Source organism: Lutra lutra, chromosome 1, assembly GCF_902655055.1.
Source record: "Lutra lutra chromosome 1, mLutLut1.2, whole genome shotgun sequence".
Classification (NCBI taxonomy): Eukaryota; Metazoa; Chordata; class Mammalia; order Carnivora; family Mustelidae; genus Lutra; species Lutra lutra.
This window is the reverse complement of record NC_062278.1, coordinates 103,398,386-103,470,474: the sequence shown is the minus strand read 5'-3', so window position 1 is coordinate 103,470,474 and position 72,089 is coordinate 103,398,386. Positions and strand designations below refer to the sequence as shown.

Genomic DNA, 72,089 nt, shown 5'->3' with positions numbered 1-72,089 from the left:
TTGGCCCCACATGCACCTGGCTTTAAGAGTACTTTCTCACAGGGTTCGGGCCGCCACCACTTGGAACCTTAAGCCAGGCACAGGTGGTTCTCCTGAAGGCCTGTGCAGCTGGAAGGGAGTTCAGCAGGGGTTTCTGGCTTATTCTCACAAGACTTCTGCCCAAACTGACATCAAATTGGGCAGAAAGCTCATGAGAATTGGCCAGCATTATGTGGCCATTTAGGCGACACTCATGCCCACTATTTAGAGTACTTTCTCGCTAGGTGAGTATGGCAGTCATCTGGGAACTCGGGCTGGGGACAGATGGCTCCCTTGAGGACCCCAGCTGTGGGGAACTTTCTGGGTACAGAATTGAGGGAGAGGCTCTGGCTGTGCACCAGGCTCCGTGTTGGTGACCTGGTGGGGCGGCAAAGGTTGGGGTGGCCTCGGATGGCATGCACCTTTTCCCTGCCCTGGGCGTTTTGTGCAGCTCTAAATGGCATGGTGTCCTCCTTGGTGGTAGGTGGAGCCCTAGGGTGTGACTCCGGGGTCCCCAATCTGGAGGGCTTGGGGGCCAGGCCTCTTGGGACGCAAGCCTGGAAATGCAACCCAGTGTTCGTGATAGGGCCTTGGGGCATGGCAGGCCCGATCTGCTGGCATTGAGGCAGGATCCCAGGGGTCTGAGTTGAGGACAGGGGTCATGCTGTGCCTCTGGCCGCAGTTTGGTGGCCGGGGGAGCTAAAGAAATGGTGGGTGGCCTCAGGGAGGCATGCAGGTTTCTCCCAGACGGAAGGTTCTGCATAGCTCCAAATGGGATAGTTTCCATCTGGGTGGCAGGCAGACTCCTGGGCTGTGGCTCTGGGTCCTCATTCTGGAGGCCTTGGGTGATAGGCCCCTGGGGACGGAAGCCTGAAAACCCAAGTTTGGGTTTGGGTTAGGGCCCAGGGCATGGCAGACCCGATCTGCTGGCGCTGAGACTGGCACCCCAGGGGGCTGATTAGAGGGGGGAGGTTTGGTCACATGTGGGCCTGGCTTTTAGAATGCTATCTCGCAGGGTTTGGGCTGCCACCACTCGGGACCTCAGGCCATGGCCCGGGGGCTCCTGTGAGGGCCCACTCAGCTGGAAGAGAGTTCACTGGGGGTTTCCGGCCAATTCTCACGAGCTTCCTGCCCAAATTCACTTTGATTTGGGCAGAAAGCTCATAAGAATTGGCCGGTGTTGTGCGGCCATTTGGGCCACACTCGTACCTGCTATTTAGAGTGCTTTCTCAGAAGGTGCTTGTGGCGGCCATCTGGGATCTCAGGCTGGAGACATGTGGCTCCTGTGAGGGCCCCAGCTGAGGGGAGCTTTCCCAGGGGCAGTGTTGAGGGACTCAGGCTGAGTGCCCAGCTCCGTGTCGGTGGCCTGGTGTGGTGGCGAACATGGGTGGGGGGGCTTGGGATGGTACGCGGATTTCTCTTGCCCTGAGTGTTTTGCGCAGCTCCCAAGGGTATGGTTTCTTCCCGGGTGGCAGACAGAGTCCTAGGGCATGGCTCCTGGGTCCCCAATCTGGAGGACTTGGGGGCCAGGCCTCTTGGGATGCAAGCCTGGAAATGCAACCCATGTTCATAATAGGGCCTTGGGGCATGGCAGGCCTGATCTGCCAGTGCTGAGGCAGGATCCCCGGGGGTCTGAATTGAGGACAGAGGTCATATGGTGCATCAACAGCCTCTGGGTTGGTGAACAGGGGGTGCCGCCGTATTTGGGGGGTTGCCTCAGGGAGGCATGCTGGTTTCTCCCGGACTGAGGGTTCTGCATAGCTCCGAATGGCACAGTTTCCATCTGGGTGGCAGGCGGACTCCTGGGCTGTGGCTCCGGGGTCCCCAATCTGGAGGGCTTGGGGGACAGGCCCCTGGGGACAGAATCCTGTAAACCCAAGCTAGGGTTCAGGTTAGGGCCCAGAGGCATTGAAGGCCCAATCTGCCAGCCTTGAGACCTGCACTCCTGGAGGCTGATTAGAGGGAGGGTTTGGCCATGCATGCGCCTGACTTTTAGAGCTCTTACTCACAGGTTTTGGGCCTCGACCATTCTGACTCGGGCCAGGCCCAGTCGGCTCCCCCGAAGGCCTGCTCAGCCAAAGGGAGTTCTCCGGGGGTTTCCGGCCAATTCTCACAAACTTTCTTCCCAAATCAACATTGATTTGGGCAGAAAGGTCCTGAGAATTGGCCGGCGCTGTGTGGTGATCCCGGCAACACTCATGGCTGCTATTTAGAGCACTTTCTCACTAGGTGCGTGTGGCGGCCATCCAGGCACTTGGGCCGGGGACACTTGGCTCCAGTGAGGTCTTCAGCTGAGGGGAGCTTTCCAGGGGCAGAGTTGGAGGAGGGCTGAGGCGGAGTGTCAGGCTCCTTGTCGTTGGCCTAGTGGGGCAGCGAATGCGGGGATGGCCTTATGGGTACATGCAGGTTTCTCCCACTCTGAGGGTTTTGTGCAGCTCCAAAAGGCATGGTTTTCTCCTGGGTGGAAGGTGGAGTCCTAGGGTGTGGCTTCGGGGTCCCCAGTCTGGAGGGCTTGGAGGCCAGGCTTCTTGGGATGTAATCCTGGAAACGCAACCCAGTGTTCGTGTTAGGGTTTTGGAGCATGACAGGCTCAATTGCCGGCGCTAAGGTGGGATTCCTGAGGGTCTGAGTTGAGGACAGTGGTCCCGCAGTGTGTCCAGCTCTGGGGTTGTGGCGAGGGGTGGCCGCCGAATTTGGGGGTGGCCTCAGGGAGGCATGCAGTTTTCTCCTGGACTGAGGCTTCTGTGTAGCTCCAAATGGCACAGTTTCCTTCTGGGTGGCAGGCAGACTCCTGGAGTGTGGCTCCGGTGTCCCCAATCTGGAGGGCTTGGGGGAACAGGCCCCTGGGGATGGAAGCCTGAAAACCCAACCTAGGATTTGGGTTAGGGCCTAAGGTCACGGTTTCCTCCTGGATGGCAGGCTATGTCATGGGCTGTGATTCAGGGGTCCCTCATCTGGAGGCTTGGGGGGCCAGGTCTCTGGGACTGGAAGTCTGAAAACCCAACGAAGAATAGGGTTAGGGCCTCGGGGCTTGGCAGGGCCTATGTGGCAGCACATAAGTGGCTTCCCCTCGGGGCTGAGCGTAGAACGAGTGCCAGGCAGCACTTCACCCTTTGGGTTTGTGGCCATGGTGTCTGCTGAATGTGGTTTGGATCTCAAGGATATGCAGGTTTCTCCCTGTCTGAGGGGTCAGCTCAGCTCTAAATGGAACAGGTTCCATCTCGGTGGTAGGCTGACTCTTGGCGTGTGGCTCCGGGTTCCCCAACCTGGAGGGCTTGAGGAATAGGCCCCAGGGACTGAAGCCTGTAAACCCAACCTAGGTTTATGGTTAGGGCCTAGGGGTTTGACAGGACCAACCTACGAGCGTTGAGGCAGGCAGCTGAGGGGTCGAGTACAGGGAGTGGTTTGCCGCCTGTGCACCTGGATTTTAGAGCACTTTTTTGCAGGGTTCAGGCTGTGACCACACGCCACCATGGGCCAGGCCAAGGTGGCTGCCCTGATGGCCTGTGCCGCCGGAAGCGAGTTCTCCTGGAGTTTCTGGCCAATTCTCATGAGATTTCTGCCTAAATCGGTATTGATTTTGGCAGAAAGCTCATGAGAATGGGCCGGTATTGTGAGGTGCATGCAGGATTCTCCCGCTCTGAGGGTTTTGTCCAGCTCCAAATGGCACTATTTCCTCCTGGGTGGCAGTCAGAGTCCTGGGATGTGGCTCATGGGTCTCTCATCTGGAGAGTTTGGGGAATAGGTCTCTGGGGACAGAAGCCTGAAATCCCTACCTAGGGATTAGTGTTAGGGCCTAGGGGCATGGCAGGCCCCATTTGCTGGCCCTAAGGTGGGATCCTTGGGAGACTGAGTTGAAGACAACAGTCAGGCGGTGCGTCAGGATCCGGGTTGGTGGCCAGAGGGGCCGCCGAAGTTGCCGTTGGCCTCAGGGAGGCATGCAGCTTTCTCTTCGTCTGAGGTTTCAGCCCAGCTCCAAATGGCATGGTTTCCATCTGGGTGACCTGCGGACTCTTGGGGTGTGGCTCCAGGCTCACCAACCTGGAGGGCTTGGGCAATAATCTCCTGGGGACAGAAGCTTGAACACTCAACCTAGGATTATGGTTAGGGCCTATGGGAATGGCAGTTCTGATTTGCCAGCGCTGAGGCGGGCAGGCGAGGGGGCTGAGTAGAGGGAGGTTTTGGCCACTTGTGTGCCTTGCTTTTAGAATGCTTTCCTGCAGGGTTCAGGCTGCGAATACTCGTGACCATGGCCCAAGCCCAGCCGGCTCCCCTGAATTCTTGCACTGCTGGAAGCCAGTTCGCCTAGGGTTTCCAGCCAAGTCTCAGGATATCGATTTGGGCAGAAAACTTGTGAGAATTTCCCAGTGTTGTGTGGCAATTTGTGTCGTGCCGCCCCCCCCCCCCCTTTAGAGTGCTTTCTTGCAACCCATCCAGGAACATGGGACAGGCCCATGCGGCTTCACTGAGGGCCCCCACCGAGGGGAGCTTTCCTGAAGGCAGTGTTGAGCGAGGGGGTGAGGCTGAGTGTCAGGCTCTGTGTTTGTGAACCTGTGTGGCGCTGAAGGTGGGGTGGCTTCAGGAGGGCATGCAGGTTTCTCCCACTCTGAGGGTTTTGCGCAGCTCCAAAGGGCACAGTTTCCTCCTGGATCGCAGGCGGAGTTCTGGAGTGTGGCTCAGGAGACCCTCATCTGGAGGGCTTGAGGGCCAGGTCTCTGGGGACAGAAGCCTGAATATCCAACCTAGTTTTAGGGTTAGGGCCTAGGGGCTTGGCAGGCCTGATGTGCCAGCGCTGAGCCGGGATTGCCAGTGGACTGAGTTGAGGATAGGCATCAGGTGGTGCATCAGGTTGTGGGTTTGTGGTCATTGGGCTGCTGAAGGTGGGGTTGGGCTCAGGGAGGCATGCAGGTTTCTCCTGGCCTGTGCAGCCCAGCTCCAAACGGCACAGTTTCCATATGGGTGGCAGGTGGACTCTTGGAGTGTGGGGATGGAAGCCTCCAAAACCGAATCTAGGATTAGGGTTAGGGCCAGGGCTTATGGGAATGGCAGTTCTGATCTGCCAGCGCTAAGGCACGCAGCCCAGGGGGCAGAGTAGAGGGAGGTATTGGCCGCGCATTCTGCTGACTTTCAGGTTGCTTTCTCACAGGGTTCGTGTCACGACCACTTGCGACCATGAGCCAGGCCTGGGTTGGTTCTCTGAAGGCCCACACTGCCAGAAGCCAGTTTACCTGGGGTTTCTGGCCAATTCTCATGACCTGTCTGCCCAAATCGATATTGACTTTGGCAGAAAGCTCATGAAATTGGCCGGCATTGTGTGGTGATTCGGACTGCACTTGCATCCGTTCTCTAGAGTGCTTTCTAACTAGGTTCCTGTTGCGACCATCCTGGAACGTGGGCAGGGACCACCCAGCTCTGATCAGGGCCCCTGTTGAGGGGAGCTTTCCAGAGCAGAGTTGAGGGAGGGGGTCAGGCTGAGTGTCAGTCTCTGTGTTTGTGGTCCAGAGGGGCGCCAAAGGTGGGGGTGGCCTGAGGGGGCATGCAGGCATGTCCTGCTCTGAACATTTTGCTCAGCTCCAAAGGTCATGGTTTCCTCCTGGGTGGCAGGCAGAGTCCTGCAGTGTAGCTCAGTGGTCCCTCATCTGGAGGGCTTGGGGGCCAGATCTCTGAGGACTGAAACCTGAAAACCCAACGTAGGGTTAGGGTTAGGGTCTAGGGGCATGGCAGGCCGGATCTGCCAGCACTGAGGCAGGACCCCCAAGGGGCTGAGAGGAGGACAGTGTTCGGGTGGCCCTGAAGGCCCTGTGAAGGTGAGGGGGCCTTGGGAAGGCATGCAGTTTTCTATTGGTCTGAGGGTTGAGTCCAGTTCCAAATGGCACAGTTTCCATCTGGGTGGTAGGCTGACTCTTGCAGTGTGGCTCCAGGGTCCCCAATCTGGAGGGCTGTGGGAATAGGCCCCTGGGGACGAAAGCCTAAAAACCTAACCTGGGTTACAGTTAGGGCCTAGAGGCATGGCAGAACCGATCTGCCAGTGCTGAGACATGCAACCCAGGGGACTCAGTAGCGGGAGGGTTGGCTACATGTGCACCTGGCTTTTAGAGCACTATCTTGCAAGGTTTGGGCCACAACCATTTGCGATCATTGGCAGGGCCCAGGCGGCTCCCCTGATGGCCCGCATCACTGTTAGCAATTTCACTTTCACCGTTAGTGATTTCAATAGATAGTGTTATAATTTTTGCTTCAACCTTCAAACATAATTTAGAAAATGGAAGAGCAGAAGGAGTCTATCATATTTACCTATATTTTTGGTTATTGTGCTTTTTCTTTTCTTCCGATGTTCCAACATTCTAATTTTTATCTTTTCCTTTTTGTTTCAAGAACTTCCTTTGGCTGTTCATTTAAGGTAGGTTTGCTGGTGACACATTCTCTTAGTTTTCTTTCACCTGGGAATGACCTGATTTTCTTTTCCTTCCTACAGGTAATCTTTGCTGGCTGTAAGATTTGGGGTTGAGAGTTCTTTCTTTCAGCATTTGCAAAGTGTTATGTAATTTCCTCTGGTCTCTAAGGTTTCTGGTGAAAAATACACTGTCATTCAAAGTGTTCGCTCCTATATATAACAAGCATTTTTTCTCTTACTGCTTTCAAAAGTTTTTTCTTTTTTATTTATTTATTTATTTTTTTAGAACTTTGACATGATGTGTCTTGGTGTGGATTTCTTTGGGTTTTCCTCTTTAGGATTTTAATGTTTCTTGACTCAGTAGGTTTGTCTTTTGCCAAATTTGGGAAGTTTTCAGCCGTTTCCACCTTAAGTCCTTTTGCAGCCCATCTTTCTCCTCTTTTTACAATTCTGATGATATAAATATTTCAGTTCTTTTTATAGACCCACATGTCCCCGAGGCTATGTTCATTTCTTAAAAAAGTATTTAATTTTGGTTGTTCAGATTTGATAATTTCTATTGCTATTTTTTCTATTTCACAGATTCTTTCCTCTGTCACTTTCGTTCTCCAGGGCAGTGGTGAAGATCCTATTTCATCTGTAGGACTCCTCTGACACCACACCAGTGGGGAGGTAGGGAAAGTCCAGTCTCCCATAGCATCTCTCCTGAAACTGCAGGAGGGGAGGCTCATTACTGGCTGAGGAGATGAAATTCAAGGTTCTTATTTGACCTTCTTGGATACAACTTTGGCAGGGGTATTGGTGGTCTGGTGAGGGTGGAAGCCAGGGCTTCCTACTCAGCCTTTGTTGACATAAGTAGGGTGGGGACCACCTTGTTTTTCTGTAGTTTTGGATGGAGTAGAGCAATGATGGTCTAAATGTTTTCTATCTTGCTTGGTTCCCCCTTTCCTAGTCTTTTGGAAGACATCAGGCTTAAAAAAAAACAAAACTGCATTTGTTGGTGTTTACTCGGCACCTGGTTTGTTAGCTGCAAGACTGAGATAAACAGAAAATACTGAGAACTCATGACAATATTATTCCTTGGGTCTTGGGATCCCTAGCCATTCTGCTTTCTTTTCTCCACCTTTCTGATTATTCTTATGGTTGTTTTGCATAAAACGTCCAGAGCTTTTAGTTATACTGAGCATACACCTACTCCATCTTCAAAGAAGGAGAAGTTCAGAGCTTTGTAAATATATCTCCACACAAAAAAAGTGAGATATGAACTATAGCTTCTATTTCTACTTAACATTTTATTATAGAGATTCTCTTTGATCTATAATGCCTGAAAAATGCCACTTTTAATTGTTGTATAACATTGGTTTGATGGGTCTCAAATTATTAAACTAATCTCTTATTTTTAAAAATATGTAGGCTATTTTCAATTTTTTATTCATTTAGGTAACACTAAGTAAACATTTTTTTCATAATAAGTGCCTGATTTTCTAACTATATTCTTAGTATATATTTCTGGAAGGTGAGTTGCTAGAAGAGAGAGTATGAAACATTAAAAGGTCCTCGATACACATTTGTTTCCAGATCAGTTGTACTGATTTGACTTCTATGAGCAATATTCCCTTAAGAGAGAATGCCTGACTTACTATACTCTGAAATTAAATACTATCAGTTAAAAACTTTGCTGATTTAAAGGGGGAAAAAAGGATGATTTTAAATAGGATTTCTTTGATTAATAGTGAGGTTGAACATCACTACAATGCTAATTCAATAACTTTACCCAAAACGTGGGCGTATAATACATCACTGTATTTAGGAAATTTAAAGCTTGATAAATTATCATGATACAATCTTATGGTATCATAATATATCATGATAATATATCATGATGTAATATTACACAAATCTATTTATATGATAAAATTACATAAAACCACACACACACACACACACACACACACACACACATACAAATGAGTACATATAAAACCAGTGAAATAATACACTTGTTGTGATGAGTATGGCATAATGTATGGAAGTGTTGAATCACTATATTGTATACCTGAAACTTATATTACATGTATGTTAACTAATTGGAATTTGAATAAAAACTTGAAAAAAAAAACCAGGTTTGTTTGTTTGTTCATTTATTTTTTAACATGAAAAAATGTTCATCATCACTAGCCATTAGGGAGATTCAAATTAAAACCACATTGAGATATCACCTTACACCAGTTAGAATGGCCAAAATTAGCAAGACAGGAAACAACATGTGTTGGAGGGATGTGGAGGAAGGGGAACCCTCTTACACTCTTGGTGGGAATGCAAGTTGGTACAGCCTCTTTGGAGAACAGTGTGGAGATTCCTCAAGAAATTAAAAATAGAACTTCCCTATGACCCTGGAATTGCACTACTGGGTATTTACCCCAAAGATACAGATGTAGTGAAAAGGAGGGCCATCTGTACCCCAATGTTTATAGCAGCAATGGCCATGGTTGCCAAACTGTGGAAAGAACCAAGATGCCCTTCAATGGACGAATGGATAAGGAAGATGTGGTCCATATACACTATGGAGTATTATGCCTCCATCAGAAGGGATGAATACCCAACTTTTGTAGCAACATGGATGGGACTGGAAGAGATTATGCTGAGTGAAATAAGTCAAGCAGAGAGAGTCAATTATCAAATGGTTTCACTTATTTGTGGAGCATAACAAATAGCATGGAGGACATGGGGAGTTAGGAGAAGGGATTTGGGGGAAATTGGAAGGAGAGGTGAACAACGAGAGACCATGGACTCTGAAAAACAATCTGAAGTGATTGAAGAGGTGGGGGGGTGGGAGGTTGGGGGATCCAGGTGGTGGGTATTAGAGAGGGCACGGATTGCATGGAGCACTGGGTGTGGTACAAAAACAATGAATACTGTTATGCTGAAAATAAATAAAAAATGATTAAAATAAAAAAAAAGATTTTATTTAATTTTTGATAGAGAGAACATGGGAGAGGGGCAAGGCAGATGGAGAGGGAAAAGCAGCCTCCCCACTACTCAGGAAGTCAAACTTGGGGTTTGATCCCAAGACCTCAGGATCATGAGCTGAAGACAGATGCTTAACTGACTGAGCCACTCAGCTCCCCCCTCTCCAAAATTCAGGCATTTTTAAAATGAAAGAAAAAACCCAGGTGAAATCTGAGTTAGATCTGTGGCTTGTACCAATGTTAATTTCTTAATTTTGCTATTATACTATAGTTGTATAAATTGTAATCATTGGAGGAAACTGTTTGATGGATACATGGGACCTCTCTGAACTATTTTATGAATGTTGATAATTGGTATCTTCTGTCTTATTTCTATAAACATTATTCTTTTAGAGTTTCTAAACAAGACTTGCTCTTGAACTCGTTTCTTCCAAAGTTTGTCTGCTTAGATCAGAGATCAACACACCTGAATCTGATATGGACACTTGTCCTTGCTCATGGGGAGGCCTCACTCCTGTTGGGCATAAACAGACAGTGCTTCCTACCTTGTTCCTAACTCACACTTGAACTTGGAGTTTCTACTATCCAGTTCACTATTCTGCTGGGCAGGACACTCTATCTCTTGCCATTTGACCTTAGCCAAAAATAGTCTGTTCTGTCCTTTATTTTTCCCAGAAGAAGATCTTGTAATTTTCAATAGAACTTGTGACATTGGAGGATTATGAATCATATTGGTCTCTGGTCAAGAGTAAGAACAGGCATATAAAATGTTTAGCTTTTAAAATAGTAAATAGCTTTCTAATACTATAGTAATAGTAAAGAAAAATTTCTAGAAGAAAGAGATTAGTGTGTAAGAATATTCCTAGGCTGTCAGGATTTTTCCCGTCTGGCAGGACCAGAGTTAGGACTTGAAATCTTGCTTTTGAATTATGTCTGCTCTCATCATAATATACATCTAAATGCAACTTTCATCATTCTGATTTGGGTCATACATAAAGCATACTCAGTTAACTATCAAAGCTAATGTGCCTTGCGTTATCTTCTCAAAGGACAGAATTGACAAAATATTTTATCCCAAAGAGGTGAGGCTTAGGAAATAGACATGTGTGTTGAGATCAGAGAAGGTAATGGACTCATTGGACCCTGACTTAGTAGGAGGGAGTTTGAAGTACCATGTCCAGTTTGTGGTATCTTTCTTTAATGTGACAAGGATATACTAGTGCACTGTCTCAAGTGTAGTCTTAGGCTACCTGCATCAGGAAGGGAAATCTACACATTCTGGGTGAGGGCCTATCCCCGATGTCCCAACTGTATCAGAATGTGGCAAGAGACTGGGACACTGGTAGTCCTCATCTTTAGTAAGCATTTCAGGTATTCTTAAGCACACTGGAATTCGGTGTCAAAACATAGCCTCTAGGGTTTTTGAGAGATCTAGAAACCATGCCATCTGAGTTTTAAAGGGGACTGTAATTGGTTTGGAGAAAAGCAGGCTTATAGAGGGACTGATAACTATCTTTATTTTTAGTTTTCAAGACCTGTCATGGACACTTATTCTCATTATTGCTGAAGTTATAGGTTCAGTAGATGTGAGTTATATGGTGGCAGATTTCAGCCCAATGTAAAAAGAAAAATAATTAAATTAGCATTTAAAAATGCAAGGCTTCCTTGTTAGTAATCTTCTGGACACTGGAAATTTTCAGTCAAAGGGTATGGAACCATGTTAAGTAGAATCAGTATCTACATCTCTAAAACATTTTCTAAGAATCTGTGATCCCATGTCACTTAGTTGGTTCTTTTGCCTTCAGGATATAGGTCCCCCAAATCTACAGAACTTACATCATCCCTTGTTAAACCTTGGAAAACCAGTGTGTTAACTACTTTCTGCTTTGAGGTACTTTTTATTTATTTATTTTTAAAATAAACATATAATGTATTATTAACCCCAGGGGTATAGGTCTGTGAATCGCCAGGTTTACACACTTCACAGCACTCACCATAGCACATACCCTCCCCAATGTCCATAACCCCATCACCCTCTCCCTACACCCCTCCCCCCAGTCACCCTCTGTTTGTTTTGTGACAATAAGAGTCTCTTATGGTTTGTCTTCCTCCCGATCCCATCTTGTTTCATTTATTCTTTTCCTGTCCCCCAAACCCCCCACATTGCATCTCCACTTCCTCATATCAGGGAGATCATATGATAGTTGTCTTTCTCCGACTGACTTATTTCACTAAGCGTAATACCCTCTAGTTCCATCCATGTTGTCGTAAATGGCAAGATTTCATTTCTTTTGATGGCTGCATAGTATTCCATTGTATATATACACCACCTCTTCTTTATCCATTCATCTGTTGATGGACATCTAGGTTCTTTCCATAGTTTGGCTATTGAGGACATTGCTGCTATAAACATTCGGGAGCACATGCCCCTTCAGATCACTACGTTTGTATCCTTAGGGTAAATACCCAGTAGTGCAATTGCTGGGTCGTAAGGTAGCTCTAGTTTCAACTTTTTGAGGAACCTCCATGCTGTTTTCCAGAGTGGTTGCACCAGCTTGCATTCCCACCAACAGTGTAGGAGGGGTCCCCTTTCTCCGCATCCTTGCCAGCAACTGTCATTTCTTGACTTGTTGATTTTAGCTATTCTGACTGGTGTGAGGTGGTATCTCAGTGTGGTTTTGATTTGTATTTCCCTGATGCTGAGTGCTGTGGAGCACTTTTTCATGTGTCTGGTGTAAAGAAATGGTCCAGTTTCATTTTTCTGCATGTGGCTGTCCAATTTTCCCAGCACCATTTGTTGAAGAGGCTGTCTTTTTTCCATTGGACATTCCTTCCTGCTTTGTCAAAGATTAGTTGACCATAGAGTTGAGGGTCTATTTCTGGGTTCTCTATTCTGTTCCACTGATCTATGTGTCTGTTTTTGTGCCAGTACCATACTGTCTTGATGAGTATAGCTTTGTAATAGAGCTTGAATTCTGGAATTGTGATGCCACCAACTTTGGCTTTCTTTTTCAATATTACTCTGACCATTTGAGGTCTTTTCTGGTTCCATATAAATTTTAGGATTATTTGTTCCATTTCTTTGAAAAAACTGTATGGGATTTTGATAGGGATTGCATTAAATGTGTAGATTACTTTAGGTAGCATAGACATTTTCACAATATTTGTTCTTCCAATCCATGAGCATGGAACATTTTTCTATTTCTTTGTGTCTTCCTCAATTTCTTTCATGAGTACTTTATAGTTTTCTGAGTACAGATTCTTTGCCTCTTTGGTTACATTTATTCCTAGGTATCTTATGGTTTTGGGTGCAATTGTAAATGGGATTGACTCCTTAATTTCTCTTTCTTCTGTCTTGTTGGTGTAAAGAAATGCAACTGATTTTGTGCATTGACTTTATATCCTGACACTTTACTGAATTCCTGTATAAGTTCCAGCAGATTTGAAGTGGAGTCTTTTGGGTTTTCCACATATAGTATCATATCATCTGCAAAGAGTGATAGTTCGACTTCTTCTTTGCCGATTTGGATGCCTTTAATTTCTTTTTGTTATCTGATTACTGAGGCTAGGACTTCTAGTACTATGTTGAATAGCAGTGGTGATAACGGACATCCCTGCCATGTTCCTGACCTTAGTGAAAAAGCTCTCAGTTTTTCCTCTATTGAGAATGGTATTTGCGGTGGGTGTTTCATAGATGGCTTTGATAATATTGAGGTATGTGCCCTCTATCCCTACACTTGGAAGACTTTTGATCAGGAAGGGATGCTGTACTTTGTCAAATGCTTTTTCTAGCGTCTATTGAGAGTATCATATAGTTCTTGTTCTTTCTTTTATTAATGTATTGTATCACATTGATTGACTTGTGGATGTTGAACCAAGCTTACAGCCCTGGAATAAATCCCACTTGGTCATGGTGAATAATCCTTTTAATGTACTATTGGATCCTATTGGCTAGTATTTTGGTGAGAATTTTTGCATCTGTATTCATCAAGGATATTGGTCTGTAGTTCTCTTTTTTGATGGGATCCTTGTCTGGTTTTGGGATCAAGGTGATGCTGGCCTCATAAAATAAGTTTGGAGGTTTTCCTTCCATTTCCATTTTTTGGAACAATTTCAGGGAATAGGAATTAATTCTTCTTTAAATGTTTGGTAGAATTCCCCCGGGAAGCCATCTGGCCCTGGACTTTTGTTTGTTTGGAGATTTTTGATGACAGTTTCAATCTCCTTACTGGTTATGGGTCTGTTCAGGCTTTCTATTTCTTCTTGGTTCAGTTGTGGTAGTTTATATGTCTCTAGGAATGCATCTATATCTTCCAGATTGTCAAATTTGCTGGCGTAGAGTTGCTCATAATATGTTCTTACAATTGTTTGTATTTCTTTGGTGTTGGTTGTGATCTCTCCTCTTTCACTCATGATTTTATTTATTTGGGTCCTTTCTCTTTTCTGTTTGATAAGTCTGGCCAGGGGTTTATCGATCTTATTAATTCTTTCAAAGAACCAGCTCCTAGTTTCATTGATTTGTTCTATTATTTTTTGGTTTCTTTTCATTGATTTCTGCTCTGATCTTTATGATTTCTCTTCTCCTGCTGGGTTTAGGCTTTCTTTGTTGTTCTTTCTCCAGCTCCTTTAGATGTAGGGTTAGGCTGTGTATTTAAGACCTTTCTTGTTTCTTGAGAAAGGCTTGTATCACTATATATTTTCCTCTCAGGACTGCCTTTGCTGTGTCCCACAGATTTTTGAACCATTGTGTTTTCATTATCATTTGTTTCCATGATTTTTTTCAATTCTCCTTTATTTCCTGGTTGACCCATTCATTCTTTAGAAGGATGCTATTTAGTTTCCATGTATTTGGGTTCTTGCCAAATTTCCTCTTGTGATTGAGTTCTAGCTTCAGAGCATTGTGGTCTGAAAATATGCAGGGAATGCTCCCAATCTTTTGGTACCAGTTGAGACCTGATTTATGACCTAGGATGTGATCTATTCTGGAGAGTGTTCCATGTGCACTAGAGAAGAATGTGTATTCTGTTCATTTCAGTGAGGGGATTGTTAAAGTCCTCTACTATTATTGTATTGTTGTCGATGTATTTTTTTGATTTTGTTATTAATTGGTTTCTATAGTTGGCTGCTCCCATGTTAGGGACATAGATATTTAAAATTTTTAGGTCTTCTTGTTGGACAGACCCTTTGAGTATGATATAGTGTCCTTCCTGATCTCTTATTATAATCTTTCGCTTAAAATCTAATTTATGTAATATAAGGATTACCACCCCAGCTCTCTTTTGATGTCCATTAGCATGGTACATTGTTTTCCACCCCCTCATTTTAAATCTGGAGGTGTCTTTGGGTCTAAAATGCATTTCTTATAGATAGCATATTGATAGTTTTTTTTTTTTTCCCATTCTGATACTCTGTATCTTTTGATTGTGGCATTTAGCCCATTTACATTCAGGGTAACTATTGAGAGATAGGAAGTTAGTGTCATTGTATTGCCTGTAAGGTGACTGGTACTGTATATTGTCTCTATTCCTTTCTGATCTACTACTTTTAGGGTGTCTCTTTGCTTAGAGGACCCCTTTCAATATTTCCTGTAGAGCTGGTTTGGTGTTTACAAATTCTTTTAGTTTTTGTTTATTCTGGAAGCATTTTATCTGTCCTTCTATTTTCAATAATAGCCTAGCTGGATATAGTATTCTTGGCTGCATGTTTTTTCATTTAGTGCTCTGAATATATCATGCCAATTCTTTCTGGCCTGCCAGGTCTCTGTGGATAAGTCTGCTACCAGTCTAATATTTTTACCATTGTATGTTACAGACTTCTGGTCCTGGGCTGCTTTCAGGATTTTCTCTTTGTCGCTAAGACTTGTAAATTTTACCATTTGATGATGGGCTGTGGACTTATTCTTATTGATTTTGAGGGGGATTCTCTGCACCTCCTGGATTTTGATGCTTGTTTCCTTTGCCATATTAGGGAAATTCTCTACAATAATTCTCCCCAATATACATTCTGCTCCCCTCTCTCTTTCTTCTTCTTCTGGAATCCCAATTATTCTAATGTTGTTTTGTCTTATGGCATCACTTATCTCTCGAATTCTCCCCTCATGGTCCAGTAGTTGTTTGTCTCTCTTTTGCTCAGCTTCTTTATTTTCTGTCATTAGGTCTTCTATATCACTAATTCTCTGTTCTCTCTCATTTATCCTAGCAGTAAGAGCCTCCATTTTTTTTAAAAAAAAATTTTTATTTCTTTTCAGTGCAACAGTATTCATTGTTTTTGCACCACACCCAGTGCTCCATGCAATCCATGCCCTCTCTATATCCACCACCTGGTTTCCTCAACCTCCCACCCCCCCACCCCTTCAAAACCCTCAGATTGTTTTTCAGAGTCCATAGTCTCTCATGGTTCACCTCCCCTTCCCATTTCCCTCAACTCCCTTCTCCTCTCCATCTCTCCTTGTCCTCCATGCTATTTGTTATGCTCCACAAATAAGTGAAACCTTATGATAATTGACTCTCTCTGCTTGACTTATTTCACTCAGCATAATCTCTTCCAGTCCTGTCCATGTTGCTACAAAAGTTGGGTATTCATCCCTTCTGATGGAGGCATAATACTCCATTTGTTTATGGACCACATCTTCCTTATCCATTCGTCCGTTGAAGGGCATCTTGGTTCTTTCCACAGTTTGGCAACTGTAGCCATTGTTGCTATAAACATTGAGGTACAGATGGCCCTTCTTTTCACTACATCTGTATCTTTGGGGTAAATACCCAGTAGTGCAATTGCAGGGTCATAGGGAAGAAGAGCCTCCATTTTTGATTGCACCTCATTAATAGCTTTTTTGATTTCAACTTGGTTAGATTTTAGTTCTCTTATTTCTTCAGACAGGGTTTCTCTAATATCTTCTATGCCTTTTTCGAGCCTGGCTAGCTCGAAAATGTTTCATCATTCTGAACTCTAGATCTGACTTATTACCAATGTCCATATTGATTAGGTCCCTAGCCTTCAGTACTGCCTCTTGTTCTTTTTTTTGTGGTGAGGTTTTTCGCCTGTCATTTTGTCCAGAAAAGATTATATGAAGGAGTGAATAAAATACTAAAAGGGTGGCAAAGACCCCAGCAAAACGTGCTTTAACCAAATCAGAACAGACCCCAAACCATGGGGGGGAAAAAGAGGGGAAAAAGAAATTCAGAAAAAACAATTAAAAAAAGAAAACAAATAAGGAAAAAATATAAAAAAGAAAAAAATTATATATTAGATTAGTGACTAGAACAGGGTCACCCACTTAATTTTGGGGGTATTTTGTTCTCTTAGAAGAAACTACTTCCCAAAACTTTAAAGAATGAAAAACATATATAAGGGTAAACCTAATGAAGGGATGGAATATGACTATAAAGATGAAAAATTTTTTTTAATTTCTAAAAAAGGAGATGATAAGATAATTGGTTGGGAGAATAAAGAAAAAGAAAGTGGCGAGAATTTGCTCAGCCTGGAGACTAGAACAAAGCCCTGTGCTAAATTTAGGGTGTATTTTGCTCTATTAGGAGAAATTGTACCCCAAATTTTTTAGAAGAAAAAAACCCTATGTATATACAAAAAATAAATTGAATACAATGAAGGATAAAATATAGAAGGTTCACAAAAGATTTTTTTTTAATGAAAGTTGTTGTTAAGATAAACTAGTTAAAAAAAGTTAAAAAAGAAAAGGGTATAAGTTAAAAAAATTCAGCAGAAGAAAAAAATAAAATTAAAAAAATTAACTTTGCAATACTAAAGAATCATTGGGGAGAAAGCCATGAATTCCATGCTTTGCTTTCTCCTCCTCTGGAATTCCACTGTTCTCCTTGGTAAATGAACTTGGTCTTGGCTGGATTTCTTGTTGATCTTCTGGGGGAGGGGCCTGTTGTAGTGATTCTCAAGTGTCTTTGCCCGAGGTGGAATTGCACCACCCTTACCAGGGGCCAGGCTAAGTAATCTGTTCCGGTTTCTTTTGGGAGCTTTTGTTCTCTGAACACTTTCTGTAGAGGTCCAGAGGATGGGAATGAAAATGGTGGCCTCCTGATCTCTGGCCTGGAGGTGCTGGGAGCTCGGGCTCCACTCCTCAGAGCACCCTTGGAGAAAAGCGCTCAATCACTCCCATCTCCCTGGCCTCTGGCCGTACTCTGAGCTCACCCAGCCTGTGACCAAGGTCTCTGTCTCTGGCACACAGCCCCGCCTGGAGTCTCTGAACCCCACAGATCCTTGAGCTCTTCCAGGGGAGTCTCCCCGGGTCTTGTGGGGGTCCCCACTCACAGAGCAGTGGCCTGTGCCACGGATCATGGTTCAAGGTAACCCGAGTTGAGAGCTCACTCCTCAGCTCCGTCTCTGTAGCCAGCTTCCCTGCTCTAATACCTGTGAGCTCAGCAACACTCAGATAACCCCAATCCTTCTGTGACCCTGCGGGACCTGAGGCCACGCTGTCCCCATGTGGGCTTCACCCTGGTTAGCTCCAGGCTAACTCTGGAGCAATGACCATCAGTGGAGCAGACTTTTAAAAGTCCTGATTTTGTGCTCCGTTGCACTGCTGCTTGCCGGGAGCTGGCCCCTCCCCCCTCAGTCTATCTTCCTGTCACTTTGGATTCACTTCTCTGCCGGTCCTACCTTTCAGAAAGCGGTCGATTTTCTGTTTCTAGAATTGCTGCTCTTCTTCTCTTCAATCTCCTGTTGGGTTTGTAGGTGTTTGGAATGGTTTGATAAGGTATCTAGCTGATCTCCTGCTACCTGATGTCATCTCAGCCTGCTACTTCTCGGCCATCTTGACTCCTCCCCCTTGAGGTACTTTTTTTAGATGAGACTTATCCCTCTTGATATGTTGTGCCTCTTTCTAGACCCCATAGGTACATCTAAAGAAAAGTTTCTAGGCCCCACAGTGGTATTGATGGCTTCCATTATCTTTCTGCTTCTAAAATGGCCGCACTGCTTGGTAGGAAAGTGTCACTGACAATGAATCCTCATGTTTCTTATCCATTTTGTAATTATAACTCCTTTCACTCCTCTACTTTACTTCTTAAAAAAATTTCTGGAGTTATTTCTGTCTACTCTTTCACTTTTCTGAGATGATTTTGTATTTGTTGCTTTGAGTAAGTGTCTGAATTCAGGGCCCTGGGATTACTTTTGGATCCTGAGTGGCACTGTGAATTTAGGGAATCTCTTATCCATTCCATCTATGTCTGTGAAGCTTACTGTCTGCAAGTTCAGGGTTAGAACAGTGTGTATGCTCTCATACACTCAGTATGTGTGTGTGTGTGTGTGTGTGTGTGTACTGACTGACAACAATTGGCCCCATGATCCTCATCTTGCTAGGTGTCCTAGAAGATGGGGAGAAGGGTATGATGATAGAGGGATGTTATACTTTCCACGCTAATATTATTACTATTTATCAAAGGGCCAATTATAGGAGAAGGCAGAGTCTATAAATCTGCCCCCAACTTAACATGCCAATTGCAAGTAGTGGGTCCCCAGGTAACCCACACCTTGATATGACTTGATTACAAATCAGGGGTTCCCATGATACTCTCCCCAGGTTTAGTAATTTGTTATAAGGGCTCACAGGACTCAGGAAAACACTTTACTTACTATTACCAGTTTATTATAAAGGATATTATAAAAGTTACAAATGTATAGCTTAATGAAGAGGTACATAAGGTGAGATCCAGAAAAGTCCTGAGTGCAGGAGCTTCTATCCCAACAGAGTTTGGGGTGTGCTACTTTCCTGACACATGAATACATTTACCAACCTGGAAGGTCTTGGAATCTTACTATCCAGGTTTTTTATGAAGGTTTCATTATGTAGGCACAAATGATTAAATCATTGGCCATTGACGATTAACTGCATTTCCAGCCCTTCTCCCCTCCTTAAAGATCAGGAATGTGGCTGAAAATTCCAACCTTCTAATCACATGTTTGGTTCCTCTGGCAACTGTCATCCAAAGCTACCCAGCAGTCAGCACTTTAGCACAAACTCAGGTAGGGTTGGAAGGGGCTTATTTTGAATAACAAGACACTTCTTTCACTGCTATCACTCAGTAAATTACTAAGGTTTTTGGAGTTCTGTGTGAGAAACTGGGCATGAAAATAAAATATAAATTTGTTGTTACATTACAGTTACATATATTCTTGTGTTGTTTAAATTTTCGCTTTCTTAAAAATAGGTAACTAATCACAATGACTTCACCTTAGGAGAAGGTGATTAACCAGTGAGATTAAACTTATTTGAAGTTCTTGGAGAAGATTGCTTTGGAAGAGAAAGCCTTAGAGTTAATTATCCTTATGAGTTAATTAACTCATAATAGCCTTATGAGTTAATTAACACTTAAAGTGTTAATTATCCTTTTTGTAATGGTTACTTTTTTCTAAATAATTATAAACAAACTCTGAGATTTTCATCCTCTTTGAAAAAAATTAAATATCATGTCCATGTCTTCTGTATAGAGCTGCCAATTCTGGAGTTCTTGTTGAAGCTGGGGGCCACTCACTGTAAGTCCCCTGGTCTTTACCTCTAACGTTATAGAGCCCTTCACATTCCAGCAAGCCTGTGCACAGACATTGTATCCCTGGGCCCTGTGGCAACCCTAGTGAAGAAGGCTGAGGCTCAGATGGCTGGGGCTTTGAGGTTTGCCGCCATGTGATTCTGCTGTTCAGTGAGCTGAACACCCTGGTCCAGACTTACTTTGTGCTTTTGCATCCTTCTTCCTCCACACCTGCCTGTAGAGGGGACAGTGTGTGCCGCACATCATTGCCTTCCTCACTCCCAACTCTTTCTTCCGATCAATGGTAGATGAGTCTATGCCACAGAGAGGTCCTCTCAACTCAAGAACAGCATCCTAAGAATCTGTGTAATTATTTTCAAAAGGGCCTCAATGATGAGTTTTGAGTCTTCTTTCTTCTCCCTATGCCCTGTTCTCTATTTCCTGGGGGGTGAAGAATGAAGAGGGTGAAAATGAAAAATGATAAAAATCTCATTGATTTGTTCATTTTCCAATTGTATTCAGAGAGTGTCAGGCATATGGTAGATGGTCAATACAGAGGTGATGAATAAATGAATGCACAACAACACTTGACATCCATACTGGAAGGCAGTATGTGCAAATGCAGTGATGTGAGCTCTGAACCCATATTAATTGGGTCTGAATCTCAGAGATTCCATGTAGTAGCTGGGAGACCTTGGGCAAGTGACTTAATCTCTCTGCCTAAGTTATCTGTAACCTAGGGATAAAACTATCTTTATAAAGTTGTGAGGATTAAATGAGTTAATAAATAATAAGTGCAAAGAATAGTAGTAAAGTGCATTCCATATGTATCTCATTTTATCCTAAGAGCCACCTGATGATCTAACCGAAACAGGTAATTCTGACTCTTACAGTGGAGGGATCTCAAGTTCTCGGGACTGGTAAGTAGTAGAGAGGTGTCTGAAATTCAGCTGTGATCCCAAAGTTTAATCTTCTAGATCAGAGTTGTTTGTTCAGAAGTTTTGAAGATGATGAAAAGACAAAAAAAAAAAAAAGGCAATTAGTTTTGACCTCAGTCAAGTGTACAGGTCTTACATGAGGACAAAATCCCTTTCTGTAGTCCAATGAGATGAAAAGAGGTTGCATGGAGGGGAGCCTGGGTGGCTCAGTCCGGTAAGCTTTGACCCTTGCTTTTGGCTCAGGTCATGATTTCAGGGTTGTGCGATTGAGCCCCAACACTGGGCTTCACACTCAGTGCAGAGTCTGCTTGGGATTCTCTCTCTCTCCCTCTCCCTTTCCCTTGCCCATCTCTAAAATAATTACATCTTTAAAAAAAAAGGAGGTTGTATGAAGTAGTAAAGATGAGAACTGGTAGTCTGCAGAAATAATGAACCCTTATCAAAACACCTCAGTGACTCCAGGGAACAGGCAAAGAAGTGGTTTAGAATGACTGAGGAAAAGAATCAATCAATCCAATTTAACACTAAATAATACCTTCTTTATTCGTTTGTGTTAGCATTGAGCTTTTGCTGAAAAATCGCTTTGCTCTAAAATGGCCTAATTTTTCCTTTTAATTTGCATTTCCTTCCTGCCCAGATGCAACTGGCAGCAGCCCAGTGGCAGTTCCATTAAAACAAGTGAGCTCCAGCACCTCGATTTAGATCTCAGAACTGTCCTTTTATATTTGTTTCTTTGCACAATTTGTCAAACTTTGCAAGCTGCACATCCAAATCCTGCCAACAAAGAACAGGAAGTCTGGGCCATTCTTCTGGGTTGACTGTTATTTTATTGGTTTTTCAGCAACTGGAATCAAGCTCTGGTGAAAGTATTAACATATTAGCAGTTTGGAATTGTGCTCCAGGTTTCTGGGCAATGAATATTAAAAAACAAACAAACAAAAAAACCCCAACAACCAAAACCCCCCCCTGAGCAACAAGGAGACTTGGGCACATTATTTATACATTTGGTGAGCTCATTCACTTGCCCAGGGAAATTAGGTGCATAACCACCCACTCAAGGTTAATTTTATTTTCTTCTCAGGTAGGAACAGGGTGTGCTATTACACAGAGAGAGGAACGAGTACTTTTTATTTGGCAAAGAGGAACTTCTGCTGCATAAGGAGATATTCTGGTCACTGGAGGTCAATAACAGTGCTTTAAGATTTTAAAAACTTGCTGTGTTCACAGTTTAATATGAAATCCTCCAAATTGCTGGGATTAAAAAAACCCTTGCATTGAGTGTTTAGAAACAGAAGAGGGCATCTCATCATGCTTTATTTCAGGGGTGTGTGAGTGTGTGTGTGTGTTAGCAATGAAAAGGAAGCTGGTCTTTGAATGAAAATGAACAGCGTTTCCTTTTCAGAATGAATGAATGAAAATATTCTGTTAATGTTTTCAAAAGCTTAATTATGACTAAAATGCTGGATTTGCCTTGTAGTTTCAAGAGATCTGAATTTTAGCTGGAGACTAGTTGTATTAAGCTTTAGTATATCATAAAGTGGCTGTCAAATACAATGCCTTTAGATTTTAAGTAAAATACTACGTGGATACCCTTCTCCCCCACTGGCTAGGAAGCTCCCATTAGGTAATCCAACTCCCCACTACTTCCTGTTTTCCAATTCCAGTTTTTCTCAAAATTTAATCTAAGGATTTGTTAATCTTCTAAAATTGTATGCAAAAAGTGTGTTTGTGTATTTTTCTAGAGGAGGTTTGTAGTTGTAAACATACCATCTTCCTTCTTTCTCAGGTTAACCCCCTAGAAATTTCTATGTTTGATTGTACCTTATACTAATTGGTTCTTTACTGTATATACTGCATATATTTAAAGGTTCAGTTTGGGATATGCTGGAAGAAGCCTGTTTTAACAAATAACACTGAACTGAAAAATCTCAGGATTTGCCTAATAATTGTAAACAACCATTGCGGAAATATAGCAACAAGTCTTTTGAAAGTCTTTGGTATTCTCAGTATTAAGTTCTTGTCAGAGCCTAAAGAAAATTTCTTAATCTAATCTAGTCATCTCACTTACTGGTTCAAGAATGGAGCAGTATTCTTTGCAGGGTTACACAAGCAGGATGTCAGCATTCAGGATTAGATTCTAGTTAATCTTTGACTTTTTGCTCTCCCCTTTATTTCCCTCAGTCTTGCTTGGTCCAAAGCTTGCATTGGTCCAAAAATACATGGGACCCTTATACTGCTCTGCTTACATATGTGTTTCGTTCTGTGTGTGCGTTTATAGTTTTGTGGATATATTTTATTTTCAAAGTAAATACTTTAAAAGCAGAAAAATATATTTTGTTTCTTTTCTAGTTGTCTATAATTATTTATTTTTATTTATTTTTTATTTTTTATTTTTTTTTTAAGATTTTATTTATTTATTTGACAGAGAGAGACCACAAGCAGGCAGAGAGGCAGGCAGAGAGAGAGGAGGAAGCAGGCTCCCCGCCGAGCAGAGAGCCCGATGCGGGGCTCGATCCCAGGATTCTGAGATCATGACCTGAGCCGAAGGCAGTGGCTTAACCCACTGAGCCACCCAGGCGCCCCTAGTTGTCTATAATTATTTAATCCAGCAGGGCTTAATTCAGTTTTATGAAAAGGTGAATTTAATGTGGGCAAGGTGAGTTTGGAAGCAGGGAGGGTTCATTGGACAAGGTAGGGTAGGAAAAGTTGGTTCTTGAATTGACCCCTGGACTTTTTTCTTTTTTTTTTTAAAGATTGATTTTATTTATTTATTTATTTATTTATTTATCAGACAGAAAGAGAGAGAGAGAGAGAGCACACAAGCAGGCAGAGAGGCAGGCAGAGGCAGAGAGAAAAGCAGGATCCCTGCTGAGCAAGGAGCCCGATGTGGGACTCAATCCCTGGACCCTGGGATCATGAGCTGAGCAGAAGGCGGCGGCTTAACCCACTGAGCCATCCAGGCATCCCGACCCCTGGACTTTTTATAATACTTGTTATATGGCAGGAATTTGATGTTCACTGTTTTATTAATGTCTTCTTTAGTGGCCACATTTGAAACTCAAACTTCCCATTATAGGATCCTCTCTATTTCCATGGAAGCATCGAGAACATCTAAGTTGGTAATTTTCTAAGAACCATTAAGATTTCAGGAGAAAAATAAATCATTGTTATATGAGATGTCTCATTTCTGAAGCTTACGCTTTATCCCTGAGCCCCAGGACTGGGGTAAAGATGAGGAATATTTGTAGGGTTACATTACAAGATAATTAAAAAAAAGACTTTTACATTTTGATGTGGTTATTTTGGCTTGATAGATCCTATCAGTCAATATAATGTCTTGCTTTGCCCTGGGAGTCTCCAGTAGATCTCATAAACTGCCCTAGAGTTTAAAGTCGAGCCTTTGGGAACCAGAATGGCCTAGGAAGGTTTTTTTTCATGTGTAGATTAGGGCTGAAGTGCAAGGATCTTCCTGTCCTGCTGGGCAGTGTTTCAGCATATAGATTTTTTCCAGAGAGATCATTAAGATTCATATACTTTATTCAATGATAGTCATGTCAATGTATTTCCCCTTAGTGCATTTATGGAATGTGTATGTGACAATATAATAGTTGCCTAGGTTCTCTTCTTTATAAAATTACAATCGGTGCTTTGTGTATTCCTTTATATTAGGTACATGATTTATTTCTTTTCCTTTCCTTGGCCCATATCACACCCTCACCCTGCCATCTATAAATCTCTGACCATCCAAATAGAGGTTTTGGTGCAATGAGAAGGAAGTTTGTTGTAAGCACTTCAATTTAGAAGGGAAAAAAATCAGAGGTAGAAACGTGAGTTCAAGGGTCTTCTAGTTAGATGGGGCATCAATATTTGTAGACCCAAGAGGGAAACTTCTTGTTGAAGACATAATTGTTATTGTTTTTAGCCACACCTGGGTGGCTCTGTTGGTTAAGCAACTGCCTTTGGCTCAGGTCATGATCCCAGAGTCCTGGGATCAAGTCCCATATTGGGCTTCCCCTGCTCAGCATAGAGCCTGCTTCTCCCTCGCCCTCTGCCTGTCACTCCCCTTGCTTGTGCTCTCTCTCTTTCTCTATGTCAAATAAATAAATAAAATAAATAATTGTTACTGTTTTTAAACAAGTTATTTGTTTATTTCTAAATTAGAGTATCTAGGCAAACTGAGGAATTTGGAGAATTGATGTAGACATTTAGACATTTCAGGATCTGAGCTCTACTACCTGCTTTATAAAGTTAAAATTAGGACCTGAATTATCCAGGCAAATTAACTCCCTACATTTGTTCAATTTATTTGATAATTGCTTTGCTATTTAATTTTAATTGTGTAGACATAATTTCATCGAAGTGTTTATATGTATTCCGGAGGTTGATAATTTTACAGAGTATGATTGCCAATTACACTGACACTGGACAAGGCGGGAATGTTTATAGGGACGGTTCCTTTCTTATAATAATAATAATGAACACATTGTCAAAAACCAAACTCTGCTTACTGAATAAAACAAAGCAGAACGATGAGTTTATTGCAAGGCTTTTGACCTGCAAACTTGGAAACTCAAGGCAGTGAGTACTGAGTTGCTCACAGACTATGGAATTTCATAGGATAAACATGGAAGTTATTTAACTTTTTCAGCTAATTGGTTGCCTAGTGATCTTTCTTATTTGGATCAGGGTAGCTGAGTCAGGATGATAGGGAAGTTCAGAGGTGGCATGAACAGATTTGGTGTTTGAGGACTGACTCGCGTCCTCTGATGATTTCTGAGAAGAGCTATAAGTACCTAAAGGAATAGGTTTTTTTGTTTGTTTGTTTTTTAATGTACCTGTGTTGAACATTTCCATTTTGTCCTTGACATAAATGACTCCATTTTAGTCTGGTCGTGTAATGTAAATAACATTTACTACTTACTAGGCACCATTCTGAACACTTAATTTTACCCTCAAACGACCCTACACGGTAGATGCCATTATTATCCTCATTTTATCAAAAAGGCAGCTGAATCTCAAAGACTTAAATCGTTTGCCCAAGACCACAAAATCCACAATGGCAAAGCCAGGATTTGAACTCAAGTATCTGGCTCTAGAATCTGGGCATGTAACTATTGGACTATATAATTAATTTACCTTTGGGCAGTTTCATGATTCCCTTCTGGCATAAGCCATACTGATAAGCAAGAGCCCCACAAACTTGAATTATTTTTATTCCAAGAGATTATCTGGTTCTAATCTAGGAATAAAAAGTGGTGAACACAAACTCAAATATCTAGACAGGGCCAGAGAGGGAGCATTATGAAGTGACCAGGACTGGGCAAAGGATAATCAAGCAGCCCTCTTTTCTATTTTTTCTTCCCATTTAAAATAGACATTTTTAGAGGAAATATTTCTCTACCATAGAAAGGAAAATAATGCAAATGAAATGATTAGTGGTAGCTGATATAGGTTCTTATTTTTAGGGAAACTACTGGGACAAGTGGTGATTCCATATTGAAGGTTACTTGCCTTGCTTAAAATCGGTGGACATTTTTAGGTTTGCTATCACCAGATTTTTTTCTCAAAAAAAAAAAAAGGAAAAGGAAAAGCAGGTATTCATATTTTTATATGAAATATGTACATTTTAAATTGTTAGCTTCATATCTTAAAGTTATAATATGAGCTAAATAAAACCTATTCTTCATCCAGAGGTTACCAGCTTATAGCATCTGAAGAAATAATATCTCAAGGTTCTGTTTATGGGTATGTGCAGGAGAAAAAATGGATGAGAAAATAGACTTACTTTGTACCTTAATAGTCCTGAAGTCAATAATAACTGATTACATTTATCATCTTGGAGCTGGACTGTATTATAAATAGGAGTGGTTCAATGACTTGGCTTCCTAGTCAGAAAAAGGAGAGCTATGAAACTTCATAATAACAGGTTTTTAGATTTATAACGTAAAAAAAATTCATAAACATATAGAGTGAATCAGTATGGTCCATGGATAATAATAACAGGCGAATATTTTTCTCTGTGCATACAGAGTGATCAGCAATTGCTGTAGCAATTTGCACCTTGATGGATGGATCATTCTACGCAGATTTTGAACTCTTCCTTTTATTCTATCAAATATAGGTTTAGGTGATTCTACCCTTTTCTTTCACTATTGAGATATTGAGGAATTTAGACAATCAAAATGCTTGAAGGAAAAGAGAAACTAAACTGTTGTCAATTCCTGCTCTGTCCAGTCCAGTCCCACGTAGTGCACAGAGAGTGTGCATTTCTGGAGATTTCTCTTTCCTTCCACTAAGGAGAATACAATTGCAATGTGGCAATGATTCTTTTTCAAGTTAATACCTAGAGACTGAGGAGTGAGGCTTTTGCCATGGTAGAGTGACAGGCATAACAAATCCTCTTCCCCCAAAACAGTGATAAAACTGGATAATACTACCAAAAACAACCATTTTAGAAACCTGGAAATTGACTAAGGACATACAACAAACTGATAAGTGTTTGATGAGAACTGCTGAGCTTCAAGTATAAGTGACGAGAGTGTGGGCTGCTCCTCTTCTGTCTTCTGCAATTCTATCATGTGCTAATTTGGCCAGGGTGGTGAGCCGTGAGCAAGGGGAGCTTAGCTGCCAGAGGGGCCCAATTTGATTTGGAGAGGAGAGTGCAAAACCCCATGCTCTCAATTATTGTCAGAAATGGTCAACAAATAAACCAGGAAGGCTAATGACGCAGCTAGCTTGAAGTGGTGCTGCTAGGTGGGATAAGCAAGGAACTAACAGACTGGCAAGAAATGTAACAGAGAGATGAAGGGAATGAGATAGCTGTAGTGCATCTTGGTAAGCTCTCCCTTGTCCCTAGTGCTCTGGAAGAAGGTCCACACACCCAAAGCTGTGCACATACTCCAGAGTTCTCCACAAATCCCTGGGTGAATTTGAGGTCTTTACCCAAGAAGTAAAAGTTGGAACAGGCTTGAAAAATAATGTGCCTTGTGTACTGTGTTGAATAGTGTCCACCCAAAGGTTAAGAGCAAGTCCTAACTCCAGGCACCTTTGAACGTGATCTTATTTGGAAATAGAGTCTTTGCAGTGTAATTAAGTGACGGTTCTTGAGGTACTCCTGAATTTCGAATAGGCCCTAAGTCAGTGACTGGTGTCTTTGCAGGAGAAAAGGATAGAGGAATTTAAGACACACAGACACAAAGGAGAAACATGGAGGAGAAGGCCAGGAGAGGGTGGAAGCAGAGAATGAAAGGATGAATCTACAAACCCAAGAGCACAGGACTTCCAGAACCTACCACAAGCCAGGAGAGAGACATGGAACAGATCCTCCTCTCAACCTCCAGAAGGGCCCAGCCCCACTGACATCTCAATTTCAGGTATCTGGTCTCCAGAACTGTGAAAGAATACATTTCTATTGTTATAGGCCACAAAGTTTTTGGAAATTTGTTACAGTAGTCCTAGGAAATGAATATACTTGGAAATTAACAAATGAAAATGCCAACTTCCCAGGATGAAAAGGGAGGCAGGAGTTAAGCTCAGAGAGACATGTCTTGTCTGATTTCTGGCACCACCAGTTACTAGCTTGTGATCCTCAGTTTCCTTCTCTGTAAAATGGGCCTCCTTGCAGAAGCCTTCTTCTAAATCCAGCTGGTAATAAACTCTTGTTCTCCAGGCAAACTCCCTTTCTATCTCTACTGAGCTCCTCATGTTGAATTGTTTTTGTACATAAGGTATCCCCCATATTTCAAAATTCCCATTATATGACTTCACTTTGACAAAAGACCTACATTCGTGCCTGTTTTCTAACTGAAAGAAATCCCAAAAGGGTTTTGGATTTTAGGACAAAAGATGAAATGCGTTACTCAGTATTACTTTGCAAGAGCTAAGCTGTCCTAGAGTCAGCACGGAGCAGAGCCCTGAGAGCCGCCCCACCCATCTCCTGCCCCTGGAACTGCACGCTGCCTCTCAGCCTCAAGGCTCCATGGCTTTAACCTGTGCCTGCCAGCATCTGTGCTTTATCTGTATGTATTGTGTGCATCTGGTAGCAAGATGTGCTCTAAGGTTATCAGAAAAGCCTAAGAGAGTTATTTTTTTGGTCTGGAAATACTAAAAAAGTTTCCTTATAAATTAATGATAATTGTTTCTTTGCTTTACAATCATTTTGGCTTAATGAAAGATTTTATAAGAATACTTTGCTTTCAGTTAGTGGGGGAAATCTTTATTTCATTCTGTCAGACTGAAAATTCTCTAAGGCAGAGGCTGTATTTACTTTGGTGGTCACAGAATCTATAATATGGAGGATAGGTATAATCAATCCATGCTTGTAAGGTTGATATGAGGAGTAAGTCTGGTACTTGGTAGCAGTGGTACTTATAATCATTATTTATGTTTATCTTTAAAGTTTGTGTCCCCCCTTTTCCATTTTATTTTATTTTACTTCTTTTCAGTGTTCCAGCATTCATTGTTTATGCACTACAACCAGTGCTCCATGCAATACATGCCCTCCATAGTACCCACCACCGCCTCACTCAACCTCCCACCCTCCTCCCCTTCAAAACCCTCAGTTTGTTTCTCAGAGTCCACAGTCTCTCATGGTTTGTCTCCTCCTCCAATTTCCCCCAACTCACTTCTCCGCTCTATCTCCCCATGTCCTCCGTGTTATTCGTTATGCTCCACAAGTAAGTGAAACCATGTGGTAATTGACTCTCTCTGCTTGACTTATTTCACTCAGCATAATCTCCTCCAGTCCTGTCCATGTTGATATAAAAGTTGGGTGTTCATCCTTTCTGATGGAGGCATAATACTCCATTGTATATATTGACCATATCTTTTTTTTAAAAATTTTTAAATTTTTTTATAAACATATAATGTATCATTAGCCCCAGGGGTACAGGTGTGTGAATCGCCAGGTTTACACACTTCACAGCACTCACCATAGCACATACCCTCCCCAAAGTCCATAACCCCACCACCCTCTCCCTACACCGCCCCCCAGTCACCCTCAGTTTGTTTTGTGACAGTAAGAGTCTCTTATGGTTTGTCTCCCTCCCGATCCCATCTTGCTTCATTTATTCTTTTCCTACCCCCCCAAACCCCCCACGTTGCATCTCTACTTCCTCATATCAAGGAGATCATATGATAGTTGTCTTTCTCTAATTGACTTATTTTGCTAAGCATAATACCCTCTAGTTCCATCCATGTCGTTGCAAATGGCAAGATTTCATTTCTTTTGAGGGCTACATAGTATTCCATTGTGTGTGTGTGTATATATATATATATATATATATATATATATATATATATATATACCACATCTTCTTTATCCATTTATCTGTTGATGGACATCTAGGTTCTTTCCATAGTTTGGCTATTGTGGACATTGCTGCTATAAACATTTGGGTGCACGTGCCCCTTTGGATCACTACGTTTGTATCCTTAGGGTAAATACCCAGTAGTGCAATTGCTGGGTCGTAAGGTAGCTCTAGTATCAACTTTCTGAGGAACCTCCAGGCTGTTTTCTAGAGTGGTTGCACCAGCTTGCATTCCCACCAACAGTGTAGGAGGGTTCCCCTTTCTCTGCATCCTCGCCAGCATCTGTCATTTCTTGACTTGTTGATTTTAGCCAGTCTGACTGGTGTGAGGTGGTATCTCAGTGTGGTTTTGATTTGTATTTCCCTGATGCTGAGTGATGTGGAGCACTTTTTCATGTGTCTTTTGGCCATCTGGATGTCTTCTTTGCAGAAATGTCTATTCATGTCCTCTGCCCATTTCTTGATTGGATTATTTGTTCTTTGGGTGTTGAGTTTGATAAGCTCTTTATAGATTTTGGATACCAGCCCTTTATCTGATATGTCATTTGCAAATATCTCTCCAATTCTTTCAGTTGTCTTTTGGTTTTGTTAACTGTTTCCTTTGCTGTGCTTCTTGACGAAGTCCCAATAGTTACTTTTTCACCTTGCTTCCCTTGCCTTTGGCGATGTTCCTAGGAAAAAGTTGCTGCGGCTGAGGCCAAAGAGGTTGTTGCCTGTGTTCTCCTCAAGGATTTGGATAGATTCCTTTCTCACTTTGAGGTCCTTCATCCATTTTGAGTCTATTTTTGTGTGTGGTATAAGGAAATGGTCCAGTTTCATTTTTCTGCACGTGGCTGTCCGATTTTCCCAACACCATTTGTTGAAGAGGCTGTCTTTTTTTCCATTGGACATTCTTTCCAGCTTTGTCAAAGATTAGTTGACCATAGAGTTGAGGGTCTATTTCTGGGCTCTCTATTCTGTTCCATTGATCTATGTGTCTGTTTTTGTGCCAGTACCATACTGTCTTGATGAGTATAGCTTTGTAATAGAGCTTGAATTCTGGAATTGTGATGCCACCAACTTTGGCTTTCTTTTTCAATATTACTCTGGCCATTTGAGGTCTTTTCTGGTTCCATATAAATTTTAGGATTATTTGTTCCATTTCTTTGAAAAAACTGGATGGGATTTTAGTAGGGATTGCTTTAAATGGGTAGATTGTTTTGGGTAGCATAGACATTTTCACAATATTTGTGCTTCTAATCCATGAGCTGGACCATATCTTCTTTATACATTCATCTGTTAAAGGGCACTTGGTTCTTTCCACAGTTTGGTGACTGTGGCCATTGCTGCTATGAACATTGGGGTACAGATGGTCCCTCTTTTCACTACATCAGTATCTTTGGGGTAAATACCCAGTAGTGCAATTGCAGGGTCATAGGGTAGCTCTTATTTTTAATTTCTTAAAGAATCTCCACACTGTTTTCCAAAGTGGCTGCATCAACTTGCATTCCCACCAACAGAATAAGAGGGTTCCCCTTTCTCAACATCCTCTCCAACACATGTTGTTTACTATTTTGTTAATTTTGGCCATTCTAACTGGTGTAAGGTGATATCTCAATGCGGTTTTGATTTGAATACCCCTGATGGCTAATGTATGTTCCCCCCTTTTTATTTTCAGCAACACCTGTGTACATCCCTTAGGAAAAAGGCAACATCTGAACTGTTCTTTGAGCAATGTGTAGGCCTTAGGCTGGTGGAGAGGTTCAGGGAGGATGCTCCAGGTGAAAGAAATAATAGGACCCATCAATGTCTGCTCACAGGATGCTACGAGACTACCTGCTTGGAGGGGAATCTGCAACCCTGCCTAAAAAATGCCCAAGGTACTCTTAGCTGAACTGTAAATTCCTTCTTTCTTAAAGTGTGGTGTGCAAAACTTACAATGTAGGGCCCACGTTTCTGCACATATGCTTTACACTTATTAAACTTTTTAGTTCATACACCTGCCTTCATGTATTTGTGGTCTAGGGTCATATGTGGTAAAACCCAATGGGACCACAGTGGTGTTAGTGGACAGCTCTGCCATGTTCCTGACCTTAGGGGAAAAGCTCTCAGTTTTTTCCCATTGATGATATTCACTGTGGGTTTTTCATAGATGGCTTTTATGATATTGAGGTATGTACCCCCTATCCCTACACTTTGAAGAATTTTGATCAGGAAGGGATGCTGTATTTTGTTAAATGCTTTTTCAGCATCTATTTAGAGTATCATATGGTTCTTGTTCTTTCTTTTATTAATGTATTGTATCACATTGATTGATTTGCGGATGTTGAACCAACCTTGCAGCCCAGGAATAAATCCCACTTGGTCGTGGTAAATAATCATTTTAATGTACTGTTGGATCCTATTGGCTAGTATTTTGATGAGAATTGTTGCATCCATGTTCCTCAAGGATATTGGTCTATAATTCTCCTTTTTGATGGGGTCCTTTTCTGATTTTGGGATCAAGGTAATGCTGGCCTCATAAAACAAGTTTGGAAGTTTCCCTTCTCTTTCTATTTTTGGAACAGTTTCAGGAGAATAGGTATTAATTCTTCCTTAAATGTTTGGTAGAATTCCCCTGGGAAGCGATCTGGCCCTGGGCTCTTGTTTTTGGGGAGATTTTTGATGACTGCTTCAATATTCTTATTGGATATGTGTCTGTTCACATTTTCTATTTCTTCCTGCTTCAGTTGTGGTAGTTTATATGTCTCTAGGAATGCATCCTTTTCTTCCACATTGTCAAATTTGCTGGTGTGTAGTTGCTCATAATATGTTCTTATCATTGTATTTCTTTGGTGTTGGTGATCTCTCCTCTTTCATTCATGATTTTATTTATTTGGGTCTTTTCTCTTTTCTTTTTGATAAGTCTGACTAGGGTATTATCAATCTTATTAATTCTCTCAAAGAACAAGCTCCTAGTTTTGTTGATTTGTTCTACTGTTCTTTTGGTTTCTATTTCATTGATTTCTGCTCTGATTTTTACTATTTATCTTATCCTGCTGGGCTTAGGATTTCTTTGCTGTTCTTTCTCTAGCTTCTTTAGGTATAGGGTTAGGTTGTGTACTTGAGACCTTTCTTGTTTCTTGAGAAAGGCTTGTATCGCTATATACTTTCCTCTCAGGACTGCCTTTGCTGTGTCCCAAGGAATTTTTTTTAAAAAAGATTTTATTTATTTATTTGACACACACAGAGAGAAAGTGTACAAGCTGGGGGAGTGGCAGGCAGAAGGAGAGGGAGAAGCAGGCTCCCTGCAGAGCAGAGAAAGTCTGATATGGGATTGATCCCAGGACTCCAGGATCCTGAACTGAATCCTAAAGATTTTGAACAGTTGTGTTTTCATTTTCATTTGTTTCCAATAATTTTTTTTTAGTTCTTCTTTAATTTCCTGGTTGACCCATTTATTTTTTAGTATGATGCTCCTTAACCTCCATGTATTTGTGTTCTTTCCAACTTTACTCTTGTGGTTGAGTTCAAGTTTCAAAGCATTGTGGTCTGAAAATATGCATGGAATGATACCAGTCTTTTGGTACTGGTTGAGACCTAATTTGGGTACCCAGGATGTGATCTATTCTGGAGAATGTTCCATGTGCGCTAGAGAAGAATGTGTATTATGTTGATTTGGGATGGAATGTTCTAAATATATCTGTGATGTCCATCTGGTCCAATGTGTCATTTAAAGCCTTATTTCCTTGTTGACCTTTTGCTTAGATGATATGTCCATTTCAGTGAGGGGAGTGTTAAAGTCCCCTACTATTATTGTATTATTGTTGATACGTTTCTTTGATTTTGTTATTATATGGTTTATATAATTGACTTCTGGACTATGGTTTATATAATTGACTTCTCCCACATTAGGGGCATAGATATTTAAAATTGTTAGATCTTCTTGTTGGATAATCCCTTTAAATATGATATAGTGTCCTTCCTCATCTCTTACTATATAGTCTTTGGCTTAAAATCTAATTTATCTAATATAAGGATTGCCACTCCAGCTTTGTTTTGATGTCCATTAGCATGGTAAATTGTTCTCCATCCTCTCACTTTAAATCTGGATGTGTCTTTGGGTCTAAAATGAGTTTTTTTGCAGGCAGCATATTGATGGGTCTTGTTTTTTTATCCATCTGATATTCTATGTCTTTTGATTGGGGGCATTTAGCCTATTTATATTCAGGGTAACTATTGAAAGATATGAATTTAGTGCCATTGTATTGCCTGTAGGGTGACTGTTACTGTGTATTATCTCTGTTTCTTTCTGATATGTTACTTTTAGTTTCTCTCTTTGCTTCTAGGACACTTTCAATATTTCCTGTGGGGTTGGTTTGGTGTTTGCAAGTTCTTTTAGTTTTTGTTTATCCTGGGAGCTTTTTTATCTCTCCTTCTATTTTCAGTGACAGCCTACCTGGAAACATTATCCTTGGCTGCATATTGTTCATGTTTGGTGCTCTGAATATATCATGCCAGTCCTTTCTGGCCTGACAGGTCTCTGTGGATAAATCTGCTGCCAATCTAATATTTCTACCATTTTATGTTACAGACCTCTTGTTCCAAGCTGCTCTCAGGATTTTCCCTTTTTCACTGAGACTTGTAAGTTTTACTGTTAACTGACAGGGTGTGGACCTATTTTTATTGATTTTGAGGGGTGTTCTCTGTGCTTCCTGGATTTTGATGCTTGTTCTCTAGATGAAATTAGGGAAATTCTCTGTTATAATTTGCTCCACTATACCTTTTGCCACTCTCTCTCTTTCTTCTTCTGGGTTCCCACTTCTTATGGCATTATTTATCTCTCAGATCTCCCCTCGTGGTCCAGTGGTTGTTTGTCTCTCTTTTTCTCAGCTTCTTTATTCTCCATCATTTTGCTTTTTATATCATTAATTCTCTCTTCTGCTTCATTTATCCTAGCAGTAGGAGTCTCCATTTTTATTGTGCCTCACTAATAACTTTTTTTTATTTCAACTTGGTTAGATTTTAGTTCTTTTATTTCTCCAGAAAGGGATTTTATTTCTCTAGAATGGGATTATCTAGTATCTTCCATGCTTTTTTTGAGTCTAGCTAGCACCTTGATAATCATCATTCTGAATTCTAGTTCTGACATATTACTAATGTCTGTATTGATTAGGTCCCTAGCTGTCAGTACTGCCTCTCGTTCTTTTTTTTTTTGAGGTGAGTTTTTCCATCTTGTCATTTTATCCAGATAAGAATAAATAAATGAGAGAAAAAAAATACTAAAAGAGTAGCAATGACCCCAGAAAAATATACACTAACCAAATTGGAAGAGATCCAAAACTGGTGGTGGAGTGTTTGGGTGGGGGAGAAGAAAGGAGGAGGAAAAAGAAAAGCCACAAGTGTGTGGCTCTATGAATAGAACAGAGCCACACACTTGATTTTGGGTGTATTTTGGTCTGTTAGAAGAAACTCCCTCCCAATATTTTAAAAAAGAAAAGCTTATATACTTAGAAAAACAAGGGTAGATGATGAAGTATTGAGTATGACTATAAAGATGAAAATTTAAAAATATTCCAAAAAAGGAATTGATAAGAAATTGGTTGAAAAAAGAAAAAAAAGAGAAAAGAATGTGAAAAATGTAGAACAAAGCCATGTTCTAGATTTAGGGTATATTTTGGCCTGTTAGAAGAAACTATTCCAAAATTCTAAAGAAAGAATAACCTATATGTGTACAAAAGATAAGGTTAAATACAACGAAGGAGTAGAATATGACTATAAGAATGAAATTTTAAGATTTAAAAAGATTTTTTAAAAAGGTATTGATAAGATAAAATAGTTAAATGTTAAATAGGAAAGAGGAAAAAATATAGAATAAGAAAAAATAAAATTAAAAAATTTTACTTTGAAAAACTAAAGAATTATGGGAAAAAAGCCGTGAATTCTATGTGCTATAGTCCTATAACTCTGAAGTTTTGCTGTTCTCCTTGATCAGTGAACTTGGTCTTGGCTGGATGTTCTTGCTGATCTGTGGGAGGGACCTGTTGTAGTGATTCTCAAATGTCTTTGCCCGAGGCAGAACTGCATCACCCTTGCCAGGGGCCAGGCTAAGTAATGTGCTCAGGTTCGCTCTCAGTAGCTTTTGTTCCCCGAATGCTTTCCATATAGCTTTGGAAGACAAGAATGAAGATGGTGGCCTCCCAATTTCTGGTCCCATCGGAGCCAACAGCTCAGGGCCCCAATCCTCAGTGCGCCCCCCCAGTGAAAAGCAGTCAATCACTCCCGTCTCCCCAGTCTCTGGCCACACTCTGTGCTCACCCAGCCTGTGACTGAGCATTTCTATCTCTGGCCTATGGCCCTGTTTGGAGTCTTCAAACCCAGTGCAATCCTTCACTGCTCCTTCTGGACGTGGAAGGAGGGGTTCTCCTCAGAACAGCAACTTGTGGGGTTCCTGCTAGAACAGTGGTCTCACTGTGCCTTGGATCATGGTTTAAGGTAACCCAGAGCTGAGATTCCACTCCTTGGCTTTGTTTCTGCAGCTGGCTTCCCTGCCCTGATACCTGGGGCTCTGCCAGTCTCAGACACCTCTGGTCTTTTTGTGACCATATGGGTCCTGAGACCACACTGTCCCAGTGAGGGCTCCATCCCCTGCTTAGCATCTGGAGCAACATTCCTCAGTGGAGCAGACTTCTAAAATGTCCGATTTTGTGCTTCGCTGCTATATGGCTTGCAGGGAGCCGGCCCCTCTCCCGCGGTCTATCTTCCCTTGTATCCCCTCAGATTCACTTCTCTGCATGTCCTACCTTCCAGAAAGTGGTAGCTTTTCTGTTGCTAGAATTGTTGCTCTTCTCTTTGATCTCCTGTTGAGTTTGTAGGTGTTCAGAATGATTTGATAACTATCTAGCTGAACTCTTGGGACCTGATGACTCCTGGGACTCCACCATCTTGCTCCATATATATATATATTTAAAGAAAGCACCATATGTTGTTTAACTTTCTGCAATCATAAAAATAATCAATAGAATTAGAAAGCTACTTAATTGTTATTTTGGTAAAAATTATTACACATGTAATACATATGAGGCATATAAGTGGAAGTAAAATTTAAGGCTAAGCATACATTTTTTTCAAAATTACTCATTTCTCACCACCCAAAGGTAGCAGCATAAATGTTTTCTTATGGATCCTCCTAGATAATTATATGTATCATGCTAAAATGGACTTCCACACTCTTATTAAATTCTTGAGATTCATTTGAGTATTGTATAATGATCATTTTCAGTCATGGTCAGAGAGGCTTAATTTATCTAGATATGTATGTATTTAAGTTGCTCAAATACTTTACTTGTTGTGGACAGGGTTTATTTACCTGCCTGTCTAGAGAGCTGGCTAGATTTCATTGATCTGGACCCCTTCCTACATCTGGGGAAGTCCTGTGGCAGAGATTGCCTTCCATGGTAGAAGCTGAAAAGCCCAGATTCATGTTCCCCAAACTGCCTTGCAGCTAGGGTTTAGGTGCAAGGTCTCATTTGGACCATTCTTTGGATCCTGAGGCAATACCTGAGGCTAGTAGAGAATCCAGTATGGGGTGATGGCAATGGTGGGGAGGGCGGGCAGAAATGCACAGGTTCCAGAGCACAGTGGCTACTGTTATTGTGACCCCATCAATCTGGCCTATGGTCTCCTTTCCATTGTGCTCTCCATTGCTACTTCGCTTCCCTTTCTCCTATGCTTCCCTAGCCTGTTTCTGGTAATTCTGGAAACTATTCAGAAATCCTTTAAAAAATCCTTTTCCTTTGTACATCAGCCAGTCTTTCATTACTTGGAATGAAGAACTCTGATTGATAGAGTGCTCCTCTCCATTTCACCAGAAAATGGAAGGCCTAACTGTGTTTAGGAAGATAGTGAGCCATCTAAATCTTAACCATCTTCAGGGAGCCTAAAAATGTAGACTAGCAAGAGCTTTGGAGATGGTCTTCTCATGTGCATATATTGAGGGCAATTACTGCCTGCAACAAAGAGATCTAGAAGGACTGTTACCTGCTATCTGCAGGATATTAGGAAAATCAAAGAATTCCCTGGGTAAATATATATGGGTATGTGCATACATGTGTACATGTATGTAAATGACCTCTAAAGTGGTGGAGTTAGACTTGAGTTTCCTTCAGATTTGGAATTTTATGACTTTTACGTAGATCAAGAAATGTTAGACTTCAGACCATAGCTCCTAATTCTGAATTCTCAGTCCCAGTAATTGCACAACGTGGAGTAAGTATAAATAATAATTAAAACATCAAGGAGACATGGAGCACTGGGTGTGGTGCATAAACAATGAATGCTGGAGCACTGAAAACAAATAAAATAAAATAAAATGGAAAAAACAACAACAAAAAACAAAAACAAAAACAAAATCAAGGAGACATACAGGGAGCAAATCTATGTCTTTCTTTTGAAAATTTGAGCTCATTTGATCTTTTGGTGAATCAGTAGCTACACAGATATTCAGATGGAATAATTTGTATTGATGGAGGAGCACTGTGTGTCCTGTTCATTGCTAAAGACACATATTAGTCTTTCACAATAGTAAGTTATTAGTTTCCTGTATTGTACTTCTTGATATAAAAGAAAGTTCTTAAATATTGTTAATACTGTGTGTGTTAAGTATGCCCTTCCCAATAGCACCTCTAGACCCCCCAAATCTTATCTCAAATGAAACTTTGAAGATTAAAACTGTCCAAAGTTGACCTGTGTGTGCCTAGTAGGTCATGGGCAGTCAACTCTACACTGTCCCATTGATGTTTGGAGAATGAGTATTCATCTGCTTCCAGTGACTCAAAACTTAGCAGTGGCAGAAGCATGAATATTCATAGTATTTTCACGCTAGAAAGAATCTAGTTCAACTTCTATATTTTAGAGATGAGAATAAAGAAGCTGGGAGAAGAAATGACTTATCTAAGGTCATATTGGTCATATAACTATTCAAGTTCAGTGGGGAGATTGGAGCCTGGAACCCAAGACTTATACCTTAAACAGTGTGATGGCTGAGACGGAATTTCTCTAGATCACTTGTTGAAACCCAGAGACTTATACATAGTGGGCACTCAATCACTAAATGCTGACTATCAGTTCCATCACAGCACAATTTTTGCTATGACATGTGTACTGAGGAATCTGAAAAATATTCAAAGATTCAAGTTTTTAAAAATAGAACTGATATTTTAATGCTGGGAGACAGTGATTTATTTTAGTACTTAGGTTTAGATTCAAGTTCTCAGGACTATGACTGTTCATCCTATATGGGAACAGATGCTAACTGACCCAGTATCTTTGATTCTGCAAGCTCGAGTTGGTGTAAGATGGTGATGACATTGCTTATCTCTTTAAATAATTTATCAGAATATTAATGTTGATGTCAAGCAGGTGTTGGGGCCATTTAACTGGTGCCCTGATTAATAGGCGATTATTACTCCATCAAGGTATCTGACATAGGCATAGCTTGGCTCAGTGATGGTGTTCTTATCCTGGCTGGGGAAGAATTATTTGCTTAGGTTTTGATCTGAAATACTTAACAGTGTATTAAATAGCACCAACACTTATTTGAATGTGACTAAAGGAGAATAGCAAATCTTCTCCAACAGTGTCTGAGGACTTGTTAAAATATAATTTATCAGATGAGACTGATAGGTGCTGACAGTAATATTCCAATCAAGTCAAAGGGGAGCAGAGATCAAAGCCCACTGAGGATAAATTCAGAAGTATGTGTCTAGATTAATTTTGGACTCTTGGTAATTGTGACACAGCTGATCTGATTTCTTAGATCTCCTCTGCCTCATTCCATACTTCACTGAAATCTCATCCCAATTAAAGGCTCCTCTTTCATTTTCTGCATTAGTGTGCTGACATTTTTTTTCTTTTCCAGCAAGAAGGGATTGGACCTCTTTTTGTACATGAAAAAGTAGTCTCTTATATCTTAAGGTTTGCAGTTAGTTTTCTGGAGTTAGAGGTCTATTTGAATATGATAAAATGAAAAAAAGTATGTTCTTCAATACTTATACATCCAGAGTTTTCATATTAGGGATAGTTCCTGGTAAAAGACAGGTGGCTTTGGATACTCCAAGGAAAGAATTCTGCTCTGAGATTTTTCACTGAGGAATTCCCTTTCATGGAATTTAGACTGTGGCAGGGACATTTTCTGGGTTCTGTGTTCTACAGAGAGTGTTGTGAACATTATTTATACATTGATGTTAGCTAGGAAATGGGAGAGGAACAGAAATGACCTTGGGTCAATAGTTACTGCTATGAAAGAAGCTGAAAGGAGGTGGGATGTGTAGTTGACAAAAAAAAATCACACTTTATTTTCAACAAACATTCTGTCATCTAACATGCTGATAATTCCATTGTTCCATTACTGGGCACTTCTGTGAAGATAACAACAACAACAACAACAGCAGCAGCAGCAGCAACAACAACAGTGGTAATAATAACAACCCGAGTTACTATGAGATTGTCCTTTTTAAAAAACTGGGTTTTTCAAAATTAAAAAAAAAATAGAGGAAATCTTTCAAAAGTGAAATAATGTGTGAAACCTACACATTAAACAGAAAAAGCAGAGCTCTTTGCTGCTTATCGTGTTTGCAGGAATGGTGTGGCTGAGCCTGGCTTATTTGACCCCCTGTATCTGCTCTCCCCAGGCCTGGATTTCCCACACAGTGTTTGAAAACACCCCTCTATAATTTCAAAGAAAATATCTACCTCATTCGGTGTCATTTTAGTATAGCATATTTAAACAATCCAATTCTGATTTGGAAAATATCAATCTATATATTTCATGTATGTTGAGATTCTCTATGAACTAAAATAGAAAACCCATTTTCAGACCTTGCCAGATAGCAGTATATTATCTAAGCAGATTGTATAAGTGGTTTCAGTAAATGGCTTTGTTTATGATTACATTTGAAGGGTGTCAAAAAGCCTGTGAGTAAAAATATCTCCCTTTTATAAGATTAGAAGTCATACCTGAAGGAGAATTCTGTGAGGACCCTTGATTTAAGTGGCCTCAGTAATTACCTTATCTAAGTAGGTAATATATTAGCAGGGAATTCAATACAATGTGAGGAGAATGTGTTGAATGCCTATGATGTGCGAGGTACTGTAGCATCTTCCTGGAATACAAAGATAAGTAGGCATTTCTTTTTCTCAGAAAGTTTATGGTTTGGTACTGGATCTTGGCAAGTATACACTTACTTATATGATATAATTCTTGTTTGTGGCAAAACAACTATTTTAGTGGAATGATACTGGTGAACTTTGGGGGAGCCATGCTGCTGAGTGAGGGTGGAGGTCACAGTTCTATGGAATTCATGGGTAAATTGGTGAATTTGATATCAGTCAATGAAATCTATGTCATACAGATAAGGTAGGTATATTAAAAACTAACTTTGTTCTTTCTGGACACTTGAATTTTACATCCTGGTGCTGTTGGAATGTGCCTGGGAGAGATCAGCTGATTGGATGTCAAGAAAACTAACAAGGTAGAATTTACCTTGGTTAATTCATTCAAGTCCAAGATTTAGACTCAGAATCTCTATGTGATCCCCCAGAACTAATGAAACCTGGGGATATTGCCTCAAGTTTGCAAAGCTTGCCGAGAAGGATATTTAAAGCTATAGTAGAATTACAATGATTAATTTGCTATAAACATATATCAGTGTCAAGTGGAAAGTCTGGAGAATGAATTTTCTCTTGAGAAAGTTTCAGAATGTTGTTGGGTGATCATGAAATGAGAATAAGAATTATTTTTGTGATTTAAATATTTAATAATATCAGGCTTTGATGCTACCATCTTAACATTAGGCCTATACCTTGTGGCTGATAGAATATTTGGACCTTTGGGTAAAAATTCTGTCCTTGGATTTTCTGTCTCCTAATTACCATATTCCCCACTATGTTCTCCCTGAGGGTATAAATTTCTTTTGTATCTTTCCAGAGATACTCTGTGTATATATTTCACCTAAATGATGGCTAAAAACAATATGATGCAACTTGCCTTTTTCTACTTAATATATATTGAGGACATTTTTCCTATTAGTAAAGTACTTATTTTTTTTTAAAAGCTGTAAAGAATTCTACTGTAAAGAGTGTCATCATTTATTTAACCAGTCCCACATTGACGGGCATTGATTATTTTGAATCATTTGCTATGACAAAAAATGTAGCCATGGAGTATCATCTATCTCTTTGTAATCTCAGTTGACGATAGTGGTACCAGTTCTTTTCCTTCTTCAATTTGATGTTCCTCAAGATTTACCCTCTTCATGTCTCACAGTATACTCACTGACCCTGGAAATCTTTTCTCATGACTTTATCATCTATATGCTGATGATTCTTACATCTGTATTTCTTTTTTTTTTTAGATTTTTATTTTTATTTATTTGACAGAGAGAGATCACAAGCAGGCAGAGAGGCAGGCAGAGAGAGGAGGAAGCAGGCTCCCTGCTGAGCAGAGAGCCCGACGCAGGGCTCGATCCCAAGACCCTGAGATCATGACCTGAGCCGAAGGCAGCGGCTTAACCCACTGAGCCATCCAGGCGCCCTTACATCTGTATTTCTAACTCACATCTGCCCTTTCCTGTCCAGAACTCTATGTGAATTGCCCATGGTACCTTCCATTGGGATATTCAGTGTGAATGTCAAGTTTGATATATGCTTCACTGGTTCTCTTGATACGCACCATTTCCATGCCCCCGTCAAATATGTTCTTCCTCAGTATTCCCTGCCTTGATGACCAACAACCCAAACTCCCAGAGACTCAAGGTAGAAAGTTGAAAAAAACCACAGCCCCTCCCTTCTCTTCAGCATCTTCATGCAGTCAGTCATCAAGTGTTTTGATTCCTCTTCTCTTATACTTTCACATATCTTTTTTGTTCATAGGGTCCTGTGGTTCTTGAAGTGTGGTCCCTCGACCAGCAGCATTAGCATCACCTGGGAACTTACTAGAAATGCAAATTCTTGAGTTCCACCTCAAACGTACTGAATAAGAGACTCTATGGCTCATAGGGTTCAGTGGTGTAACAAGTACTCCATGTGATTTGGATGCATGCTGAAGTTTGAAAAGCATACCTCCAGGCCCAATTTCTTAGTTTAACCATCAGTTCTCTTTTGTTTCTGGATGATTTCTGCAGTCCTTGTCTCCAGACTTAATCACCAGAAGTCTCACATAAGCCAGAGTAATGTTTCTGAACTTCAAATCTGACTGCATTATGTGTGTTTAAAAGTCCTTGGGATTTTTCCCAATAAAGCTCAAGCTCTCCTTAGTATGACACAGTGCTCTGGCCCCTAGTTTCTTCTCTAGACTCATCATCTCTCATCAACTCCTTCTTTACACTCCAAGGACTGGCTTTGCTGAAATACTTGTAATTCCCAAACGTAAATCATTTTTTCTCTCATTCTTCATTTGTCCCTCTCTTTTCCACTTTGTCTCCAACTTTCTTTCTCCCTCAGTTACATTATTTATTTCCTTTACTGGCTACCCTGTCCCTGTAAATAATATCTTTAAACCCGTATTTCTCATTCCCTCAGTGACTGATGACTCTGTAGCTAGAGCATGTTTCTTTGATGTGGTATGAGGCTCTCATCCTGGAGTAGGGATCCTGACTGGCGTCTCCCTATAAAAAGGTGTCACATTTGCTTTGATGGACTTCACTTCAAGGGAGCGAGAGGAGTGATCAGCTTTTCATCAATACTTCCTGCTGTGTTTGATGGTTTGGACCTCCTAGACTCTGGTATACCCTGTATCCTCCTAACTTCCTTTCCTTTGCTTAATGTTTCCCAAAGATTTGTGAAAACTGTATGATTCTCTGTCATTTAATTGTACCCCCCCCACCCCCGTTCCCTGAGGGTACTTTTGCAGTACTTTTCTTCCCATGAGTACAAGAAGTGTGTGTGTGTGTGTGTGTGTGTGTGTGAGAGAGAGAGAGAGAGAGAGAGAATGAGAATCCCTTCGTAAACTGGAATCACTGGTGAAGTTTTATTTTCAATTGGGTATAAAGAACACATGTTCACAATTGCATAACTAGTAGTTTATGGGTCACAGATTGTCATTTTGTTGCTCATTCAAAGAATATGCAGAGAACAGACACATATTCAATCACTTGGCTACATTTGGCCAATGAAATGTTTACATTTGGTTTGCATTCTTAGTATCTTGATGTTTTCTTACCTTTTGGTAGCAGGGTGCATTGAATATGTGTTACTTATTGATATTCATAAGTATCGTTTTAGTTATGTCCTTAGTGTATCTCTCAGTGTCCTCTAGTTCCTCAGGAGTTGCATAACGGTGATATTATGTCATTTTTTTTTTTTTTTCATTTACTGGCTGGAATACATCTCTAAAGAGAAACATTTCCTTGTCCATTGTTTGGTTAGAACAGTGGTGCAGTTTGGGTAGTAAAGGCAGAATCAGTATTTGATTTTTTCCTTTATGTGTAAGTCTTAGTTGCCTATCATTCTCCAAGAGGACAAATAAGGGTTTTTTTCCTCCTTTTAGGTAATATTGGGAACTCATGGGGTTTAAATAAATGTGGTGTGTTTTAATAAACTGCTTTTATTCTTATTGATGCACAACATTTCCCATTTTGGCCAGTGTAAATCCCTTCTTGTGGACTCTTGAGTCCTTCTGACCTGATTTCAGTCATCTATGATAGTTATAGCTGCCTTGTTATCTGTCATAACAAGATTTTGCAGGTTAGCTTCTATATTTCCTTCCCATTTATCAAAGGTTAAGAGGAAAACACAAACATTTCCTAAAAATTTTCCTGACTTAGAGTGTCAAGTTTGAGCTTTAGTGGTTCTTCATGATATTAAGCTTCGCAGGACAAACCTTCTGAGGTACTGGTTCTGAATGTGAGTTGTGCTATGCAGAAGCCTAGCTATTTTGGACCATGCTTGCCTTCACTGGCACTGTGCAGCACTGAGACACTTTTGCCAGGCTTGGTCAGGTCGTTTCTTCATGGAATAAATATTGCCATACTAGGGGATTCTCCAGGAAAGATATCATCATTCAAGAGGAAGCAATTCGGGATATTACACATATCCTGTCCTGGATTGCAAATGACATCACTTCTTTTTTTTTTTAAACTGTCAAGTTTTTCTGACTATATATTTCTCCCCTCATCACTATAAGGCATTATGTTCTCTCAAAAGATATGTTGGAGTACTAACCAACCCCACTACGTCAGAACGTGACCTTATTTGGAAATAGGATCATTGTGGGTGTAATTAGTTAAGTTGGGGTCATACCAGAGTCAGGCAGACCCTTAATCCAGTATGACTGGTTTTTATGTAAGAAGAGGGAAGACAAGGTGAAGAGAGACACAGAGACACCATGCGATGATGATGGAGTCAGAGTGATGTGGCTGCAAGCCAAGGAATGAAGACAGCTGATAGCTACCTCCAGAAGCTAAGAAGAGGCAAATGAGGATCCAATCCAGAGCCTCAGAGGGAGCATAGCCCTGCTGACACCTTGATTTTGGAATCTAGCTTCCAGAAATGTGGAGAATGCCTTTCCGTTGTTTTAGGCCACCCAGTTTGTGGTATTTTGTTACAGCAGACTAGGGAAACTCATATGACCATCTTCAGCAATAATGTACTGACCTGGCCAGTATAATTATTGAATTATTGAGTCAATATTAGAAGGTGTTTTTTTTTTAAACGTTGATGTTTTAAAGATTAGAAAGGAAATTCTTAGCATTTCTTAGTTTGTACTTAACACAGAGTGGCTCAAATCCTCATTGAATTGATGGGGAAAGGGAAGCCCCCCCCCCCAGAAGAAAGTGATTTTCCCAAGGTCACACAGGTGTTATGTTGACAGAACAGAACCAGAACTCAGATCTCAGAATGCATAGTTCAATGCCTTTACCATTATATATATATTTGAATAATTCCAATTATTTTCAAGTTCCTTTTAGCTCTAGAGTCTTTCTCTTCACCTCCTTCTTTTTATCTTTGCAGTGAAAATTTAATAACATGCAATGCAGTGTGCCTAATCAATGGAGTGTAGCATGAAGCTCAGAGGATAGTCTGTCCTTATGCCCCAAAATAAATCCTTTTATTGTATTCACACGGATTTTGTGAAGACAGATTTAGGTTTTACTGAGCATCTTTGAAAAACCTCTATGTCTCTAGAGGTCAGTGTAGCTTAAAGAAACTTTGTTTCAAACTATATTCAGTTAACATTTATTTCAAGGCACTTTAATCAAAGGTGATTATAAAACAGTGGCCTGGGGAAACACAAATTAATTCAAAATAACAAATCCTATAAACACTAATATGTGAAATACTTATTTGACACATGGAACTTTTCACTGAACCAATAAGCCTTAATATATTTGTAAATAATTGAGTTAATTCCTATATGTTTTAATGTGTAAAATATTATCAATTTTGCTTAAAAATATATGACTCAACCATTCTAAATTCCTTTTAGGAAAAAATGTTTGCACTTCTATTGAAGGCTGTTTGAATGAATATTTATGACTAGTCATATTATTTCTCTATGATGACATTATGAAGCAGTTATGTCTTCATGTTCATGTGGCATTTCATGCAGAAGAAACTTTGTGAGCTACTTGGGATAGAGAATTCCTGTGGGGAAAATAAGTGATGCCATTGAGAAGTTTGGTAAATTTCTCTGACAACTATCAGTTTAATTATTTACCAGAGTTTTCAAAAATTCTTTTCCTCTCTTGTTCCCTCTTTCTCTCCCTTTTCTTTCTTTCTTTGTTGGGATAGGGTAAGGATGAATTACTGATAAAATTAATAGGTTTTGCACCATCAGTAAGAAATCTTAGGTGAAGGAGAGGCATTTGGGTGGCCCAGTCAGTTAAGCCCCACCTTTTGGTTTCAGCTCAGGTCATGAGATGGAGCCCTAAGTCAGGCTCCCTGCTCAGTGGGACATCTGCTTGAGATTCTCTCCCTCTGCTCCTCCCCCACTCACGCATGTTCATGTGCGCACATACACACTCTCTCAGATAAGTAAATAAATCTTAAAAAAAAAAAAAAAACCTCTTTGGTGAGCATGCCTATTGAAGGGCTTTCCAATGAGCAAACAGTATCATTGAGGCAAGGGATGGAGAGGAAGGAGGATCTAGGTTTACTGAGTTTCCTTGGGGGCCAGGCAGCTGCTAAAAGAGCTAATGCCCTTACCAGCCACGACATGAACAGTTCTGCTACTATTTTTTCCATTTACTGGAGCTCCATAGATGATTTTATTTGTAGAAATGTTTCCATGGTTAGGATCTTAAAAACACTGGATAGCAAATTAAAGACAGGAAATGGTGAGTAAAGAGTGCTGATTGGAAGACGCAAACAGACTGGAGGAATGAAAAGCAGTAACTAAAAGTCTGACTCTAGGGCAAGAGAAAGAACACCCAAAAGTGTGGACCAAGATGTCTCTATTCTTAGCAGTCTGGGACCATTTAGTGTACAGGCAAAGACTCCACAAACCTCAGCAGCTCATAAGGGTATTATTGTCATTCTCATCATTCAACATTTATTGAACCTTAAGAGTGTGCTGGGCACTGCTCTAATAGCAGAGGATAGTAAAAAATATTTAGTACATATTCTTCCCTCCCATATTCATCTGGAAGAATCCTGGACCCCTGACTTACCACTTGGGTGAGAGCTTTCCAAAATTGGCACCTAACCACATTGAACCATGACTTGAGAGAGAAATGAATCTTTATTGTTTTAATTTCTGAAATTTTAGGGTGTATTAATTATAGCAGCATAGCTATTCTTTTTCTGAATTACACTTAACACTTATTTAGTCATTCAGGACACTTTTATTGAGCATCTAATATGTTCAAGGAATGGTCTAGCCTAAAGTCAAACTTTATTCATAGTATCTCCTGGTGAATAATCCCATAACAGCACTGTTCCAACAGGTTTTTACAATCTAGAAATCCATTAAAATTTTGAAGTTATGCACCTCCTGTTTACTCTTATCCTTCCATTCTTTTTGATCCTAGCTATTAAATTTTAACACTTGTGTCAGCTTTTTTTTTTTTAAAGATTTTATTTATTTATTTGTCAAAGAGAGCGAGGGAGAGAGAGCGAGCACAGGCAGACAGAATGGCAGGCAGAGGCAGAGGGAGAAGCAGGTTCCCTGACGAGCAAGGAGCCCGATGCGGGACTCGATCCCAGGACACCGGGATCATGACCTGAGCCGAAGGCAGCTGCTTAACCAACTGAGCCACCCAGGCGTCCCGTGTCAGCTTTTTAAAGTAGGAGAGTTGATAGTGTATTTTGACTGTCTTTTATTAAATTCCTTTTTGACAAAATTTCCACTAAACTGATGAGAGAGACTTAAAGTAAGATCACAGTATCTTGTCCAAGATAGTTTTGAGAGTGTTGACAGATACAGTGTAGAGTTTCTTTTATTTTTCCTTTATCTGACACTCACTGACTTAATGATGCCAAAACATCTGCCCACATGAACTGGAGAGATCTGAGCAGAGATTAAAACCCTTGATCACCTTGGGAATTCTGGTTTTGCTTCAAGAAGTTAAAAAACCTAAATTTTTATTGAAATGGATTTGTGTGTCTTCTTTCTGTCACATCCAAATTCACATTTGAATGTAGGAGTCTGATGTGAACACCCATCTAAGAGTAAATTAGCTTTGGGGTGCTTGGGTAGCTCAGTTGTTAAGCATCTGCCTTCAGGTCAGGTCATGATCCCATGGTCCTGCGATGGAGCCCTGCATTGGGCTCCTTGCTTGGCAGGAAGCCTGCTTCTCCCTCTTCCACTCCCCCTGCTTGTGTTCCCTCTCTTACTGTGTCTCTCTTTGTCAAATAAATAAATAAAAACCTTTTAAAAAAAGAACAAATTAGCTTCCAATATATTTTTAAATCCTCATCACTATTTTCATTGAACAGTGCCCGATACTATTATTTGTATGGAAACTAGAGGTAGACCTAATCTCTGGAAAACAAACTGTTGCTTTTAATTAGTGTCATTTCATGTTTTACTAAAATGAAGTTGTAGGTGGGTTGGAAGATGATAGCTAATATATAGTTTTGACATTTTTTTTCTCCTAAGTAAAAATGGTTATGGAGTACCTGTGTGGCTCAGCTGGTTGAGCGCCTGACTAGTGATTTTGGCTCAGGTCTCTATCTCATGAGTCTTGGAATGGAGCCCATCCTGTGGGCCTCTGCACTCAGTGGGGAATCTGCTTGGGATTCTCTCATTCCCTCTGCCACTCTCTCCACTTGTGCATATATGTTCTCTCTCTCTCTAAAATAAACAAATATTTAAACAAAAAGCAGTTGTATTATTTTTATGATTATAAATACCTTATGTGAACACTTAAAAATTGGAGCAATATAGAGAACATGAAAATGAAGAGAGGAATGCCCCAAAACCTAGAAAGAAGGAGAGAATTGCTAGTCATATTTTGGAGTATATCCCTTCAGCCTTCTTTATTCACAAGCAAAAACACGCATACACTCAAAGGCAGATAGTTTTACATAAATAGAATTGCACTATAGATATTTTTTATTTAAATTTTTACCACAATCTGACATGGATGTAGTTGCCCATCAATAAATCTAGAAGTACAGAATCATCTTAAGAACTATAAATTCCCTTGTAGGAAAATATCACAAGTCTTCTGTTGATGGATATTCAAGTTGTTTTCAGTTTTTCATTATTATACGGTCCAAAAAATTATAAATAATGGTGCCATGAACTTAATGTGTATATATCTTTGAATTTGTAAGTAGTATAATTATGAGGGTGAAAGTGCTGGGAGAATTTGATATTCCCAAGTTTAATATTGCTGGAACAAGAGCATATTTGTCATTTGGCTAATGCATTGGCAAGGTAGTGGAAAGAAGAAACATGACTAAATTTCCAGGGCTTGAGAGATATGCAGTTCCCTCTTCCAATCTACCAGGAATGAGCCAAAACCACCTAGGATACATGAGAGCCTGAGCTGCTTCCAAACACCATCCTTTAGGTCTTTAAAATCTTTCTTTTTTATGGAGATTTGTATTTCAGTGTGTGACAGTCTTTGGTGTTTCAGACAAATTATCAAAGTTTAATCTAAGATGTGAATGTAATGTAAATTTTGTATGGGTGGCAAGAAGGGGAGGGATTTTGTTGGAGTAGAGTAATGCAACACACCATTTGCAGTTCTCCTGCTTCTTCTCTTGCTCCCACCATCTGTGGAATCCCTCATGATGCAGTTTACTGTTGGTGTGTGGTGAAGTCATACATGAGCTCCTGGAGGTTTCCTCCTGGCTGCTTCATTCACATACCTCTGCTGAAGATGAGGCCTCTGCTGTCTGTATCACCTCATCTCTTTCCATTGCCTCACATTAGATAAATACTCTGAAAAGGCAAGTTGGGAGAGGTTGGAGTTTTAGGGTTGAGACCACAGGATCTGGAGTCTGTATTAGTTAAGGCTATGGTAACAACAACAAACCCACAAAATCTCTGAAGTCTTATGGGATTAGAAAATCAAGAGTTTGTTTCTTACTTTCAGAAAGTCTGATGCACATCTCAGAATTCCCACAGAAACTCTCCTCCATGTGGTGCCACCTGGATCCAGGCTTTTCCTCTGTTTTGACATTCTGCCATCTCACCTCAACTCTTGGTTTCTGGGGTTGCCACCCTTCCATGGCTCAGTTCATAAGAGATGCACATCATTGCCATCTGCTCATAATTTGTTCTGCTCACAGTCCATCGGCCTTATGACTGCAGCTGGACCACGTGGAGGCTGGGACGTTCAGGGTAGGGCTCAGACTAATTGGTGAGCACTACTGTTGGGCGCAGGCAGACCTGGTATCAATTCATAGTTCTGCTTTTTGCTGGTTTGTGAACCTGGACAAATTTGTTAATATTTCGTTGCCTCAGTTTCCTCGCTTGTAAAACAGGGGGCAGAATACATCTTTCACATGGTGCTGAATGAGATGTATAAAGACACAAAGTAAGTTCTCAAGGAAAGAAACGATAACTACTAGTACTAGCAGGAGTCACCCTGGGAAATGAATATAATTATCGCTGGTCAGGGCTTAAATTGTTATAAAGAATGTGTACTAGGAGATCAGAGTGGTGAGAGTTCACTCCCAGTAGGGCTGACAAAGGAAAGCCTCATACTGGAGAAAGCATTTGAGTTGGGTTCTGAAAAATTCGCTCCTCCTCCTTTAAATCCCTGGAGGAAAAAGAAGTGTTGCAAAGACTGGGGCATTAGGGAGAAGAAAATTAGTGCTGAGGAGATTTTAGTGTGTTCTGACCTGAAATGAAAAAAAAAAAAAAAAAAGACTAAATGACAAGTAAGATGGTATAAGTTTTGAGTCAGTAGTCTGTGATTTATACATGTAAGACCCCAATCCTGGTTTCATTATTCTGGGGTGTGCTGTGAGGCTGAGTAAAAATAATTTCCCTCTGAGTTTGGACAACCACAAGATTTGATCTCCAAAATTCTGAGGTAGGGGATGAAACAAAGATGAAATAAAGAGGAGCCTGGTTCTTTCATAAGAAGTCTGAAGCACAGTGATAGCTACATATATATATATATATATATATATATATATATATATATTTTTTTTTTTTTTTTGATACCTTTCAAACAAAAGAAATTTACTGAGTTTAATTATGGGGATGAAGGGTGAATAAGACTCATATGGTATTTTTAACTACCCTAAAGGGTATCATGCTCAATGAAATGTCAGAGAAAGACAAATACCATATGATTTCACTTACATGTGGAGTCTGAAAAAACAAACGAACAAAAAGCAGAAACAGATCTATAAACACAGAAGACGAACTGATGGCTGCCACATGGGGAAAATAGGCAAAAGGGGTAAAGGAGAAGGGGAGTTACAGGCCTCCAGTCATGGAATGACTAAGTCATGGGGATGAAAAACCTAGCAGAAAGAATACAGTCAGTAATATTGTAATAACTTTGAATGGCAACATGGTAACTGCACTCATTGTGGTGAGCATTGCATAATGTATAGAACTGTCTAATCACTATGTTGTACACTGAAAAATAATATAACATTGTATGTCACTCTACTTCAATTAAAAAATAATTTAAAAAGTGGTGACTAAGGTACTTCCTTGCTTTGGGACCAGCCTGGTCCCTGGCTCTCTGATCTTTGATTTAAGAGCTCAGCTTGTGAACTTCACATTTCACCCTTGATTTGGAGGACTTGTGAAATAGAAACTCTCTGGTTTGCTTGACCTGCCTTTCCCCTCAATTCTTGACCCTGCTTATTTGCCCAATTTTGGGGGCTCCTCACAACTTTTGGTATCAACCTTAGTTGGCCCATGCCTCAGAAAGCCTCTTTGGCTTGGCTGAGCCAAGACACTCTACCAGCTCAATCCTAGGAAGCCCAGTTTGCTGCTTTTATGCTGGTGGCATCAAGAGTGAATGCCCTGGATTTCAGGCCACCTCTGTCTAGAATCCTGTGCCTGCCACTTACCGACCAAATGACCTGAGTCAAGACCCTCAACCTCTTTGTGACTCAGTTTTCTCACTTGGAAAATGAAGATAATAGTAATAGGACTGACTTCATCGGTGGTTGTGAGGATTATGTAAGGATTAAGTTGAGTGCCTGGCCTGTAGTAGTGCCTGGCCTGGCCTGGGAATGGAGTAATCTTTAACTTTTGCCCCTCCCCCATCCCGTTTGTGGCCACCTTGTTACTAGGAATGAAGTAATCTTACTTTTTAAAATTTCCATCCGGTATTATTTAGAGCAAGGTTGCCCTAGGAGGACAAGGAAGGAAGCCATTATTGCGGCCCAAGAGAAGCTGGAAAGGCTCCACAGAAATGATGACACTTGGACGGGACTTGGATTGATGAGTGATTTCATAGAGGAGGTCTTGGAACGAGGGTAATCCAAGAAGAGAGAGACTGATAGAAAAAGCTAGATATGAGACAAAATGGAAGTTCATTCAACTCATGGAACACTGGATGAATGGAGGGGTCTGAGGAGGAAGAGGCATGACAAGTGTCAAGGCTGGAGAAGTATGACAAAGGAAAATTAGGACTTCAGTACTAAAGCAGCGAGTTGGTCCTATACTCCTAGGCAACAGGAAGCCAATGAAGATCTTCAGGCACGGAAATGATTATGGTCAGGTGTGGAAGATCACACTGGCTGTTGTGTGAATGATCAATTACAGTGAACTGGAAGTTTAGCAAGAAAGTCCAGCTGAGGAGGCTGTTTCATTAATCCGGGTGGAGAAATAATGCGAGAACTTTATATAATGAGCCATTAGTAATGACTACCCTCCCCCTTCCTTCTTCCTGTTGGATTTTTGGATGGTGCATGAGGTTTTTTTTTTGCTTGCTTTGTTTTTTTCTGTTCCTGTATATTTATGTTTTGCCCCAAATGCATAATATGAAAAAATTCAGTCCTTATAGTAAAAGTTCACAGTATAAACCCAATACACTGCTTTCTCCCTACTCACCCATTGCATTAGTCAACTTGAAAACCTTCCTATGGCCAATGGAGCCTATGGTGGGTTAAAATGTATTTGATGCAGTACCGTAGCTTTAAGTATGTATGAGCTTCAGTGGCCCAGAAGTCTGCCCTTCCTCTGCTTCACTTGTCACACTATTAGCAATATCCCTGGGTGAGTGACCTAGGGTTAAGGATTAAGTTTAAAAACCATCTTGGCATTTTTATGCTTGCATTGGTTGGACTTAGACTGAGATTTCATTAAATATTTAATTTTATTTGGTTGCTGCAGGGTAAAGTCTAAAAGAACTCCAAATGGCCTTTTATTTTTACAGTTCACCTGCACTTCTTGTTACTCTTAAATGAAAGGATCTTGCTTTCAGATGCAAAGTTATTTCAAGAATTTTACTAGCATAGGCATTATTTCAAGTGTTTTGAATTATGTTACCTATAGAACTAATCCATCAAGAGCTTTGTAAAAGCCCTACACAGGTTCAGAGAGTGTGTCCAATTGGAATTCTAAGCCACATTTCCTGTCCAAACCTTCCCTTCATTTACCAAACTCATGTCCTCCCCCCACCCCTCCTTGTGTGGCACCTCCAGAAAAAGTAGCAAAGCTACCTATGGTTTTGGAAATTCCTTTTCTCAAGGCAGCTAGAGCAAAAATCTACAAAGATAAAAGAAAACTCTCACAGAGATTTTTTCCCCACACGTTTCTGTTTAGCTCAGAGACTATACACATGCCAAGCAATGCAGTGTTCCTTTTCATTAATATTGAGTGAAAGGTTTTTAGAGTCAGCCCATTTGCTACTCTTTGAAACATTCCTCTTCATTAAGCAACCTTAGAAATGTTTGGCCCAACCTGATTAGTAATCGGGTTCCTCTTCCCTTTCTCTTTTTGCTCGGGTCTTCAGAGTAGGAGAAGGTAACTGGTGCTGCCTCTTTTCCCCAGGGGCAGTTAATAAATGTGGTAAAATTGCTGTTGGAAGCATCCCCCTCTTCCCTTGGAGGATTTTGAGTTTTTCAGTGGGCTTTTTGGGGAACCTCCAGCGGACAATGAAGACTCTTTTTGTTATTAGCATCTTTTGTGACTCTTTCGGGGTGTGCTGGAAAGATTCACGGAATTACAGATTGTCTGTGCTTCCAAAGCCACTAGAGGTCCCCCTTAATTTTTCTTTCCTTTACACCTACATTGCCATCTTCATTGAGAAACCGTCCCTCAGTTTCTGTGCAGCCAGCCTCTGGAGGAATACAAGAGCTATCTTCAGATATATGAAAGTCCATCAAGTGGAGGAGGATTTAATGTTTTGAAATAGAGCTCTGAGTGATAGTACCAGGGTATGTAGGTGAAAATGTCAGGAGGCAAGCGTTTTCCCCAATGTATGACCTGCAGGTCTGCAGAATGCTAATGGGTGCTGGGATTGGAGTGTGGAAGTTTTCAGGGTTAAATATATTAGGAAATACTGCATTAAAGTGGTTAAATGGATTTCTTTATCAAAGCCAATGGATGTTTAAGTATCTAAAAGGAGCATATGATATATGCATATCTGACCATGGAATGTTTCATGGAGCAGATTAAAGGATAAGTATTCCTGAGTTAAGCACTGAGAAAGTTGACTTGCTGCCTAGCATGAGGATAAATTTTGCTATTATAAGTTAGGAATCTTAGATGCGAGTTATAGATGCAATCAAATGCTGTGGGACCCCGAACACAAATATAAACACCTTGGGATTCAGTTTATTTGTAAAACAGGAAGTACAACTGAATATTCCAGAGGTCCCTACTGATTCTAAATTGCTGTGTGGCATTGAGACATAGAGACCCTCCCATCTCTTGAGGTGTTCACATATGAATTGGACCCCACAAATGGGTATGTAACACAGGGCATTTATGCTGGTTGTTAAACACATTTTCCAGCATACCACTCACTTCCAGAGTCTTATCAGAAGATTATCTTTCAGTTGTGTCTCTTCTGTAGTTATGTATAGCATTGCCAATATTACTACCACATTAACTGCAAAATGAAGTTAATGATAGTGTTGATTTCACTTTTAGATATTTAGGGTTTACTTTATTTAACAAACGGTTAAATATTGGTTCAAAGATATATACTATTTTGCTAGAATATGTGATATTATTATAAATGGCGACTCATTTTAGTTTGGAATTTAAAAGACTAGACGAGTTTGTATTATCAATGTCCATAGGGGTTGAAAGTAAGTATCATGGTATTATTTAAAACTAGGTTCTTTCCAGCCATGTATAAGGGGACATTTAGAATGGGGGAAAGAACATGGAAAGTTGATGTTTTGCAACAAAGACATTTTATCTCTTCCTGTAGGTAAATTTAATATAAAGTATTTCTTAACTCTGTCCCAATAACTGTTGGGGAAGATAATTTTAATGGGCAATGAGTACCATAAATGTCCTGTGTCTGTAAGCAGAATGAATATGCTCTTAGATGTCTGATCTATGAGATAGAGATATGATGGTCATGTTCAGCCTGACACTGAGCAATTTGGACTCTCTCTTGGCTATTATTATTATTTTTCTTAAAGAGTAGTTTTAGGTTTATGATAAAATTGAAAGGGAGGTATGGAAATATATACCCCTTGCCCCCATATACACATAGCCTCACCATTATTCATATCTACTACCAGAGTGGTACTTTTCATTTTTTTCCCCCAGAGAGGTAGGAATAGAGATATATATAGAGAGAGAGTGAGAGAGAGGGTGGGGAGAGGCGGAGGGAGAGGGAGAGAGATAATCTTATGCTAGGCATGGAGCCTGACATGGGGTTTGATCTCATGACCCTGAGATTGTGATGTGAGCTGAAACCAAGAGTTGGACACTCAACTGACTGAGTCACCCAGGAACCCCAGAGTGGTACAGTTTTGTTTTTTTTTTTTTAAACCAAGGATGAACCTATATTGACACATCATAATCACCCAAAGTCCACAGTTTACATTATAGTTTACTCTTGGTGTGGTTCATTCTATGAATTTGAATGAATGATATATATCCACCACTATAATATCATGCAGAGTATTTTCAACTGTCCTAAAAAGTCTCTGTTTTTTTGCCTATTCATCTCCCCACCATGACCTGTCAACTCCTGATCCTTTTATTTTTCCCATAGTTCTGCTTTTTTTCAGAATGTCATATAGTTGGAATCATATAGTTGGTAGACCTTTTGGATTGGATTCTTAATTTAGTAATATGCTTTTAAATTTCCTTCATGTCTTTTCATGGCTTGGTAGCTCATTTCTTTTTTGTTTTGTTTTGTTATTTATTTATTTATTTTTAAAAATGTTTGTTTGTTTGACTATTTATTTATTACCATAGAATGTATTACTTGTTTCAGGGGTACAGGTCTGTGATTCATCAGTCTTACACAATTCACAGCACTCACCATAGCACATACCCTTCCCAGTATCCATCACCTAGCCACCCATCCCTCCCATCTTCTTCCCCTCCAGGAACCCTCAGTTTGTTTCCTGAGATTAAGCATCTCTTATGGTTTGTCTCCCTCTCTGGTTTCTTCCTGTTTAATTCTTTCCTCTCTTCCCCCATGATCCTCTGCCTTGTTTTACAAATTTCACATACCAGTGAGATCATATGATAGTTGTCTTTCTCTGATTGACTTATTTTGCTTAGCATAATATCCTCTAGTTCCATCCATGTCATGGCAAAAGGCAAGGTTTCCTTTTATGATGGCTGCATAATATTCCTGTATGTGTGTGTGTATCTCACATCTTCTTTATCCATTCATCTGTTCATGGATATCTAGGCTCTTTCCATAGTTTGGTTATTGTGGACATTGCTGCTATAAACATTGGGGTGCACGTGTCCTTTCATATCACTATATTTGTATCCTTGGGATAAATACCCAGTAGTGCAATCACTGGGTTTAAAAAAAAAATTTGTAAAAGAGTTTTCAACTTTTTGAGGAAACTCCATACTGTTTTCCAGAGTGGCTGCACCAGCTTGCATTCCCACCAACAGTGTAGAAGGGTTCCCTTTTCTCCACATCCTTGTCAACATCTGTTGTTTCCTGACTTGTTCATTTTAGCAGGCTTTTTCCTCATTGTAGTTTTGATTTGTATTTCTCTAATGCCAAGTGATGTTGAGCATTTTTTCATGTGTTGGCCATTTGGATATCTTCTTTACAGAAATGTCTGTTCATGTCTTTTGCCCATTTCTTGATTGGATTATTTGTTCTTTGGGTGTTGAGTTTGATAAGCTCTTCACAGATTTTGGATACTAGCCCTTCATCTGATATGTCATTTGCAAATATCTTCTCCCATTTTGTCAGTTGTCTTTTAGTGTTGTTGACTGTTTCCTTTGCTGTGCAAAAGCTTTTGATCTTGATGAAATCCCAGCAGTTAATTTTTGCCCTTGCTTCCCTTGCCTTTTGTGATGTAGCTAGGAAGAAGTTGTTGCAGCTAAGGTTGAAGAGGTTGCTGCCTGTGTTCTCCTCAAGAATTTTGATGGATTCCTGTCTCACACTGAGATCTTTCATCCATTTTGAGTCTATTTTTGTGTGTGGTTTAAGGAAATGGTCCAGTTTCATTCTTCTGCATGTGGCTGTCGAGTTTTCCCAACATTATTTGTTGAATAGACTGTCTTTTATCCATTGGACATTCTTTCCTCCTTTGTTGATTAGTTGACCATAGAGTTGAGGGTCAATTTCTGGGCTCTCTATTCTCTTCCATTGATCTATGTGTCTGTTTTTGTGCCAGTACCATGCTGACTTGATGGTTATAGATTTGTAACAGGATAGATCATTTCTTGAGTGAGGAGAGCTTGTTTGAAGATTCTAGCAAGGGAGCATAGCTACTTATATACCCTTGACTGAAAAATGGTCCTCCTCTATTGAGGAAGGTTGTCCACTTGAATGAGCATGCAGCTTTGGGAGGGATGCCCTTGGAGTGGGAAGAGAGAAAGGGGACACCCACCTACCCAGCTGGATCATCAAAATCAACCTTGGTGATCAATCGGGTGGCAGACTTTGTAGGCAGATTGCCTTTACATCCACATAACATTTTTTTAGTGCTGAATAGCACTCCATTGTCTGGATGTATCACAGTTTATTTATCCATTCATGTACTGAAGAACATCTTGGTTGCTTTTAAGATTTGGCAATTATGAATAAAGCTTCTATAAATGTCCAAATGCGTGTTTTTGTGTGTACATAAGTCTTCAACTCCTTTGGGTGAATATCAAGTTGTGCAATTGTATAAGAGTATATTTACTTTTGTAAGAAAACTTCAAACTGTTTTCCAAAGTGACTGTACCATTTTGCATTCCCACTAGCAATGTATGAGAATTTCTGTTGTTCTACATTTGGTTGAACACAGTTGGTGGTGTTAGTGGCCTGGATTTTGGCTATCTAATAGGTATATAGTTATATATCATTTTTAAAAATTTCTTTTCAGTGTTCCAGAATTCATTGTTTATGCACCACACCCAGTGCTCCATGCAATACGTGCCTTCCATTATGCCCACCATACTTACCCAACCCCCCACCCACCTCCCCTTCAAAACCCTATCTCATTGGTTTTTAATTTGCATCTCTCTGATGACATACGATATGGAGCATTTTCAGGTGCTTATTTGCCATCTGTAGATCTTCTTTGGTGAAGTATATGTTAAGGTCTTTTGCCCATTTAAAAACCAGATTGTTTATTTTCTTATTGTAGAGTTTTAAGGGTTCTTTGTGTATTCTGGAAACAGTCCTTAATCAGATGGGTCTTTTGCAAATATTTTCTCCCAATCCATGACTTGTCTTTTCATTCTATTGATATTGTCTTTTGCAGAGCATGAGCTTTCAATTTTTATGAAGTCCAGTTTATTAATTATTTCTTTTATGGATCACACTGTTGTTGCTGTCATACCCAAGTCAGCCAGGTTTTTTTTTAATGCTATCTTTTAGAAGTTTTATGGTATTATGTTTTGCAATTAGATTTATGATAGATTTTGAGTTAATTTTTGTGAAGCATGTAAGGTCTGTGCCTAGACTCATTTTTGTTTGTATGTGGATATCCAGTTGTTCCAACACCATTTTTTGAAAGCTACGATGTTTTAAGAAGGATAGAAACAATCTCAGAGTATTCAGAAGATGATAAAGAGGAAGAAACCAAGATGATAAAGAGGCTTTATACTATGCTATCAGAGAACCAGTCTAAGTTTCGTGGGGTGCTGAAACCTGAGAAGAGAAAACCATCATGGGACTTAATACCTGCCTTTGGATATTTGAGGGGTCATTAGAGGTATGAATGATTAGAATCTTATGGAACTTGAGTGAGTGAATTTGGCCAGGAAGTAGAAGGAAATAGGTTTTAGCTCCTTTTCACAATTTTCTGAAAGCCAGAGATTTTCAGAAACGGGGTAGATTGGCACAAGACAAAATGAGTTCCCCTTTACTAGATGCTTCCATGGGATGTAGTTCAGCTCTGAGAAGTAAAAGAACTAGAGTAGCTAAACCATCTCTTCTAATTTTGTGATTCTGGGCTCTTAAGCCTTGCTTAGTTAGATATACCACTTAATCATTGTAAATACATAACAATCAAAAAGAATGATAGCACGATTTAGCTATATTTTGGAGAAAGTTAGAAATAATACTGGGGAAAAACAAAGAAAAAATCACTATCAGGATGTGATATATGAGCACATTCTTGGGGATGGTCTAACTCTACTGTGGATTTTACTAGAGAGCCATTAGCCCACTTTATAGCTATCCACAATCCACAGCCATGGGTATGCTTGGAGTAAGATGTTTTTAACCTTTGAGACATATAAGCCAGGGTCTGAAAGTGCCAATTACAGAGCTGTTCTGCCATCCAGCCATATGTCTAGGCGTTTTTGTATCTTCTACATATTTTGTCAAGATATCATAACCTGGAATAACTCAATGGGACCTTCATTTTGTTTGTATTTTTATTTTTTAAAGATTTTATTTATTTGACAGAGAGAGAGCACAAGCAGGGGAAGAGGCAGAGGGAGAGGGAGAAGCAGGCTCCCTGCAGAAGCTAGGGAGGCCCAAAATGGGATTCAATCCCAGGACTCTGGGATCATGACCTGAGCCAAAGGCAGTAGCTTAACCAACTGAGACATCCAGATACCCTTCATTTGTTTGTTTGTTTGTTTTTAGATTTTATTTATTTGTTTGACAGAGATCACAAGTAGGAAGAGAAGCAGGCAGAGAGAGGGAGAAGCAGACTCCCTGCCGAGCAGAGAGCCCGATGCGGGGCTCGATCCCAGGACCCTGAGATTAGGACCTGAGCTGAAGGCAGAGGCTCAACCCCCTGAGCCACCCAGGCGCCTCTTAAGATTTTATTTATTTATTTATTTGTCAGGGAGAGAGAGAGAGAGCACAAGCAGGCAGAGAGGCAGGCAGAGGCAGAGAGAGAAGCAGGCTCCCTGCTGAGCAAGGAGCCCAACATGGGACTCGATCCCAGGATCCTGGGATCATGATCTGAGCCGAAGGCAGCGGCTTAACCAACTGAGCCACCCAGGAGCCCCCGTTTTTAAAACAAGTACATATTAAACAACTATTTTGTGCCAGCTAGTAACCGTACTGAAGTTGTCCATGTTTCACAGTTATAAGAAAGAACAATCTTCAATCATTATTTCATGGGAGCTGATTTTCATTCAATATACCAAAGATTTCTATTCACCGATCATGCTAAAACTAAGGATTTTGTTCCTGGAGCTGAGGAATTTCATAGTGCTCCGATATACTTCAGAAATGTGTCTTTTGTGAAAAATCTGTGAAGGGATGAGGCCAGGAAAAGATATATCTAGTTCCTAGTTGGGAACATTGAGCTGAGACTAATTTTTATTGAACTGGCTGGATGAATTTATAGTCATATATAGTAAATACTGTAGTTAAAAGTTATAATATTTGTTAATGTTGGCAACATGGAAGCTGATTAATTATTCTCTCTTTGTGCTTTAGATAGGCATGGTTTTCATATTGATCATAGGCCATGAGTGACACTTCAAAGAAGTTGGAGCTCAAGTTGAAAACCCTGTTGACTGTTATAGGATCAAGTGTCTCCTGGGTAGGATTAGTGTGATAATTTAACTTAATTTATTAATTTACTCAGAGTTTAATTCCAAGATAATATTGTCTTTCCAATTTTGTTTTCTTTCCTTCTTCTCTCTCTTCCTCCTTCTCTTCCTCTTTATAATAAAATTTGTGTCATCCAATTTTTCTTCATGCTTTCATGTCTGCCACCAAACTCAGAATGAAATTTAGTATTCAGTCATGGAAAGTCACTCATTCATAATTCCTAGTTGACTATTCTCTTATCTTTTTAATGATCATGATTGTAGGTTTATTTGAGCTATTTTATTAGTATATAACTTTATATTATATATTCCTTCAAATTATTTTTAGAAATGTGCAAAATCTACATGATACATACATTAAAAAACGCAGGCAGGAGAAGTACTATTAATAGATGAAACTGCTTGCATTGCACTAACAGTTTTGAATGTCTTAAATTTTCACTTCATACCAGAGAATCAGGCTCATCATAAGGAAACATCTCATATAAAAATATTAAACATGAGTTAAGACAAGGATGGGTGCCATCTACTTAGTGTTTTCATATTAAATGGAATTTTCCACTACTCACAGAGTTTTTCCAAAATAAATACTTTGATTCTCTTTGCCAATTTCCCTATCTCCCATGATAAACAGAAATAATTGTATAATTGTACATAGATCTTCAAGTTTAGGAACCTACTACATCCTAGACAGGGCTAGACCTCTTGGAGAGGGGCACATGGAAGGTGGATGTCTGTGGAGCGTACCAGGGCTTGGCTCAGTGGATGCAGCTGAAGAAGTGGTCTAGGTAGTGTTGATGGGACTCACCTGGTAGAAGCTCTAGTGCCAGAGAAGTCATCAGGTAGGATGGGGAGATCTAGCACGTGCTTGGAGGTCTGGTTATCAAATTTGGCTACACATTGGAATCATCTGGGAAGCTTTAGAAACTCCTGATGCTTGGGGAAGAGTGATGAGGTCGGTATGGCAGAGTTTTGTTTTTTTTGGGGGGTGGTGGTGGTCAAGGCCTTTTTCTCCTGAAGCATAACTGTCTATACCATTACTAGCCTTTGGAGGATGTGGGGTTGGCTTCCATAGGGCTTAGGACTGGAAGGAAGCTGGGATTTTTTTCTTTAGAAAGACACGGGTGAATAATCCTCATGGTTCTGTTGGAAGGAAATGTTCTATTTTTGTTTGAATAATGTTGGCCCCTTTGATGCTGGCTTTAGTGTCACCTCTGCCTTATTCCTCAGGAAAAGAGACTTTGTCTCAGAAAGAAATAATCTGTTTGCTTGTTTCAAATGACACTTCATAATCAATACATAAGAAATTCTTTTGGTGAAGGATGTAGGACCTGAAGTTGACTGCATGGTTAGGAACGCTTTCTCTACCTCTTACTAGCATTGTGACTCTGGGCTAGTTACTTAATGCCCTTACATGTAGAAGGTATATATTAGTAATGCCAACCTCTTAGGTTTTTATTGTAAGCATGAGATAATGTAATATAGGTAAACAATGCTGAAGATGGCCTGGGATATAGCTAACACTAGGTCAGTGGATGTCCAAGTGCCGTCCTTAGACCAGAAGCATAGCGTCATAAAGGGACTTGATAGAAATGGAGATTCTCTATACCCATCAGAGACTTACTGATTCAGAAACTCTGGGGGGTCAGGGTGGGGCAGCAATTTCTATTTTAACCCTCCAAAAGATTCTGATGTTGACTGAAGTTTGATACCCATTGTGTTAAAGATTACTTGCATTTTTTAAATTAATTCCCCCAACACACATTTTAAATAGTGAACTCATTCTGGTGGTTATTACACTGTCTAAAAATAAACATCCTTTTATAACTAATTAAACTATTTACATGTAAATAGCCAAACGATTCTTCTCAATTCATAATTCAAACAATTACTTTAAAGTGATTTATTTATGATTATCACTTTCATTACTGAGGAACCACTACAAGTTTTCCAACTGGGGTGTACCAGTCCAGGAGAAAATTTTTTTCAACATTGTTCTGGGATACACACTTGCAGAACTTCAGGAATAAGGGTAGCTGACTAGAGCCTTCCAAATCATGAAAAATAAACTAGGTGAGGTGATGCCACTTATGAAAGACCTGAAAGGGAAATTAAGCTTGAGCTAGTAAAAATCAACCATGACTTTTGAACTTTTTGAGTGTGGAAGTAGTGCAATAAATGGAAAGTAGAAAACTTGAGTAAGAGTGGGCAGGGCTGGATACCCAGGACAGGGTCTTAGAGCGGCCAAGCTCCGAGAAATGTGAAGGTTTAAGAGGTCTAGAGGATAGGGATGGGGAATAGGTTGGGAGAGAAACTCATTGGCCTTTACCAGAGACCATATGTCAAATTACAATAAAAGCAGTGATATGACTAGGTCTAAAATTGTCATCCAAAGGGATATCTTCTTGTGGGGGTTGTGAAGCTTATAGGGTTTCTTAGATATAGGCTAGGCAATTGCTTTTATTTCCAGGTCATCTTTCTTCATTGGCTAGTGGGTAGAGGTGCGGGCTGACAAGAAAAAATAGGTGATCTGGACCTCATCACATGTCCCGAGATTGAGGGGAAAATTTCAGTTCAGAGCATGTCTTTTCCAAGGTTTGTGCCAACTGTACTGGATATGGGTAATCTAGACTCTGTTGTCCTGTGTCTCTCTGTGTGTGTGTTTGTCTGTGTGTTAGTGTATGCGAGAGAAAGAGAGAAAGAGAGAGGTGCTCTCCTTGTTTATTCCTTTCCTTAACATTATTTCGTGCATCACCCTGGGTGTGGGTTGTTTTCTCAGGAAAAGCTGGGTGTTCTGTGCTCTAAAGCCTTTCTTTACAGGGTCTAAGTGAGAATTATGTTGACTTCTACCCCTTGGAAAATCCCTGCTTAATGATTTTTAGGTGTGCAGAGTCCGTTGTCTTTTATTCCTGCAGCTGTTGGGTGTTGGTGTGACAGGTCACTGTAACATGAAAGTTTTCCTCCTGAGTAGATTTCGTGGTAGGAATAGGCAACACAGACCCATGATTTCTAGAGATGCCTTACTTTGGACGTGTCTATTGTAATGATAAGATAGACATAGTAGTTCGATTATCGATTTGTGGAAAGGTTTGGGCATTAGGCACCAAATAAGTCTAGGAAGTTATTTAGGTCATGCTCAAAGTCATCACTTGAGTGTTGGTAGGTGAAGTTGTCCTAGGTCACCAGCATTGCCTCCACCTGTTTTATAAGTTCCATTTGTCAAACAGGGAAAACCATCAGCCTGCAGGGATATTGGAGGTATCTCTCCCTCCCGCCCTCTCTCCTGTTCTCTTTCTCCCCCTTCTTTCTCTCTCTCTGTCATCTATCATCTATCCTGTGTCTATCATCTAGTTGATCTAGCTCTTTGTTTAGTCAAAGATTACACAATCACAGCATATGTGCATGAAGATATTTCTATTGTCAGAATAAGTAAATTATTCCTCTTTAAAGCTTTATTTAGCCTTTAGAGGCCTATTAAAAAACAGCATGTGATCCTTTAAATGGTATTCTAAGTTATTGTTTTATCTCAAAAAGCTGTTTCAGTGAAATAGGAGTGAGTCTGAATACAATCCTGGTTCAATGCTTTTCCATATCCCAACTCTCCACCTTGTCTTTCCAGCACCACCACCTACTGAGAGAAGCAACAGGGTCCTTTGGTGCAAAGGAACAATGGGGATGTAGGAACCCCCTTTCAAGAGGATGATGAAAGGATCCAATGGGCATTTAGTTCTCTTTTATTCCTGATTCATTCTTCTTAATAATAGCTGAAAGTTCACTCTTCGGGTTCAGAAGAGTTAGAATGTTACAAGTGATAGAGGATCTTAAGAAAAAGAGTACAGACTCACTAGGAGGAAAACAGTAACCAGTTGTTCAACTATGTGTGTGGGGAGGGGGAGAGAGAGAGAGCTTACACTTGGGTGTGCGTAGGGCACCTCATGCATTATACATCTTAGAAAGTGTAGGCACAGCTGGTGCCCAGACAGTGAGTCACGTGGTCTCTGAAACATCAAATAATCCTTTTCTGTTCATCTACTTCATAATTACAGCCTGCCCAATTTCCTTTTGGTATTTGTTTTAAAAATAAATACCCAGCCAGAGCAGTTTAACCCTTTGCATCCTTTCCAGTTGTTCCACTTGCATCATTGACTCAAATGTCACCCTGAGCTGTTAAAACCTGCCTGTGTGGCATTATGTTCCATAACCTTTTATTTCACACAGGTCAATACTTGGCTCTTAACTGGTAGTAAATTTCAGGCACTACTGATTCAGACTGGGCAGCTAGAGGTGAAAGGCTTTCTCTCTCTGAAATCCTTGTGAAAGAGCCAGTCACTCAGAAAGCAATTTTGAATCTTTTACACAAAGCAGACAGATTAAAACTGTTCCTGAGATGACATAAAGGAGCTACATTTGCTATAAAACGAGTAGCCTTTTCATTGCCTCTTTCTTATAATGGGGGTTACTCTGAGTTGCTGGCTAGGTTCTGTGGTCTTTTGGAAGCTTGGCCCGTGAATAGGTAAATGTGCTCCTTAGTCCCTTCATTATTACTGTGATTTTTTTCAATCACCATTTGGATGCAGGGGTAACAATCCATCAAGTTTATCTTCTCAGTTAAAATTCATAAGGCTCATCACTCTCCCTGATTTGCTGTTTAGTACCTACCTTGCATCTCTTGATTTGTACCATCAACTTAACCCTAGAAAAGATGATGAATTATATAGGATATGCCTCTTCTCTTTGCAGGTAGCCTCTAATGTTCAAGATTCAGAGTAGCTTAGACACAGTAGGCTTATTGGCTGTGGGCCAGTTTAAGATTGCACTTGGGGGACGCCTGGGTGGCTCAGTTGGTTAAGCAGCTGCCTTTGGCTCAGGTCATGATCCCAGCGTCCTGGGATCGAGTCCCACATCGGGCTTCTTGCTCGGCGGGGAGCCTGCTTCTCCCTCTGCCTCTGCCTGCCATTCTGTCTGCCTGTGCTCGCTCGCTCTCACTCTCTCTCTGACAAATAAATAAAATCTTTAAAAAAAAAAAAAGATTGCACTTGGAATTTCTCTAGGAAGAAAGTCTACTCTCTCTCCCTTCTCTAAATATCTCTACTTCATGACATTTCTTTGGTCCTGTTTCATCTTGAAATTATCTGCGACTTCCTAAGAAGGACAGAGAGATAGGTTTGGGGATGAGCAAACTCCCAGTAGAGGGATACTCTATATGGATGCCTGGAACCAGTGGGATGAAGAAAGAAGAAGCTATATGCCTGGATTTTTAATGCCATTTGCTCTCATGCCCAGACAAAACTTGGCAGAAATTATGACTGAAACCATTCAAAATTGTGGAAGGTATTTTTGGTGCTGGTTGCTATGCTAAGTTATGGTATTTACAACATTGTGGAATTTATAGGACAGTTATTATCCTTATTTAATGGGTGAATGTATTAAGGATAAGAAGGAGTAAGTGAATTACCCAAGGTCACATGGTAACAAAGCAGCAAAGCCAGGCCAGAAACCTATTTCCTCTGACTACATGTCAAGTTCTCATTTTGCATGGTCAGTAAGACAACACAGGGCAGCTTCTTGATACTTAGTCCCCTCTATTCCTCTCCTGTGCCTCTCTCCAGTGCTTTGTCTACCTGTCTCCATCTTCAGGTCACCTTCAGTTGGAATAGTTAGCGCTTTTGTTGAATGTTATTTCTTTAGGGAATTCTCAGATCTCCCAGTCAAAGGAGTCCCTCTGATAAATGCTCTCCACACAACTAGCACATCTCTTGCAGAGTGTATATCATGACTAATCATTCTTTGTGCAATTATTTGGTAATGCCTCTTTTCCATACCCAACTTTATAGTCCATGTGAACAGAAATTATCTCTGTCTTGCTCATCATAACTCTAGCTTTTGGCAGAGGCTACATACCTAAAAGTAACTCAAACCCTAATTCTTAAGTAAGTGAAGGAATGACAAACACTTTATGAGTGGTAGCTCTTGTGTTATATTCACTATTTTTGATAATTGGATAGAGTGCTTTATATACATATCAGTAGGGAAATTGATGAACCTTTTAACAAAACAATGCCAGGGTTAGTGATGTCTGAACATGGCCTGATGTTGAGGTGATGGCACAAAGAATGACAAGTTCAAAATGGAAGCAAGAGGCAGGAAGAGGGGAGAGCAAGTTAGCACACACTTTGCCTTGACCTACCTGCCAGTTGCTTCTCAAGAACTTCAGAAAAAGAATAGTCTTTCAACCGATGCCTTTTATTCAAAGGAAAGAGTTGGTTCATCTCTAAGCATTAGTGTGTTAACAAAGAAAGCTCTCAAGGCAATTCAGTTATGTAGCTTTCTCCCTCTGAGCATTTTCCAGTTTCCCCCATTGTTTTTCAGTGCCAGTTGTGGCTTTCTACATTCTTAATCACAATTTATTTTTGAGCCAACCATCTTTGTGTCTTATGAGTTTGAAGCATTCTTTTTCATATCTGTGTGAAGTTCGGGGAGAGATTTCATTTTTTCCTGTAGGTTTTGCTGCTTACTCAATCGTGCGAGACAGCTTCTATTGTATTTCTTTCGGGTCTGTCTCGTAGTGTATCTATGCTGCAGCTTTTGTAATATCTTAGCCAAAGATACTATAATCTGACCCAGGCTGGCCTCTGATTGATCAGTCTGATTTGTAGATTGAAGTTTCATACTGCAGAGTATGTCAGTTTTTAGAGCTGTTGGGCTAGCTAAAACCACTGTAGCAACATTTTTAATTCAGTCAAGAAGACTGTGTCCAACAAATGCAGTACGATAACAATACAGCAAAATATTTTTAATCAAGGAAATCTGATTTTACCGCACCAAAATTCACTTAAGATTGTGAAGAGACAGCAGAAACTGTTTCTTTTTTTTTTTTTCGCATAATAGAAAATTATGGTTCTAAACAAGTAAGATTGAGGTAGTCAAATATATAATAAGATATGCAGACACACAAATGATTGTTAAACACAAAATGCAAGTAATTAAAGCTAGAAAACAATTATCTTACTCATTCAAAGAAAAAATTAGGCAACTTGCAGAAATACACAAAGTACAATAGGATTAAAAAAAATAAACAGAAGAGTTTCTATTTAATTTAGGACCAACATTAGAGGAGGAGGTTTTGTTTTGTAAAGTTGTTTGAGTAGCAACAGATTGTTTATTTTTAAATAGCAAAACTAAGTTTTTACTGAGATGGTGTCAGGCTTTTCCAGGTGCAGTGAAATATAGGAAGACCCTGTTGTATGAATAGATAAACTAGTAAAAATAGAAATACCATATGATCTTGTAATTCTGCAACTAGATATTCATCCAAAGGAAATGAAAGCACTAATTCAAAGAGATATAGGCTCTTCCATGTTTATTGCAGCATTATGTATAATAGCTAAGATATGGAAGTAACTCAAACATCCATCAATAGGTGAATGGCCAAAAAAGATATGGTAATACACACACACACACACACACACACACACACACAGAAATATTACTGAGCCATGAAAAGAATGAGATCTTGTCATTTGCCACAACATAGATGGACCTAGAAGGTATTATGTTAATTGAAATAAGTCAGACAGAGAAAGACATAATACCATACGATTTTACTTACATATGAAATATAAAAAAAAACAGATGAACAAACACACACACAAACAAATAAGCAGAAATAGATCCATAAGTCCAGAGAACAAACTGATGGATGCCAGAGGGGAGAGGGTGGGGGTGGGTAAAATGGATGAGTGAGAATGGGAGGTACAGGCTTCCAGTTATGGAATGAGCAAGTCATGGGGATAAAAGGTACAGCAGTGGTATAGTCAGTGGGATTGTGATAGTGCTGTTTGGTGACAGACGGTAGCCATACTTGCAGTGAGCATAGCATAAGGTATGATCATGTCCAAGCACTGTTGTATACCTGAAACTAATGTAACATTGGTGTTAACTATACTTCAATAAAAAAAAAAAAGATTAGCTAATTTAGGGAGAGTTTGCCCATGTAAATGAAGTCAGCTGTTTCTCTTCATTCTCTTCTGGGGATAGTTGCCAGCTGGTCCCTGTGTTAAAGACTATTATGAAAAAGAATAAATGAACTGGAAAGATCTTTTGTTATAAAAATACAGGGGTGTAGAGTCCAGAAAGACTAGCCCTGTCCATCACTGCTCTGTCTCTCCCCCCAAAATGTGGCTCAGATCTGTTTCTGGAAATTGCCAATGCAGAAGTAAGCGAGGAACCGAGAAGAGTCTGTTTCAGTTGAAGTTTATTTCCCTTTATTTTTATCTAGTATGTTTTTAATTAAAACATTTAGACAAATGCAAAAATCATGTACCCACCATCACAAGCTGTATTCAGAAAATTTCCCTTGTCCTGCCAAACCTCTTCCAGATGTGCCATGTATTAAAACTTCTCCCCACAGAAATCTCCTCCTGATCTGTTCTCTGTCCCTTTAGTCTTTATTTTCCCAGATTGTCAAATAAATAAATGGAATCATACAGCATGTAATCTTTTGATTCTAGCTTTTTTCACTTGTGATAATGCATTTAGGAGTCATCTATGTTGTCTTATGTATAAATAGTTCATTCATTTTTATTGCTGAGTTATTTCATTTCATCTTATGGATATTCCATAGTTTTTTTTAATCCATTCATCTGTTGGAAGACATTTGGGTAGTTTCCAGCTTGTGGTAACTATATAAAACATGCTGCTCTAAATATTTGTGTCACAATCTTTTTGTTTTGTTTTGTTTTGTTTTCTGTGTGTGTTCTTATGTTCATAAGTTTTCATTTCTCTTGTGTAAATACCAGGAGTGGAATTTCTGACTTTGAGTCATATGGTAAGTGTATGTTTAACTTTATGAGAAAGTGTCAAATCATTTTCTGAAGTAGCTATACCATTTTGCATTCCTACCAGCAAGGTATGAGCATTCCAATTGTTCAAAAAAATTCTCTTAAAAATGTAGTTATTTTTACTGTGGTTTTGCATTTCCCTAATGTCTAATGGTGTTGAACATTTTTTCATTTGCTTTTTTGTCAATTATTCCTCTTTTGTGAAATGTCTATTCAAATCTTTCACCCATTTTTTGTTTTCTTGCTGAGTTTCAAATGATCTTTACATATTCCCAATACAAGTCTATCGTTAGTTATGTGGTATGCAACTATTTTCTCCCAGTGTGTACCTCATATTTTTATTTTCTTAATAGTGTCTTCCACCAAACAAAAGTTTTAAGTTTTGATGAAGACTGTTTTACCAGCCTTTTTTTTTTTTTTTTTTAATGGCTCATGCTCTGGTGTTGTATAACAAAATTCTTTACATTACCCAAGGTCATGAAGATTTTTTCTATATTTACTTCAAAAGCTTTATAGTTTCATGCTTGCAGTTAGATTTATGATGCATTTTGAGTTAATTTTTACATAAGGTGTGAGATATAGGTCAAAGTTTTATTTTTGAATATATATAATTATCCCAGCACCATTTGTTGTGACGATTATCCTTTCTCCATTGAGTTTTATTTTGCATCTCTGTCAAAAATCAATTGGTAGAATTTATTAATAAAAACATTTGGATCTGCCATTTCCTTTGTCAGGAGGATTTTAATTATGAATTCTATTTCTTTAATAGATATAAGGATATTCAGGTTATCTATCTCTTTTTGAATAGGTTTTGGGTCATTAGACTTTCAAGAAATTGCTCTATTTTATTCCCATTGTTGAATTTATTGCTATGGTGTTGTTTTTAGTATTCCCTTACTACCTTTTTTAATAAAATGAGGTTTATGCTGATATATCCTTTTATTCATGGTATTAATAATTTATGTGTTTTTTCTATTTTTTATTGATCTGGCTAGATACCAACTTTATTGATTTCTTTATAGAACAGACTTTTGGTTTCACTAATTTTCTTAATTTCTTTTTTCATTTTCATTGATTTCTGGTATTAGAATTATTATTTCTTTTCTTCTACTTGGTTGGGGTTTAGTTTGCTCTTATTTTCTAATTTCCTAAGTTGAAATGTATTTATTTGAGATCTTTCTTCTTTTGTAATATTAGCACTTAATACTACAAATTTCCCCTCCATGCATGGCTTTAACTATACCCTACAGATTCTGGTGAGTTGTATTTTCTTTTAGTTCAAAATATTTTCTAATTTCCCTTGAGACTTTTTATTTGGCCCATGGATTATTTAGAAGTATGTAGTTTAATTTCCAGACACTGGGAGATTTTTCCAGATAGCTATGTTATTGATTTCTACTCTAAACCCTTTATGGTAAGAGAACATATTTTGTATGACTTCAATTCTTTTATTTTTTTCCAGTTTTACTGAGAAATGATTGTCATTCATCACTGTATATGTTTAAGGTTACAGCATGATGGTTTGATTTATATATATTGTGAAGTAACTACCACAACTGGTTTAGTTAACATCCATCATAGATACAATGAAAAGAAGAGAAAAAAATTCTCCCTTTGAT

General features: G+C 40.0%; 1 long non-coding RNA gene across 1 annotated transcript; it reads left to right on the top strand.

Moving 5' to 3' along the window:
- The first annotated feature begins 31,637 nt into the window (after window positions 1-31,637).
- Window positions 31,638-57,717, top strand: LOC125081862 (uncharacterized). Its single transcript, XR_007121810.1, has 3 exons — window positions 31,638-31,757; window positions 52,690-52,695; window positions 57,683-57,717. It is a non-coding gene; the product is annotated as an uncharacterized LOC125081862 (long non-coding RNA).
- Window positions 57,718-72,089: the final 14,372 nt, after the last annotated feature.